General features: G+C 40.7%; 3 protein-coding genes and 1 long non-coding RNA gene across 9 annotated transcripts; 3 read left to right on the forward strand and 1 right to left on the reverse strand.

Moving 5' to 3' along the window:
• The first annotated feature begins 10934 nt into the window (after positions 1-10934).
• On the forward strand, positions 10935-22453 carry LOC111971520 (leucine-rich repeat LGI family member 2). Its single transcript, XM_023998337.2, has 8 exons — positions 10935-11391; positions 11655-11726; positions 12415-12486; positions 12796-12867; positions 16882-16953; positions 18144-18313; positions 18907-19071; positions 20674-22453. The coding sequence occupies exons 1-8, from the start codon at positions 11105-11107 to the stop codon at positions 21507-21509; spliced, it is 1746 nt and encodes a 581-aa protein (XP_023854105.1). The 5' UTR covers positions 10935-11104; the 3' UTR covers positions 21510-22453.
• Positions 22454-23128: 675 nt separating this feature from the next.
• LOC111971521 (coiled-coil domain-containing protein 149) lies at positions 23129-54423 on the forward strand. 4 transcript variants are annotated; one of them, XM_023998338.1, is made up of 13 exons: positions 23129-23319; positions 32499-32660; positions 35475-35513; positions 38922-39029; positions 39241-39357; positions 41662-41834; positions 41987-42059; positions 42464-42548; positions 50929-51076; positions 51315-51391; positions 51731-51766; positions 53053-53427; positions 53699-54423. In XM_023998338.1, exons 1-13 carry the CDS (start codon positions 23269-23271, stop codon positions 53716-53718), a joined length of 1464 nt encoding a protein of 487 aa, XP_023854106.1. In that variant the 5' UTR covers positions 23129-23268; the 3' UTR covers positions 53719-54423. The 4 variants fall into 4 exon arrangements, with proteins under 4 accessions (XP_023854106.1, XP_023854107.1, XP_070302403.1 ...); XM_070446302.1 differs by lacking the exon at positions 23129-23319 and adding an exon at positions 27365-27821; XM_023998340.2 differs by lacking the exon at positions 23129-23319 and adding an exon at positions 27848-28462.
• A 5161-nt stretch (positions 54424-59584) lies between these two features.
• LOC111971522 (extracellular superoxide dismutase [Cu-Zn]) lies at positions 59585-62914 on the reverse strand. 3 transcript variants are annotated; one of them, XM_023998341.2, is made up of 2 exons: positions 62719-62914; positions 59585-60467 (listed from the first exon to the last, which is right to left on the reverse strand). In XM_023998341.2, the coding sequence occupies exons 1-2, from the start codon at positions 62751-62753 to the stop codon at positions 59798-59800; spliced, it is 705 nt and encodes a 234-aa protein (XP_023854109.1). In that variant the 5' UTR covers positions 62754-62914; the 3' UTR covers positions 59585-59797. The 3 variants fall into 3 exon arrangements, with proteins under 3 accessions (XP_023854109.1, XP_023854110.1, XP_023854111.1); XM_023998342.2 differs by having other exon boundaries at positions 62804-62910; XM_023998343.1 differs by having other exon boundaries at positions 62688-62768.
• A 428-nt stretch (positions 62915-63342) lies between these two features.
• Positions 63343-64958, forward strand: LOC139028551 (uncharacterized). Its single transcript, XR_011480800.1, has 2 exons — positions 63343-63423; positions 63554-64958. It is a non-coding gene; the product is annotated as an uncharacterized lncRNA (long non-coding RNA).
• Positions 64959-72089: the final 7131 nt, after the last annotated feature.

Raw genomic sequence — 72089 nt, forward strand, 5'->3', positions numbered from 1 at the left:
GACCCTGGCGTTTGTGCGACGATGCTTTTGGTGGCCCACCATGGTTCCTGACGTCTCCGCATTCGTCAACGCTTGCAACGTGTGTGCTCAAAACAAGACTCCGCGGCAAGCTTCGGCTGGTCTTCTCCAACCTCTGCCTGTCCCTCCCCATCCCTGGTCTCACATATCCCTGGATTTCGTCACAGGTCTCCCCCCGTCTGAGGGCAACACTGCTGTCCTGACGGTGGTCAACCGGTTTACCAAGGCCGCCCACTTCATTCCTCTCCCCAAACTACCCCGACCAAGGAGACGGCCCAGCTTATGGCGCAGCACGTCTCCCGGATCGATGGACTACCCGTGGACATAGTCTCCAACCGGGGCCCTCAGATCTCTTCCCGGTTCTGGAAGGCGTTCTGCACCCTCATTGGGTCGTCGGCCAACCTGTCCTCTGGGTTCCACCCCCTGTCCAATGGCCAGTCGGAGTGAGCCAACCAGGACTTTGAGACAACTCTACGCTGCCTGGTCTCTGCCAATCCTACCACCTGGAGCCAGCATCTTGTGTGGGTGCTCTGCCACGGGCCTATTGCCTTTTGAATGTTCCCTGGGGTATCAGCCCCCGCTCTTCCCCGAGCAGGACGAAGAGGCCGGCGTACCTTCTGCCCAGATGTTTGTCTGCCGCTGTCGTCGTACCTGGAGGAGAGCCCAGTCGGCCCTCCTCAAGACCACCTCCAGGAATTGACGACAAGCGGATCGCCATCAGACCCCGGCTCCCCGGTATCGTCTCGGGCAAAAGATATGGCTATCCACAYGGGATCTGCCCCTCCGGGTGGAATCCCACAAACTCTCCCCCCGGTTTATTGGCCCATTTCCCATCTCTAAAATGATTAGTCCCTCTGCTGTTCATCTTCTGCTGCCCCGTACCCTTCGTATACGCCCCACCTTTCATGTGTCCCGAGTTAAACCTATGTCTCACAGCCCTGTCTCCTGTATCCATCCCCCTCCAGGTGTCGCCCATCTTCCCCATTATCTCCTGTGTATTTATACCTTTGTTTTCTGTCTGTCTGTGCCAGTTTGTTCAGCTCCTGATTTTCCAGTCTCTCTTTTTTGACCCTTGCCTGTCCTGACTCTGAGCCCGCCTGCCTGACCACTCTGTCTGTCCCTGACCCTGCCTGCCATCCAGTACCGTTGCTCCACCTCTGGTTTTCTGACCCCGGCCTGCCTTGACCTGTCTATTGCATGCCCCTGTTTGGAACATTAAACTATTGTTTATTCGACGTGGTCTGCATCTGGGTCTTCCCTTCATATCTGATAGTTATCACATCTTTAAAAAATGTTTGAATTTTTTTTCTTCCACTTTGACAGAGTATTTTGAGTAGATTGTTGACCAAAAATGTAAATGAAATCAAATTTAATCCCACTTTGTAACACAATACAATGTGAAGAAATCCAAGGGGTATGAATACTTTTGCAAGGCACTATACAAACAATTTATAACAGAAGAACTGCCCTGACATTGCTAATCTGTATAATTTCTTTGCCGATTAGAAAAAATTCTGCATCTGGATGACAGCCTTACTTGACTTAGTTTGCTGTTTATGGTATGTTTTGCTTAAGTAGGTATGCAGCATTGTCAGAGCCAGAACTGCTCATAGAGCAGGAGTTGGTTTCTGTAGCTTGAGGCAGCTTGATGCACAAGTACACCTCCTGAACCGGACGCTATAGTTTATTTCATGGCCTTATCACCGATCCATCTCCTTAATGCTGAGAGCCAAGCAGAGCGGCATCAGTCTTTGCTGACTCAAATGGAGATCGAACCCCAAACCTTCCAATATCAGGGCTGACACTAACCACAAGGCAATGTAGTTTGTCTGAGTTGTTCTGCTGAAAGAGTTGATATTCTAAAGGTAATGAGAGAGAATCCCCGGGCTGAACTATTATCTCACTGAGATAATACATCCTCTTCCTACAGTGTCCTTTTCTCTTTTGATTGCTACATTAGCCTAATGCAACCGCATTGCACATGTCAGCACAATTAGCCCTCACTTAGTCATTAAAGTTGGCCAGTCTTATTTGTAATGGGCATGGTAACCATATTCTACAAAGAGGATTTTGTACAGTCTATTCAAATCAAATCACATTTTATTGGTTGTGTACACAGAATTGCAGATGTTATCGCAGGTGCAGCGAAATGCTTGTGTTTCTAGCTTCAACAGTGCAGTAATACCTAACAATAAATAATAATAACAATATTACACACATAATCCAGAAAAATTAAGAAACATCAGAACGAGCAATGTCAGAGACCGGAATATGTTTTGTATGGAAACATTATTAGTGACCAGTGTTCAATGACTAGAACACAATATATACATATAAATTGAGGAAAGCAGTATGTAAACATTGTAAGGGTCCTGTGTGTAGCTGGTGTAGAGAGTCAGGCACAGGACAGCAGATATGAGTAGTCAACGTATTTTTACTCAAAATATCAAACTACAAAGTAACATCACTAGCACACCATGACAGACCGAAAATACAATAAACAATCACTCACAAATACAACGTGGGGAACAGAGGGTTAAATAATAAACAAGTAATTAGTTGAGTGAAGCCAGGTGTGAAAAAGACAAAGACAGAACAAATGGAAAATGAAAAGTGGATCGGCGGTGGCTAGATAGCCAGTGACGTCGACCGCCGGATGCCGCCCGAACAAGGAGAGGGACCGACTTCGGAGGAAGTCGTGACAAACATTTTTAAAGTGACCAGTGTTCAATGACTCTATGTACATAGGGCAGCATTCTCTAAGGTGCAGGGTAGAGTACCGGGTGGTAACCGGTTGAGAACTGTGACTAAGGTTAGTGGTGAATGTTTAACAGTCTGATGGCCTGGAGGTAGAATTTGTTTCTCAATCTCTCGGTTGTGAGTGATGTGCACACCGAGGAACTTGAAGATTTTGACTCTCTCCACTGTAGCCCTGTCAATGTGGATGGGGGCGTGCTTTCTCTACTGTCTCCTGTAGTCCACAATCAGCTCCTTTGTTTTGTTGACGTTGAAGGAGAGGTTATCTTTCTGGCACCACTCCACCAGGACTCTCACCTCCTCCCTGTAGGCTGTCTTACTGTTATTGGTATTCAGGCCTAGCACTGATGTGTCATCAGCACACTTGACGATTGAATTGGAAACATGCGTGGCCACGAAGTCATGGGTGAACAGGGAGCATGCACTTCTGTGGGGCCCCAGTGTTGAGGGTCAGCGTGGCGGATATGTTGTTTCCTACCCTTCACCACTTGGGGCCAGCCCGTCAGGAAGTCCAGGACCCAGTTGCACAGGGGAAGAGTTCAGAACCAGGGACCTGAGCTTAGTGATGAGCTTGGAGGGAACTATGGTTATGAAGGCTGAGCTGTAGTCGATGAACAGCATTCTTACATACAGTTGAAGACAGAAGTTTACATACACTTAGGTTGGAGTCATTAAAACTCGTTTTCAACCACTCCACAAATTTCTTGTTAACAAACTATAGTTTTGGCAAGTCGGAAAAGACATCTACTTTGTGCATGACACAAGTAATTATTCCAACAATCGTTTACAGACAGATTATTTCACTTATAATTCACTGTATCACAATTCCAGTGGGTCAGATGTTTACATACACTAAGTTGACTGTGCTTTTAAACAGCTCGGAAATTTCAAGAAAATTATGGCATGGCTTTAGAAGCTTCTCATAGGCTAATTGACATCATTTGAGTCAATTGGAGGTGTACCTGCGGATGTATTTCAAGGCCTATCTTCAAACTCAGTGCTTCTTTGCTTGACATCATGGGAAAATCAACAGAAATCAGCCAAGACCTCAGAAAAAAATGGTACACCTCCACAAGTCTGGTTCATCCTTGGGAGCAATTTCCAAACGCCTGAAGGTACCACGTTCATCTGTACAAACAATAGTACGCAAGTATAAACACCATGGGACCACGCAGCCGTCATACCGCTCAGGAAGGAGATGTGTTCTGTCTCCTAGAGATGAACGTACTTTGGTGCGAAAAGTGCAAATAAATCCCAGAACAACAGCAAAGGACCTTGTGAAGATGCTGGAAGAAACAGGTACAAAAGTATCTATATCCACAGTAAAACGAGTCCTATATCGACATAACCTGAAAGGCTGCTCAGCAAGGAAGAAGCCACTGCTCCAAAACCGCCATAAAAAATCCAGACTACGGTTTGCAACTGCACATGGCGACAAAGATCGTACTTTTTGGAGAAATGTCCTCTGGTCTGATGAAACAAAAATAGAACTGTTTGGCCATAATGACCATCATTTTAGAACACCTACTCATTCAAGGGGTTTTCTTTATTTTTTACTAATTTCCCCATTGTAGAATAATATTGAAGACATAAAAACTATGAAATAACACATCATGTAGTAACCAAAAAAGTGTTTAACAAATCAAAATATATTTTATATTTCAGATTCTTCAAATAGCCACCCTTTGCCTTGATGACAGCTTTGCACACTCTTGGCATTCTCTCAACCAGTTTTGCCTGGAATTCTTTTCCAACTGTCTTGAAGGAATTCCACATATGCTGAGCACTTGTTGGCTGCTTTTCCTTCACTCTGCGGTCCAACTCATCCCAAACCATCTCATTCCGCGTCTCACAAAGACACTGCGGTTCTCCAATTTGGAATCATCAGACCAAAGGACAAATTTCCACCAGTCTAATGTCCATTGCTCGTGTTTATTGGCCCAAGCAAGTCTCTTCTTCTTATTGGTGTTCTTTAGTAGTGGTTTCTTAGCAGCAATTCGACCATGAACGCCTGATTCACACAGTCTCCTCTGAACAGTTGATGGTGAGATGTGTCTGTTACTTGAACTTAGTGAAGCATTTATTTGGGCTGCAATTTCTAAGACTGGTAACGCTAATGAACTTATCCTCTGCAGCAGAGGTAACTCTGGGTCTTCCATTCCTGTGGCGGTCCTCATGAGAGCCAGTTTCATCATAGTGCTTGATGGTTTTTGCGACTGCACTTGAAGAAACTTTCAAAGTTCTTGAAATGTCCCATATTGACTGACCTTCATGTCTTAAAGTAATGATGGACTGTCGTTTCTCTTTTCTTATTTGAGCTGTTCTTGCCATAATATGGACTTGGCCGTTTACCAATAGGGCTATCTTCTGTATACCCCCCCCCCCCCCCCCCCACACAACTGATTGGCTCAAACTCATTAAGGAAATAAATTCCCCAAATTAACTTAATTTAATTGAAATGCATTCCAGGTGGCTACCTCATATGGTTGAGAGAATGCCAAGAGTGTGCAAAGCTGTCATCAAGGCAAAAGGGTGGCTATTTGAAGAATCTCAAATATAAATATTATTTCTATTTGTTTAACACTTTTTTGGTTACTACATGATTACATATGTGTTATTTCATAATTCTTATGTCTTCCCTATTATTCTACAATGTAGAAAATAGTAAAAAAATAAAGAAAAACCCTTGAATGAGTACTGTTGGTGTTGTAAAACATTTGACCAGTAGTGTATGTGTTGGGCTTTAAATATTGTTTGTCACACCCTGATCTTTTTCACTTGTCTTTGGCTTTGTCTCCATCCCCCTCCAGGTGTTGCCCATCTTCCTCATTATCCCCAGTGTATTCATACCTATGTTCCTCTGTTTGTCTGTTGCCAGTTTGTTTTGTTCTTCAAGCCTACCTAGGGTTTTCCCCTTGCTTCTGTCTGTTTCTAGTTCCTGTTTTCTAATTTTCCCAGTTTTGACCTTCTGCCTGCCCTGACCCTGAGCCTGCATTCCGTTCTGTACACTGTCTGCATCTGGGTCTTCCCTAAAACATGATAGTTTAATTTGTAGTGTTGGGCTTTAGCTGAGATTAGCTGGACAAAAGGTTAGCTGGACAAAAGGAACACTTATGTGAGATGCTATTCATTGACTACAGCTCAGCGTTCACACCATAGTACCCTCAAAGCTCATCACTAGCCAAGGATCCTGGTCTAAACACCTCCCTCTGCAACTGGATCCCTGACTTCCTGACAGCCCGCCCCAGGTGGGGAGGGTAGGTAGCAACACATCTGCCACGCTGATTCTCAACACTGGAGCTCCCCAGGGGTGCGTGCTCAGTCCCCTCCTGTACTCCCTGTTCACCCATGACTGCATGGCCAGGCACAACTCCAACACCATCATTAAGTTTGCAGACGACACAACAGTGGTAGGCCTGATCACCGACAACGACGAGAGCCTATAGGGAGGAGGTCAGAGACCTGGCTGGGTGGTGCCAGAATAACAACCTATCCCTCAACGTAACCAAGACTAAGGAGATGATTGTGGACTACAGGAAAAGGAGGACCAAGCACGCCCCCATTCTCATCRACGGGTTTGTAGTGGAGCAGGTTGAGAGCTTCAAGTTCCTTGGTGTCCACATCAACAACAAACTAGAATGGTCCAAACACACCAAGACAGTCGTGAAGAGGGCACAACAAAGCCTACTCCCCCTCAGGAAACTAAAAAGATTTGGCATGGGTCCTGAGATCCTCAAAAGGTTCTACAGCTGCAACATCGAGAGCATCCTGACTGGTTGCATCACTGCCTGGTACAGCAATTGCTCGGCCTCTGACTGCAAGGCACTTCAGAGGGTAGTGCATACGGCCCAGTACATCACTGGGGCTTAGCTGCCTGCCATCCAGGGCCTCTACACCAGGCGGTGTCAGAGGAAGTCCCTAAAAATTGTCAAAGACCCTAGCCATCCCAGTCATAGACTGTTCTCTCTACTACCGCATGGCAAGCGGTACAGGAGTGCCAAGTCTAGGACAAAAAGGCTTCTCAACAGTTTTTACCCCCAAGCCATAAGACTCCTGAACATGTAATCAAATGGGTACCCAGACTATTTGCATTGTGTGCCCCCCCAACCCTTCTTTTTACGCTGCTGCTACTCTCTGTTTATCATATATGCATAGTCACTTTAACTATACATTAATGTACATACTACCTCATTTGGGCCGACCAACCAGTGCTCCCGCACATTGGCTAACCGGGCTATCTGCATTGTGTCCCGCCACCCACCACCCGCCAACCCMTCTTTTACGCTACTGCTACTCTCTGTTCATCATATATACATATTCACTTTAACCATATCTACATGTACATACTACCTCAATCAGCCTGACTAACTGGTGTCTGTATGTAGCCTCGATACTTTTATAGCCTCGCTACTGTATATAGCCTGTCTTTTTACTGTTGTTTTATTTCTTTACTTACCTATTGTTCACCTAATACCTTTCTTGCACTATTGGTTAGAACCTGTAAGTAAGCATTTCACTGTAAGGTCTACACCTGTTGTATTTGGCGCACATGACAAATAAACTTTGATTTGATTTGAATCTTTTTTCTCATGGTCTGAGAGTTCTTTRGGTGCCTTTTGGAAAACTCCAAGCAGGCTGTCATGTGCCTTTTACTAAGGAGTGGCTTCCGTCTGGCCACTCTACCATAAAGCCCTGATTGGTGGAGTGCTGCAGAGATGGTGTCCTTCTGGAAGTTTCTCCCATCTCCACAGAGGAACTCTGGAGCTCTTTCAGAGTGACCATCAGGTTTTTGATCACCTCCCTGACCAAGGCCCTTCTCCCCCGATTGCTCAGTTTGGCTGGGCGGCCAGCTCTAGTAAGAGTCTTGGTGGTTCCAAACTTCTTCCATTTAAGAATGATGGTGGCCACTGTTCTTGGGGACGTTCAATGCTTCAGAAATGTTTTGGTACCCTTCCCCAGATCTGTGCCTCGACACAATCCAGTCTCGGAGCTCATGGCATGGTTTTTGCTCTGACAAGCATAGACAGTTGTGTGCCTTTCCAAATCATGTCAAATCAATAGAATTTACCACAGTTGGACTCCAATCAAGTTGTAGAAACATCTCAAGGATGATCAATGGAAACAGGATGCACCTCAGCTCAATTTCGAGTCTCATAGTAAAGGGTCTGAAAACTCATGTAAATAAGGTATTTCTGTTTTTTATTTTGTATAAGTTTAAAAAAATGTCTAAACCTGTTTTCAGTTTGTCATTATGGGGCATTTTGTGTAGAGTGATGAGGAACATTTTAATTTAATCAATTTTAGAATAAGGCTGTAATGTAATAAAATGTGGAAAAGTCAAGGGGTTTGAATACTTTCCTAATGCACTGTATACACATTTAAAAAAATGTTTTACCAGAAGCATTTAACTGCAGGGCACTTCCACATGATATGGAATGTGCCTATCTTATTTACATACAATATTTCCATATCCTTAATATCCTTTGTCTGCGCTTATGGACTGTCCTCTTCATTTCAAACCACATGTTTTCAATGGGGTTGATTTTGTGGTCAATTAACAATTTCTCAGTGAATTTTGATGTGTGCTCGGGGTTATTGTCTTGCTGGAAGATTCACTTTAGGCAAAATTTTAGCCTCCTGGCAGAAGCAACCAGGTTTTTGTCTAAAATTTCCTGCTACTTGGTAAAGTTCATGATGCTGTTGACCTTAACAAGCGCCCCAGGACCAGTGGAAGAAAAATAGCCCCATAACATATAAGATCCCCTACCATATTTTACAGTAGGTATGAGCTACTTTTTTTCTGTTTTTCTACACCAAACCCACCACTGTTGTGAGTGGCCAAAGAGCTCTATTTGCATGTAATCTGACWGCACAATCAGGAGTTTGCTAAACAGCATTGGTACTTGGATTGGAACCGATGCTTTGGTCAGACGACATGAAAATAGAGCTCTTTGGTCACGCACACCAATGGTGGGTTTGGCGTCAAACTGATATTATGCAGAAAAGTACCTCATATACCTTATAAATTGTTTTATTTTATTACTTGTTAAACAAAATCTCTTTCTCTGACCAATTGTTAGTAGAAAAAATAATATAATTTTCTAAATGTTTGTAGTATACAATAAGAACTCAGTTTTGAGTTTTAGTATACAATAAGAACTCAATTTATTTTATTCAGTCTTTTTGCTAATCTTTATCAATGGTGCCACAATTTGGGAGGTAACTGTATATGTTGTGTGGGGGATATAGCCAGAGCACTTACTGTTATAAATGTTTAATGTACACACTTATCGTTAATGCATCTTATCTTACCTAATTCAATCACAATGCCATTAGGGTTGTCAATATATTACATTAGCAGAGGTTATGATATAGAGGTCATAAATCAAAACGATGAGTTGCAAACAAGTCCACAGCCCTACAGGCCTATACAGAGTATTCTATGGTTTTAAATGTAAAATGTGTCTAGGCCTAGAGGTAGAACTATTACATTTGATCTAAGGTAGTCTAAAAGTATGGAATTGCTTCATCATCTGAGCTGGACCTGCCTCACTGTTTACACTAGCTTCTACAGTATATCCACACAGTCAGATTCCACAGCCACTAATTGAGATTCACAGCTACAAAGTAAGATTGGCTACAAAAATGATCTTAATTGAAATGATCTTAATTTAAGGTTAGGGTTAGGCATAAGGTTAGCAGTGTGGTTAAGGTTAGGTTTAAAATCAAATTTGATGAAAATAAATGGTAAATATGGGTGGGGTTTATGACTTAGAAGCTAGTCTAGGAGTTAGACATGAACCTGCCTCTCCTGTAGTTATCCTTCCTTGTCGTCTGTACTGGTGTAGGATCTTAATGTGATCACTCTTTTGTTGCTGGGAATTTTTTCTGCACGGCAGGAAAATCTAATCAAATGTTATTTGTCACATGTGCCGAATACAACAGGTGTAGTATACCTTACCATGAAATGCTTTCCTACAAACCCTTAACCAACAATGCAGTTCAAGAAATAGAGTTAAGAAAATATTTACTAAATACACTAAAGTAAAAATTAAATAAAGTGGCATATTGTAACGTTCTGACCAGAGTTCTTATGTGTTTTGCTTGTTTAGTGTTGGTCAGGACGTGAGCTGGGTGGGAATTCTATGTTGTGTGTCTAGTTTGTCTGTTTCTGTGTCCAGCCTAATATGGTTCTCAATCAGAGGCAGCTGTCAATYGTTGTCCCTGATTGAGAATCATATATAGGAGGCTTGTTTTGTGTTGGGATTTTGTTGGGTGGTTGTTTCCTGTCGCTGTGTCTGTGTTAGTTGCACCACACGGTACTGTCTCGTTCGTTCTTTTCCTGTTCATGCRTTCTTCGTTTTAGGTAGTTCTCATGTTCAGGTCTGTTTAACGTCATTTGTTGTTTTGTAAATTATTCAAGTGTTCTTCGTGTTTAGTTATTAAATTTCATTATGTCTACATACCTCGCTGCGTGTTGGTCCGATCCATGCTCCTCCTCGTCTGAGGAAGAGAACGAATATGACGACCGTTACACATGAGCTTCATGAATTACACAAATTCACTGAAAACACGCAAAAACAACGGTTATATTAACAGGCTATTGCACTTTTCATTGAGCATAATTTTAGACCAATAATTGCCTAACCACCATTCATGCAACATTATAGACTAAACTTTCAAATCCTGTTAGGCCTACTGTAGGTTTATTTTTCTGCGACAATAGGCCTATTGGTCAAATTAAAATCCTACACCTGTAAATCAACCATATTCTAAACAACTAGGATGGCCCATGAATTTAGTTGTAATCAGGCATCAGACAAAACAAATCTATAAGGGCGCGATATTGGAGATCACGAGACATGTATTAAATTGTTCAAGAGAGAGCACAAATTGTTTAGTTTAAACATGGAGCTGTAACATAATTGCGGACAGTAGCCTATTTAGCCTATTTATAAAGGAGAAATGTATCCCGACAAAAAGCAGATATTGCCATGGCGGACACGTGGGTTTATGTGTTGGGGAAAAAAGGGGACAATTTATTTGAGAACATAACTACACTACAATCCTATTTTCAAACAACAAAAAAACAGTCTCCTTTCTCCGCTGCACATACCAATAATTCAAAAATCATTAGTCTATCGCACATATGGGTCAACTTTCTCACCTATTGGAGCTTTGAAAGAAGGCTAACTACTGATATTATCATCAACATTTTTTTATTATTTTAATCGACCGTAGTTTGCCTGGAATCCCGGAAATCTTCCTGAATTGCGTTGGATGCGAAATTAAGAAGCCTAGCGGGAAGCATCTGCAGCAGAATCTGCTTATGTCAGGTGTTCTTCTGTCCACTGCTGTATTCAAGGCACGGAGCGGTGAGATAGAGGTGGATTGCATCGAAGTCACTCTCTGTCATTGTCATACATTTCAAAAAATGTTAGGCTCGAAGCATTGGTTATGGATCAATTTGATTATACTGTGTCTCGGTCAAGCCAGTCTAGCTGCACCTAAAAAGGTTTTTCGATGCCCTTCGGGATGCTCGTGCTCCAAGGAGACCATTATCTGTGTCGGGACCTCAAGTGTACCACGGACTATGCCGAATGACATCAACTCACTGTGAGTATTGTCCTCAATTTATTCATCATCACACATAGTTGAAAGGAAAATACAGTAGGCCTATCACATGGAATGTTGAAAAACGTGCAAGCATGAATTGTGTAATGACATGAAGTTTGTAATGACTTCAGTGTTACAAATGTAGAATAACCCACTTTATATGTGTCAATGATTTCCTCGTTACAGACTATTTAGACAACTGAAGCATATTAATAGGTTAATGCTGGTTTCATATTGTCAATATTATGTCGATCTTCCACCAGGAGCATAGTAAATGGATCCCTCGCAGAAATCACAGAGGCCATGTTCTCCCTCATGCCATCTCTGCAGTTGCTGTACGTAGCCACATAATTTACATTTTCAGCAAGTACATAAGAATATTTTGTTTTTATAGTAACCTATACATGGATCCAGCAATGCAGGCCTACACCACTAACTGTAAATGCAATTCTGATGAGGCTGTGGTCCTGTACGGCTCAGTTGGTAGAGCATGACGCTTGCTAAATCAGGGCTGTGGTTTGAATTCCTGGTGCTACCCAAACGTACAATGGATGTATGCATGACTAAGTCGCTTTGGATAAAAGCGTCTGTTAAATGGCATAAATTATTACTATATCAGCCAGAGACACATGCAGGGAGTCGTGTCAGACTGAATTGCCTTATTTATGAACAGTATCTCAATGACTTCGATAGTCTGTTTGGTCATTGTGCCTTGCAGATCGAAGGTCCGTCACTCACTAAAAGGTCCGTCACTCACTAAATGACTGGATATTATGATGTAACCATGAAAATGATTACTACAGTAATGATTTCAATTCTTCACTTGAAACCACACACACACCTGCGCGAGTACGCATGCAAGCCCTAACACGCACACAACTCACTGCATCCATGCTGCTAATCATTTTTTTTCTTCATATTTAATAAGTTTAACATTTGCCATCCAAATGTTAAAAGTGGAATATGCTATGGAATTTTGGCTAATACGACCCAAAACTTATCATTTTTTTCTTATTTTCTCAGGCTTCTCAATTCAAATTCATTGACCACCATCAAAGATGATGCATTCTATGGCCTTCCTCATCTTGAATATTTGTGAGTATTTGGTTCAAACTAATTTGACTTCCTCTCCCCAGTCAACTGTTTTTGCAGAGAAAGTATGATTAACAAACATCTGAATTAATCTTCAATGTCTAAACACATTTTAAGGTGGCCTATGGAGCACTAGTGTATGTGATACCTGTAATTCGCCATAATTCTTTCTTAATTTGTGTCATATAAAACCAAAAGTTGTTAGCTTTAGTAAAATAAGTAATTTGATGTTTTTAAAAGTGAATAACAAGTTCAAAAGACAGCTAGAGTAACATCATTACTCCCTTAATTTATTACATTTGTGATTAACAGATTCATAGAGGGCAACAAGATTGAGACTATCGCCAAAAATGCCCTCAGAGGTCTCCGAGACGTGACTCATTTGTAAGTCTGCTGATACCATTTCTACCATCTCTATTCTACCCAGAGCTGTAACTGCATATGAAGACACCAAGGTCCGGACCTCTGTAATTGTTTAGAATTTTTAAAAATTACAGTACAAGTCAAAAGTTTGGGCACACCTATTCATTCAAGGGTTTTTCTTTATTTGTACTATTTTCTACATTGTATAATAATAGTGAAGACATCAAAACAATGAAATAACACATATGGAATCATGTAGTAACCAAAAAAGTGTTAAACAAATAAAAATATATTGTGTATTTTAGATTATTCAAAGTAGCCACCCTTTGCCTTGATGACAGCTTTGCTCACTCTTGGCATTCTCTCAACCAACTTCACCTGGAATTAGTTTCAAACAATCTTGAAGGAGTTCCCACATATGCTGCTGTTCCTTCACTCTGTGATCCAACTCATCCCAAATCATCTCAATTGGGTTGAGGTCGGGTGATTGTGAAGGCCATGTCATCCGATGCAGCACTCTATCATTCTCCTTCTTGGTCAAATAGCCCTTACACAGCCTGGAGGTGTGTTGGGTCATTGTCCTGTTGAAAAACAAATGATAGTCCCACTAAGCGCAGACCAGATGGGATGGCGTATCGCTGCAGAATGCTGTGGTAGCCATGCTGGTTAAGTGTACCTTGAATACTAAATAAATCACTGACAGTGTCACTAGCAAAGCACCCCCACACCATCACAACTCCTCCTCCATGCTTCACGGTGGGAACCACACATGCGGAGATCATCCATTCACCTGCTCTGCGTCTCACAAAGACCAGTGGTGGAAAAAGCACCAAATTGTCATACTTGATTAAAAGTATAGATACCTTAATGGAAAGTTACTCAAGTAAAAGTGAAAGTTCCCCACTAAAATACTACTTGAGGAAGAGTCTAAAAGTATTTGGTGCTAAATATACTTAAGTATCAAAAGTAAATGTAATTGATAAAATATACTTACGTATGAAAAGTGTAAATCATTTCAAATTCCTTATATTAAGCAAAGCAGACGGCACCCTGTCTTGGTACACTACTACACTCAGACATAATCTACAAATTATGCATTTGTGTTTAGTGAGTCTGTCAGATCAGAGGCAGTAGGGATAACCACRTATTTTCTTGATAAGTGCGGGAAAGTCCTCAACTGGCAGCTTCATGAAATAGTACCCGCAAAACACCAGTCTCAACGTCAACAGTGAAGAGGCGACTCTGGGATGCTGGCCTTCTAGGCAGAGTTCCTCTGTCCAGTGTCTGTGTTCTTTTGCCCGTCTTAATCTTTTCTTTTTATTGGCCAGTCTGAGATATGGCTTTGTCTTTGCAACTCTGCCTAGAAGGCCAGCATCCCGGAGTCGCCTCTTCCCTGTTGACGTTGAGACTGGTGTTTTGTGGGTACTATTTAATGAAGCTGCCAGTTGAGGACATGTGAGGCGTCTGTTTCTCAAACTAGACACTCTAATGTACATATCCTCTTGCTCAGTTGTGCACCGGGGCCTCCCACTCCTCTTTCTATTTTGGTTAGAGCCAGTTTGCTCTGTTCTGTGATGGGAGTAGTACATCGCGTTGTATGAGATCTTCAGTTTCTTGACAATTTCTCGTATGGAATAGCCTTCATTTCTCAGAACAAGAATAGACTGACGAGTTTCAGAAGAAAGTTCTTTGTTTCTGGACATTTTCTGGCCTGTAATCGAACCCACAAATGCTGATGCTCCTGATACTCAACTAGTCTAAAGAAGGACAGTTTTATTACTTCTTTAATCAGCACAACAGTTTTCAGCTGTGCTAACATGATTGCAAAAGGGTTTTCTAATGATCAATTAGCATTTTAAAATGATAAACTTGGATTAGCTAACACAACGTGCCATTGGAACACAGGAGTGATAGTTGCTGATAATGGGCCTCTGTACGCCTATGTAGATATTCCATTTAAAAAATCAGCCGTTTCCAGCTACAATAGTCATTTACAACATTAACAATGTCTACACCGTATTTCTGATCAATTTTATGTTATTTTAATGGACAAAAAATTWGCTTTTCTTTCAAAAACAAGGAYATTTGTAAGTGACCCCAAACTTTTGAACGGTAGTGTATATAGAGAGAGAGATTTTTTAGGACCTCAGTCAAGGTCTCAACTTACTGTTGAGAGTTAGAATAGTAGAATACACAAGGTGCAATTTTGAAACTTAGTTGTGAATCAGCAGTTTTTCTTTTGTTATATGTCACTCACAGACAGTCACTCAATTAGCCCAAGTCAGTTAAAACATTTTTGATTGTTAAATTAGTCTAGTTAGTCTAGCCAGCTATATAAAATTGCAATAATCATGGCCGAATTCCCGACCCGGCACTCAGGGCATGTGCCCAGGGGCCCTGACTTCCAGGGGGCCCCCATTGATTTTGTTTGTCACTCCCACTCAGATATCATATTAGCATGGCATAAGTCATGGCAAAATGTGTAGAATTGCAGAAAAGGTGCTTTAAAACTGCAAAAAAGGATCCACACCCCATGACAAAACATTTAGAATTGTAGGAAATTATCTGTAAAACAGCAACCCCCCAAAAATGATTTGTTTACTTTTTGTTCATAAAATACTTTTTCTGCTTACAAATCCCTTTGTACGCATTCAATTATAGTTTTGAATCCTGGTGCTGAGTTAATGTGAGTTAATGTGTTGCGGCTAATTGTGTAGCTAATAGGCTATGGCTGAATCTCAAACCAAACACTTGGCCACTAAGTCCTTTATTGAGTGGTGTTGTGTTCGATAGTGATCATTCATGTTTTGGCCAAAAGGAGCATTGGGACAATGCGCACTCCATGTCCCAATTGCCTCTTAGCAATATTCAAAATTCTAAATCCATTTGCGAGCATAGTCTCCTGCGATCTGTCTTGTACCATGACTCACTTTCTATGAAACATGGGTACTGGGAACCTGGGGAAGACACCGATGCATACTCGGATAGACAGTGAGAAAGATGTAAAAAAAAATATGTGCAAGTATATCGGTCACAAGCGCAGCAGCAGAAGACTCAATACTGTACAGACTCAGGGCAGAGCAGGCTGTTTGCTGCTTCATTAAAACGTGTTTATTGTGATAAAATGATGTTACAACAGTCCCTAGCTAACTAGGTAGCTAGCTTGCTTGTGGAAGGAGAATTTCATTTAGTGTTGCACTTAGCTGGTTGGTTAGCTTTTCTTTCGTTTCATGTGAAGTGACTGGCTCAGGCTTAGCTAGTAAGTTATCATGTACATGATCAAACTTCAGAAATACACAAAACCCCTTAGCTAGACTTAAACTTAAAAATTCATTACAGATTTCTTGATTTATCTTGATTTATTCTCATTATTTTTGAGAGAGGCGTAGAAGTGACTGTTGTTGCTAGGAAACATGATAGGATTCATTGGAAGAAGTTGCTGCCAAGGGCGCCGAGTCGGCGTTGGATGCGCACTCAATAAAGAGGCTTCCAAAGGGCGCAGTGGAGCCATCAATGACTCAAGTACTAGCATTTTTAGATTGACTCTATTGACTTGTAAGTGCTCGAAGTACTCAAAGTGTTCGGTTTGAGATTCAGCCTATATGTTTATAGATCAACTTTTTGCTGACCCCCCAACCSCCCTGTCCAAACCTCACTAAAACTCAGACAGACCCTGTCTCTGCCATCTCTTCCATCTTTATTGTCTCTTGATCTCTATTCTATTCCATCTTTATCATCTCTACCATCTCTATTTTCTATCATGTTTATCATCTGTACTATTTCTACCATCTCTTCCATCTTTCTACCATTTCTATCGGCTCTTATCATTTCTCTCTCCCTGATCATCTCTCTGTACCACCTCTGTCATTTCTATCAGATCTATCAATCTCTTATATCTACCATTTCTATTGTCTCTACCATTTATATAATTTCTATTCTCTACTATCTCTATCATCTCAATCCTCCACCCAAGAATCTCTCTCCATGATGACACATTATTTTTCTCTCCGTCTCCTGCCGCACTGTCTCTCGCAGGTCGCTGGCTAACAACAACATGAGGGCTTTGCCAAGGGATCTCTTCCACGATCTTGACTCCCTGCTAGAGCTGTGAGTAAGAAACCCAGCTAGCAATCACTTATAGGACCACAGGTTTCTATGAGGCAGCACTGACACTGCACCAAACAACTCTAATTGACAGTTGGCAACCCGCTCTTATTAGGCTTTTAAGACTACCGCCTTTTGCCCGATGTAAGGAGGATGAATACTGAAGATGGGCTGCCGGTGCTCCTCTATAAGCTTGCTATCAGGGAATGGTGGTTTGCGATTTATTGAACAAGATCACATTGAATATCTGGATATCCAATGAATAATGGTTTTGAATATAATATTGACAATGAGATTAACAGGAAATGGTTGCTATAYKMRTATAGCAACCATTTCCTGTTAATCTCATTGTCAATATTATATTCAAAACCATTATTCATTGGATATCCAGATATTCAATGTGATCTTGTTCAATAAATCGCTAGTTCAGTCAGAATGCTGCTTGTGCTTAAAGAGTTAATGGTCAATTTGTGTATATACCTCAATGTTTTGTTTTTAGTAGGTTTAATAAATAAGTGCCTTGTTCAAATGGCACACTACATTTTTACTAGGGACAAGCTTAGTCCCGCATGCATATAGGGCGCCATTTTTGTCACAGAACAGAGCACATATCTGTGAAAAACATTGTAGAACTCCACATTTATAATCTGCAGTGCAATATAATTTGAAAACGTTATTTAATGTTGTGCATAACTGCCAATTGCTCATGCAAAATGTTGCCCGTAATGTGTTGTTGTTTTGGCATTTGAAAAGGTGTATGGGATGTTACGCCTGGTCCAGAGACAACCTTCAGCCCCTTTCCCCTAGGTCCATCTGAAGAGAGATTGGATAGGTGAAATCAACATGATGACATCTCTACCTGTTTCATCAAATCTGAAAACCCACAAGGGGCTAAGGAAAGGGACTAGGGGTTGTTTTGAAAAAAGTGTTAGGGTTAGGGTTAAKCTGATTTTAGGGAAGTAGATAAAGGGCTTCATTGCCACAATCCCAAACTATCCCTTTAATTGGTGTCCAGGAAACTATCCCCTAGAGTCCAGACATTATTTTCTTGCAGTGTGAGGATACTGGATGGCATACATGTTCCCATTATTTTAACTCTGAATGCCCTAAGCTTTGCCTTTTACTAAGTGATCACATTCTATCTTTTGGTGGATTCGTTTATGTTACTGCATCCATCCTCTGTCACATGTTAGGGATTTGAGAGGCAACATATTTCAGTGTGACTGTGAGAACAAGTGGCTGATGATGTGGCTGAAAAACACCAACGCTACCGTATCGGATGTCAACTGCGCAGGTCCCATAGAAATGAAGGGCAAACGCCTGAACGACCTTCCCATCCCGCCAGACGAGTGTATCTCCACGGGTAATTTAACCAGCGCACCTCCACACTCCAGTCAAACATAAATGTCACACCCAACCAATTTATATTATTTCTCCTTTTAAGAATTATATTTTTGGTGTGTGTGTTGAGGGGGAATCAAATATACAGTTATGCATTTTATTTATAGGCACATCTGTGTGATACTGTAATAATACTATACACATATACTGTAGTAGCTCTACATACTATGAACCATGTTTGATTTACATATATACACAAAGATTTCATGACACACAGTCCTTTCACACCATATATGTTGTCTGTTCAACAGTTGATCAGATTTCTTGTAACAACACAAATACCTTTTTAACTCTTACATGGTAAAATACATTTTACTTTCTGTAATAATGTATTGGACATCATCAGTACTTTGCTGTTGAATAATTAACAAAAAATTACCAATATGGACAATGGGGGCTTTAATTCTTCGAATTCAAGTTATATTTAATTATTAATTTGTTGTAGCTTATTTGGAGAGTTGCCAGATTATTGTGGCCTTGTGTGGATATCAAATTCTCCTCTGTACACATTTTTGTGTTATGTTCATCATGTTGTGTTCCTTTTCTGCCCCACAGACTTTGTCCGTCATCAGTCCATTCCAACCCAGGCTTTGTCGGCTGACATTTTCTCCCATAAGGAGGACATTTATGTGGCGATGGCTGACCCCAATTACAACAGCTGTGTGGTCATGGAATGGGACCACATTGAAATGAATTTCAGGCCTTTCGATAACATCACAGGTTTGATTTCTTTTTGTGTTTTGTTTTTTGTGTGTGTGTTTTTTTTATTGATGTAGGCCTATCCTTGTTGTTTAGTTAAATATACTAGAAATCTCACCATCCATTTTTTTTGTTTTTCAGTTGTACTATACACTGAGTTTACAAAACATTTCCATGCTCTTTCCATGACATAGACTGACCAGGTGAATCCAGGTGAAGCTATGATCCCTTATTGATATCACCTGTTAAATCCACTTCAATTAGTGTAGATGAAGGGGAGGAGACAAGTTAAAGAAGATTGTTAAGCCTTGACACAATTGAGACATGGATTGTGTATGTGTACCATTCAGAGGGTGAATGGGCAAGACAAAATATTTAAGTGCCTTTGAAAGGGGTATTGTAGTAGGTGCAAGGCGCCCCGGTTTGAGTGTACCAAGAACTGCAACGCTGCTGGGTTTTTCACACTCAACAGTTTCCCGTGTGTATCAAGAATGGTCCACCACCCAAAGGACATCCAGCCAACTTGACACAACTGTGGGAAGCATTGGAGTCAACATGCGCCAGCTTCCCTGTGGAATGCTTTCGACACCTTATAGTCCATGCCCCTACAAATTTAATTTAGGCCCCAACGAATTAAGGCAAACTCAACTCAATATTTTTTTATTTGTAAAAACATTGTAATTTTTTATTTAACTAGGCAAGTCAGTTAAGGACAAATTCTTATTTACAATGACGGCCTACCCCGAGCAAACCTGGACGACACCCTATGGGACTCCCAATCACGTCCGGATGTGATACAGCCTGGATTTGAACCAGAAACTGTAGTGATACCTCTTGCACTGAGATGCAGTGCCTTAGACCGCTGCGCAACTCGGGAGCAAATATTAGGAAGGTGTTCCTAATGTTTTTTACACTCAGTTTACATTTGTTGTTCCACACACAATTCAATAGAAATCACAGATTTGACTGGCCAGGACCTTAAAACAACTTATCTAGTGTGAATGTATATTGAGAAACATTCTTTTCAAGTTTAAGTTTTTATTACACTCACATAGCAGTCAATATAAACTGAAATACATGAGCATACAAAATATTAAGATAAGAGTAACAAAATAAAAAGTGTAAGTAAAGACATTTTATAAAAAATGTCCTGCGTCTTAAAGTGGCTCCTTAATCAATGAGCAGAAATATAAGGTCGGCCCCAACGAATTAAGGCAAAGGGGGGTTGACCTCTTGTACTGTTCAGTTCTAGACTTTGGTATAGTCAGTTGGTTTTGGCTGCGGGTGTTCCTGCCTGTCACTGTCAGGGGGGTAACCAGTCTTTGAATTGAGATTTTAGGAGGCTGACAACAAAATCTGTGCAGAGTTGTGTCCTTATTTCATGAATCCGGGGTAGGGACAGGGTCTGAAGTGCCTCAGTATAACTGGAGTATCATCCTAGGATGATGTAGCATGCTCTTTTCTGAATAATTTCCAGGTCATCAGACTGGGCCTGGATCAGTGAACTATTCCATCACATGAGTAGTGGTAGAGCTTATAGGACTTGATAATTTGACTATATTTTATTTCATTTTGTTCTCATTCATAATTTCACTATTACTAATTATTTAAATATTACTCCAGGAAAGTCTGTTGTTGGATGCAAGTCTGTTCTGATTGACAACCACGTCTTGGTAATCGTGACTCAACTCTTTGGCGGCTCCCACATCTACAAGTTTGACGATCAACAAAACAAGTTCACCAAGTTCCAAACCATTGAGGTCTTCAACATCTCCAAACCCAATGACATTGAGGTGTTCCAAATAGCCGGCGAGTGGTACTTCATCATTGTGGACAGCTCCAAGGCAGGCTTATCTACTCTGTACAAGTGGAACGACCAAACGGACCGGAACGAGACCGGTTTCTACTCCTACCAGTTCCTTCACGAGTGGTTCCGAGATACGGACGCCGAGTTCGTCGAGCTAGACGGGAAGTCCCACCTCATCTTGGCCAGTCGCTCTCAGGCGCCCGTCATTTACCTGTGGAACAAGAGCAGCCAGAAGTTCCAACTGCACAGCGAAATCCCAAACGTTGACGACGTGGTGGCGGTCAAAGCCTTCCAGGTAGACGAGGAGCTCTACCTGGCCATGACGTGCTACATCGGGGACTCCAAAGTCCTCAAGTGGACCAGCAAGCAGTTCACTGAGGTGCAGGCCCTGCCTTCTCGTGGCGCCATGGTCCTCCAGCCGTTTTCATTCAAGGACAGGCACTACTTGGCCCTGGGCAGCGATTACTCCTTCACACAGATCTACTTGTGGGATGAGGAGATCAAAATGTTCTCCAAGTTCAAGGATATCTATGTGCAGTCTCCACGTTCTTTCAATGTGGTGTCCACTGACCGGCGTAATTTTTTATTTTCCTCCAGCTTCAAAGGGAAAACTATGGTCTTTGAGCATGTTATTGTCGACATAAGCCTGTGAAACTAGAAAGCTTTTATTTGTGCCTAACACCATCAAATTATTGTTTCTGACACATTTATACCCGTTGCCATGAGTAGTAAATTATTTATTTATTTCATGAAAGATGAATATAGTGTTTTAAATTAGTATTTTTCATTTGCAATGAAYTATGGTTTAGACAGTCTCTGCAAAACTATGAATTTCTCTTTGTTTACATTTGTTAACATTTTGTTATTGAATGTAATGATAGATTGGTAAAATTATTTCCATGTTAAGTTTGAAACCAAAATATTCATATTAAAGCAATGACAATATGTGAAATGTAACCCGCATGATGAACAATGGCTGCCAATACCTGCAATGGTCTTGTACAGTGACTTATCAGGGATATGATTATAGCAACTGCACAGTATTTACAGCTAGCTGTTAAACATTAACAACTATTATACCTTTACTGAACATAATGAATAACGGAACTGAAATTGATGATGGCCAGCTATATGATGGAACAGTGCCTGGCTAATAGCAAAACAGAATGTCAATAATGTAGTATGAATTCCTATGCAAGATAATGATACATATCTTTCTGTATATTTAATGCTGTTCTTTATTAATATGCTTTATTATATGCTGTACTACATTAGTACAGTTAGCTAGAACTTCATTTATATAATACACATATATTCCTTGTCTAGTGTCATGACCTTGCTGCCTTTACCTTCAACATGTTAACTATGCCCTACTACAGTATGTTACCTCTGTACAATGTTGATGTTTCTGAACAAATGGTGTTTTCAGACACATCTATCTATGTACTGTATATAAGTTAGAAATACAGAAAATGTATTGAATGTAGATTCCATTTGGCTTTAAGAAGATCCTCGTGAAATAATTGTTCTCCATTTATTATTTAACATTTGTCGATTTAAAATGCAATAGAATTAAAGCATCTGACAGGAAATCTACTGCACTGTTGTTTTTGTTCCATTATTCTGTAGAGCATACCTAGCACTTACAAATGCTGAGAATTTGTCTGTGTTGCAATGATAAAGTGCCCAAGATGGCAAAGTTAAGATGTGTAGCCTTGTCAGCACTGGGCCTTTGTGACAGATTTATCTCTGGCTTGCAAGAATAGAGGACATCAGTGCATCGGTAGGCTACATGTATTAGCCAGTGTTATGAGAATAAGAGAAAATGTAATGTGTGGGGAAATTTCCAAACCACTTCCATTCCTTGATTAGTTGTCAATCAATTTTGTAAGAGGAGGGCAAGTAGGCCTATGCTGTTATATTCCTTTCTTTGTGAAACAACAACATATTGTCAATATTCTTTGAATATATTAACAAAGGCTATGAGCATTACCTGATTCTGTAGGCTATAGCCTTTAAGCCTATGCATTTACCTCAAGATGAGTGTGATAAGTGCACCACCCTATGTTTAAGACCGACATTGCAGGGCATTGAGGCAAAAGGAAAACACAATATTTCGTTTACAAATGCATTAAAATGTACTTTCCATGTGGCATATTTGCATAACAAAGAAGACACAGATCACACTGAAAGGTCAGTCATATTCATATTAATGACCCTGATAGCTGCGCAACTCTGCTGACGTTTCACACGCACGCACGCAACTGACAGACAGGCGGAAGTGAGGTAGACTGAAATAGCATAATGTCTTCCTATGCAGAATAAATACAGTGATGCTTCCCTCTTGATACTGACTGTACCTCCAAGCTTGATAAACGACAACATTGAAAGGCTGCCATAAAACAAACGAGATGAATTCCTCAAGAAGAAGCGAAAGTGATTGGCAGGGTTTGGTCAGCGAGGTGAGTTTATTCAATATGCCACTGCCTCCATGTCAAACTTAATCCYAACCCCAATACATCGGCTCACAGCTGTCAGTATCTTTATCACGTTGTTTGAAATAAATGTGGCTACAGTATCTCGTTTTTGAAACACTTCCTATAGCCTAAATATGAATGTTTGTCGGGTAGCCTATTTAATCTACAACGCAGTTGCATATTTCAAATTCAACATGCTAGCCTACAACAAACTAGAACTGATGTGTACAGGGTATTTTATTTCCAAGACAGAACCGCTACGTCGTTTCTTTTGATAAATATGACGGCTTGAACATGGAATGAGATCCAACATTTTGACGCATGTTCATTTTAAATGGAAATGGATTAACCGTGGTTTAATGCGATTATAACATCGTCCTCGTTTGTTAGGAGGGAGGGAAGACTGCCTAGTACTGCACTAATAAACATCTAAATGTTTTCAATAAAGTCCATTACATGTTTTCCTGCTACGGACATAGTCTTCCTTGTGGGCCTAGGCTATATGCTATCCCCGATAACATTTGGGAGCATAAGGAAGTACATTTTGAGAGAAATCCAGACAAATGTTTTCACACGGTGCTGTACTGTTGGCCTACAGTACATTCTAAGCTTATTTACAGAAGCATTTGTTAACAATTAAGGTAAGGTTAGTCAGTCAAAAAGCACACAGAACAGGAATGTGACAGCTATATAAAGCATTATATAAACTATTCCAATCTTTATTTTGGTCATGTATTCATTAGGTGTGTAATGCAACGCTATGTACAGTTGAAGTCGGAAGTTTACATACACCTTAGCCAAATACATTTAAACTCAGTTYTTCACAATTCCTGACATTTAATCCAAGTAAAAATTCCCTGTTTTAGGTCAGTTAGGATCACCACTTTATTTTAAGAATGTGAAATGTCAGAATAATAGTAGAGAGAATGATTTCTTTCAGCTTTTATTTCTTTCATCGCATTCGCAGTGGGTCAGAAGTTTACATACACTCAATTATTATTTGGTAGCATTGCCTTCAAATTGTTTCACTTGGGTCAAATGTTTCAGGTAGCCTTCCACAAGCTTCCCACAATAAGTTGGGTGAATTTTGGTCCATTCCTCCTGACAGAGCTGGTGTAAGGTTTGTAGGTCTCCTTGCTCGCACACGCTTTTTCAGTTCTGCCCACAAATGTTCTATGGGATTGAGGTCAGGGCTTTGTGATGGCCACTCCAATACCTTGACTTTGTTGTCCTTAAGCCATTTTGCTACAACTTTGAAAGTATGCTTGGTGTCATTGTCCATTTGGAAGACCCATTTGCGACCAAGCTTCAACTTCCTGACGGATGTCTTGAGATGTTGCTTCAATATATCTACATAATTTTCCTTCTTCCCTCTTCATGATGCCATCTATTTTGAAATGCACCAGTCCCTCCTGCTGTAAGAACCCTTACAACATGATGCTGCCACCCCCGTGTTTCACAGTTGGGGGGGTGTTCTTCGGCTTGCAAGCCTCCCCCTTTTTCCTCCAAACATAACGATGGTCATTATGGCCAAACAGTTCTATTCTTGTTTCATCAGACCAGAGGACATTTCTCCAAAAAGTACGATCTTTGTCCCCATGTGCAGTTGCAAACTGTAGTCTGGCTTTTTTATGGTGGTTTTGGAGCAGTGGCTTCTTCCTTGCTGAGCGGCCTTTCCGGTTACGTCGATATAGGACTTGTTTTGCTGTGGATATAGATACTTTTGTACCGGTTTCCTCCAGCATCTTCACAAGGTCTTTTGCTGTTGTTCTGGGATTGATTTGCACTTTTCACACAAGTACGTTCATCTCTAGGAGACAGAATGCGTCTCCTTCTTGAGCGGATTGACGGCTGCGTGGTTCCATGGTGTTTATACTTGCGTACTATTGTTTGTACAGATGAACGTGCTACCTTCAGGCGTTTGGAAATTGCTCCCAAGGATGAACCAGACTTATGGAGGTCTACAATTTATTTTTTTCTGAAGTCTTTGCTGATTTCTTTAGATTTTCCCATGATGTTAAGCAGAGGCACTGAGTTTGAAGGTAGGCCTTGAAATACATCCACAGGTGCACCTCCAATTGACTCAGGCTAATTGACATCATTTGTCAGAAGCTTCTAAAGCCATGACATAATTTTCTGGAATTTTCCAAGCTGTTTAAAGGCACAGTCAACTTAGTGTATGTAAACATCTGACCCACTGGAATTGTGATACAGTGAAATAATCTGTCTGTAAACAATTGTTGGAAAAATTACTTGTGTCATGCACGAAGTAGATGTCCTGACTTGCCAAAACAAGTTTGTTAACAAGAAATTTGTGGAGTGGTTGAAAAACGAGTTTTAATGACTCCAACCTGAGTGTATGTAAACTTCCAACTTCAACTGTAGATGTAATGTATAGGTAACAAATTACTAAAGAAGGAGCTAGAGAGAAATATAGTCTAACCAGAAAACCTGTCCCCCCCCCCCACCCCCACCTTCCAACTGCCCGATTCTGCTGGTCTTCGAAGATTCTGCCATTATGCTCCTGAAGTTGCYGTTAATAGGCTACACCAGCGGTCGCAACCTCATCCATTTGCAGTGCCACGTTATCGTACCATTTCTACTGATCTGCATTGCAGCCTGCAACATTGTAGCCTGCAGGTAGAAAATGTCCAGGTAAAAATAAATATCCTATAAATCACATTGGCTATGCATGGCCTGTCAGCAAGGAACTTTAAACATTGTATTAACTTTGATAGCACCATCAGGCTGGACAAACTTTAACATTGTATAAAATCATTTGGGCCCTCTGAGTTTTCCGTGCCAATAAGCTCCTGACAAACAGACACAGCTGTAGACTACCTTCTACCTGATCTGAGTGTTACATTTGTTTTCCCCTTTCATGCTGAGTGGTTGTCAAAAGGGAGAGAGGGCTGTAAAGATTTTTCAAATAGGCTACTTTGAGGAACTATTGTCATTCTCAATGGATGTAAAAACAGACTTTGTTTACTTGCTGTTTGAGGCGATGGTGAGTTAAGACAATCAGAAATAGTATCAGATCCCCAACTGGGCACATTTTATAAGCTATCATTTGCGCGCACGCCAGGTAGCCTAGGCCTACTTCTATGCGTAATCGGGTGCGTGTTCTTACTCAAGATTGACAGTAGCGCTCAAAACAAAAGACAAATAAATTGATAACTCGTAAATGTAATGAAATAAMCCCCCCCCAAAATGTTCACGTGTAGCCTAGGTTGTGCACTGCAAACAATGTGTGCACTCCTACAATGACAACTTTAAGACTGTAATAATATATTGAATGCATAAACAGAAATTACCGTAACCAAACAAACATTGTAGAGTAGAAATGATGTGAATTAATGGTAAATGTGGTGATACTGGTGTGCCATCCCCGCGGCCTCACTGTTCACTGAGACAGCTGTGAATCAGACAGCTGTGAATGTCTTGTGTGCCATGCATTCTTTTTTATATATTTGCCACTAGTTGACAACAAAAAAAATCGTATATATTTGCCACTGGTCGACCAACAATCTATCGACCAAACAATCGACTAAATGGGATCAGCCCTACTTTAAGAAAATATCTCAGTGACTTTGAAAGAGGGGTCTCAAAGGAGCATAGAGGGTTTAAAGTGTGTGTGTGTGCATGCTCAGGCATGAGATTTCAACCAAATTGAACCATTATGGGAGATTCTGGAGCAGTGCCTAAGACGGTGTTTTCCACCACCATCAACAAAACACCAAATTATGGAATTTATTGTGTAAAAATTGTCACATCCCTCCAGTAGAGTTCCAGACACTTGTAGAATCTATGCCAAGGCACATTGAATCTGTTCTGGTGGCCCAATGCCCTGTTAAGACATTATGTTGGTCAGGGTTCCCATGGGTCCTTGAAATGCTTGAAAGTTTGTTAATTTGAGAGAAAAAATCCTTAAGTTTTTGATAATATACATAAATAGACATGGGTCATTGAAAGTGCTTGAATTTATATATTTTGTGCAAGAATAGAAATTGCAGTTCTTTAGATTAATTATTTTGTAACTTAACGTCAGTAACAGACTGACCACACCGCTCGCGTCGCGTGCGAGATGTAGAAAATGTAGAAATCTATGTTATTCAATTATTGCACCCACACTGCTCGCGCACGCCAACGAGCGTCTGCGTTGCCAAGGGCTAAAATAGAAATCAGTTATATTTCTGATGCAGATGCTCTGCAATTCCTGCCTCTCCCATCTCCTCATTGGTTTATAGAAGCAGGTACCCACATGCCATCTCCTYATTGGTTATACCCATCTCCTCATTGGTTATACCCATGTGGGTGACTGAAAGACGAACRAGGTCAGTGGCGGTAATGCACCTATGAAAGTTGTCAATCRCAATGTAAAGTCAAGAGAAGAAAAGGCCTGGAAGGAAGAGAGATGACTAGAAACGATTCGGTTGACCGTTTTATGTGTGGATTAATTGGCGAGTAGAGGACCTTGTGCATTTCAGGTAAAATAACAACTCAATGTTTATATCCCAGGACAAATTAGCTAGCCAAATAGGGCAAATTAGCTAGCAAGCTAACTAGCTAAATTGCCATAAATGTTTAATGCTTTTCGACCTGTCCCCAAATTAATATATTTGGTTCAGAGTTTGTTTTGATATTTTAACCTGCGTGTCGTGATCGCGTTTGGTGTGGGGGGACAAAATTAATTTATGCACTATGGCGCACAATGGTTTGGGCGCAGCTGATTTGGGTTTCGCGTAATAGGCTAAGTTCTGCTGTCTGCATGTGTGTCTTCCGCCGTCTGTGCGTCCTTGTTTCACGCGTCACCTGCCTCGCAAGTGCGACGGTCAGGTGCATGCATGAGTGATTGAAGTTGAATGATGCAGGTTAAACAGCGGCAAGGAAGCGAGAAAGCTAACGTTAAGTGAACCTTCAACTCTGCCTGGAAAATGTACATTCCAGGACTCGAGGCTCACCAAAGACATTTACAAAGACTGGCTTGTTAAAGATCCGCGGGACATCMATATGGCGCGATGAAGAGCCTACAGCAAATCAATAAAAGTGCACGCCATGGGCGAAGCAGGTATGACGAGCCATGCTGCTGGAACATCACACATGACGGCACTGCACAAGTTAAAAGCAGGTAGGTCCTACCCCTGGTAACATGTAGAAAGGAATACAACAACCATAGTTAGTTACTAACGTTAATTAGTTAGCTAGATTATTCCATCTCTTCGCAGTTGGGTAAATTAACTTTAACGTTACAGAATTATTCGGTAAAATTAACGTTTGCTAGGTTGTTGTTAGCTAACGTTATCTAGATGTCAGTCAGTTCTCCCACAAAATCACACCTGTCAATATAGTGCTAGCTAGCTAATGTTAGCCAACTTGAGGCAAGCAAAGCTGGACAGTGAACATTTAAAAATAAATGACGGTTTGCTGACATTGACTGAAAGTTTACATTTAGTTAAAGGACGTTAACTAGAGTCGTTAGTGACAACGTTTCATGACTAATGCTCGTTAACGTTAACCAGCTAGCTAGTCATTCATCAGACTTGGACACTTATTTTCTTACAGTTCCCACTCTATTGAACTAAGTGGAAAAGTCATTGTCATCTACATCACCACCTAGACAATCTTCTACAACTACTACCACATTCACCACCTCCAAGACAGTCCGTCATAACTTCCCAAAGAGGACACATTGTGGGCTGAGACATTGTGGTGTCTGAATATGATGAAGTCTCACTACTCTTTCCACTCTAGTGAACGCACGGGTGAGTGGTATGGTTTATAAACTGTCACCTGTAACATGAAATTATTTTTAGGAACATGTTTGTTTTCATATTCTCTCTCTGAAACACGTTCACACACAGGCTATAAACAGAAATAAGTGTTTGAAATCAATCTTTAAATTTTTTTTAATTTTAGGTGTGCTGTTCTTAGTGATGTTCCCAGACAGTGCAGTAGCCAAGACCTTCGCATGCGGGGCAACAAAGACCAGCTATGTGTGCACAGATGGCTTGGCTCTTCATTTCAGGCATTTGTTGTCTAAAAAACTGTCTGCTGGGGGGGAGGACTATGTTTTTCTCTYTGATGAGAGCCTTAACAGAAAAACAGTCAAAGCAGTGTGACTTTCCGCCCACAACCGTAAGGCTCTCCAGAGGGTAGTGAGGTCTGCAGAACGCATCACCAGGGGCAAACTACCTGCCCTCCAGGACACCTACACCACCCGATGTCACAGGAAGGCCATAAAGATCATCAAGGACAAAACCACCCAAGCCACTGCCTGTTCACCCCGCTATCATCCAGAAGGCGAGGTCAGTACAGGTGCATCAAAGAGGGACCGAGAGACTGAAAAACAGCTTCTATCTCAAGGCCATCAGACTGTTAAACCCACCACTAACATTTAGCGGCCGCTGCCAACATACTGACTCAACTCCAGCCACTTTAAAAAATGGGAATTGATGGAAATTATGTAAAAATGTACCACTAGCCACTTTAAGCAATGCCACTTAATACAATGTTTACATACCCTACATTACCCATCTCATATGTATATATACTGTACTCTATATCATCTACTGCATCTTGCCATCTTTATGCAACACATGTACCACTAGCCACTTTAAACTATGCCACTTTATGTTTACATACCCTACAGTACTCATCTCATACGTATATACCGTACTCTATACCATCTACTGCATCTGCCATGCCGTTCTGTACCACCACTCATTCATATATCTTTATGTACATATTCTTTATCCCTTTACACTTGTGTGTGTGTGTAAGGTAGTAGTGTGGAATTGTTAGGTTAGATTACTGTTGGTTATTACTGCATTGTCGGAACTAGAAGCACAAGCATTTCGCTACACTCGCATTAACATCTGCTAACCATGTGTATGTGACTAATAAAATTTGATTTGATTTTGATTTGATTTGATTTGACTCACGCCTGTTTATGGGATAAGGACAAAGTCATGACAAGAATTTATGATTCTAAATCCATGGGACATGCGACTGCTTTGGACCTTAAAGCTGTCTATGAGAAGAGCACCGAAGATCTACCAAAGAAAAACATGCTTCAGATCTCCATGGGTGGACCAAATGTAAGTTGGGCATTTTACTCAAAGGTTGAGAAGTCCCTCCTTGATTTTTATGTACACCTTATAAACATTGGCAGTTGCGGTCTCCATATTGAACATGGAGCGTTTCAGAAGGGAATGGAAGAAACCAAATGGAAAGTCGACAGTGCACGCTATGTACCAACTTCTGAAGGATACTCCAGGGAGCACTACCTTAGCATAATTGGATCATCAGATCCCCCAATGCCACTTAGGTTTTGCAAGGCACAGTGGGTTGAAAATGCGCCCGTGCTTGAACGAGCTTTAAAGTTTTTACCCCATATGGCAACATGTGAAGGCTGTAGATCCAGGCACAAAGTCCTTTGAGGTGATTCAGGAGGCCGATAAGGACCCTCTCATGACAGCAAAACTGAATTTTATCTTGTCATTGAGCAAAGAAGGGACACCATTCCTCCACACGCTACCAGACCGATAAGCCCATGGTGCCATTGTTCAAGCTGCTTAAGAGCTTGATAAGCAGATTCATTAAGCCAGACCTCATGAAAGAAGCGAAGAGCCCTCAAACTTCTTGATGTAGAGGTGAGCCAATCATCCAATCACATCGACTCCTCACAGGTAGACTTGGGCTTTGTTACTTGAAGAATTGTGAGTGACTTGCCCGCAGGGAATTGTTTTTGCCAGAGAACATTGATGGACTTCAAAATCGCTTGCAAGAAGTGTATGGTCACAACTGTTAACAAACTCATTGAGAAATCCCCATTGAAGTACACTCTGGTCTCGCATTTTTCTTTGATCCAAGGGAAATGGCAGGCACAAATGGAAAGATGCTGTCTACAGCAAAATCGAAGATGGCCCTGACCTACCTTGTAAATGGTCAACGGGAGGAAGAAGATTGTGATAACATCATTTGACAATACTCACATTTTATTGATGRCATTGTCCAGGCCCAAAACTCAGAGTTTGTAAACTTTGATCCTGTCCAAGACAGCGTGGACACATTTACATGAGTACATGTCAAAGGACAAAGAGTTCAGAAATCCTTGGAAACTTTCCTGCCAACTCCTCTTACTGTCACACGGGCAAGCCTCAGTAGAGCACGTATTCTCCATCAATCGGCAGATTGAAGTGGAGAACTTGAAGATTCATACGTAGCACAGAGATGTATAGTTGACCACATAAGAGCTGTGGGTGGCATACATAATGTGTGCATTGACAGATCGCTGCTGATGTCAGTGGCATCTGCAAGGCAGAGGTATGTGACGCATCAAGAAGAACAGACAGAAGAATGGATGAGCAAAAAACAGAAAAGACCTTATAGATTAACTTAAAGGGAAGAAAAAGACTGACAGTTGACATAAATGCTCGTGAGACCTCGGCAGACAAATTTGCACTTAAAGCGGAGAGCACAGGCAACCTCACTCTTATTACCAAGTTCAATAGCCTGAGAAGGGGTGCTAAAGATAAGAGCTCAAATAGCTGAAATAGAAACACTACTCAACAAAAAAGTGAATGACCTAAAAGTGAATGATCATGTTTTTGCTCTGCGACATGTTTCGTGTTAAGCTGGTGTTAATGAAATAAACGAGGAGTTACTTAGCTCTTCAACTCGTAAATAAGTCTTGTCTTTATCGCTCATCTTACACAATATATTGTTTTGCTGTGTTAGAGAAGGCAAGAGACCACGTAGTCTGCCATCACTGTAACACAGCACAATTTGAGATGTGTTTACACATTCAAGCGCCTCTCTTTTTAATTGTCTGTGAGCTTCTGTAAAGCCTGCTAGTTCTCATTATAATAATTCTCAGTGTTGTAACTGTAATTAACCTTGATCCATGTCTCAAACTATGCCATGTTGGGTCCTTGAATTGGGCCTGGTAAGGCCTTAAAGTCCTTGAATTTGATGTTTAAGAAGGTGTGGGAACCCTGGTTGGTGTTTCCATTATTTTGGCAGTTAGCTGTACAGTGTGTCCTGCTTATAGAAGTTTAATATGTCCCACACAGTGATCTCATCATGCAGGCAAGTTGTCTTTTTTACAGTATGTCTGATCTGCTTGCACAAGATGACAATGTGTGTTCCTGTCATGTGTACAGTTCCTGGTGTGTAAGCGCAAGTTGGAGAGCAAGAAGGAGGCCCTCCTGATTCTGTCCAAGGAGCTGGATACCTGTCAACAGGAGAGAGACCAATACCAGCTGATGGCCAACCAGCTCCGAGAACGCCACCAGGGACTCAAGAAGAAGTACAGGGAACTCATAGTGAGTCTACACCCTCGGAATAGGGTGATTTTGGATCAGTTATATTTTCAGAATTAGGGGAGGGGAATCTGTACCTAGGGGGAAACTTCACCCCGGAGCCACTACTTCACACTACTACTCCACAACTGCTCCTCACATTGCTACAATACCAATCTCACACACACTGAATTACTACACGAGGGACATTAAATGCCTCATTCAATCAAAAGTTGTATTACCAAGTTTTAATAATTCAAAGTGACACTTCCGGTATCACAAGAAATATGAAGATCAAGTTTGATTTGTTGCATGCTTCGTAAACAACAGGTGTAGACTCAGTGGCATGCTTACTTATGGGCCCTTCCAACAATGCAGAGAGGGAAAAAGATAAATAATAGAAAAATAATAACACAAGGGATAAATACACTGAGTGTATTGATAACTTGGCTATATACACAGGGTACCAGTACTGAGTCGATGTACAGGGCTACGAGGTAATTGATGTAGATATGTACATATAGGTAGGGATAAAATTACTAGTCAACAGGATATACACTGCTCAAAAAAATAAAGGGAACACTTAAACAACACAATGTAACTCCAAGTCAATCACACTTCTGTGAAATCAAACTGTCCACTTAGGAAGCAACACTAATTGACAATAAGTTTCACATGCTGTTGTGCAAATGGAATAGACAAAAGGTGGAAATTATAGGCAATTAGCAAGACACCCCCAATAAAGGAGTGGTTCTGCAGGTGGTGACCAAAGACCACTTCTCAGTTCCTATGCTTCCTGGCTGATGTTTTGGTCACTTTTGAATGCTGGCGGTGCTTTCACTCTAGTGGTAGCATGAGACGGAGTCTACAACCGACACAAGTGGCTCAGGTAGTGCAGCTCATCCAGGATGGCACATCAATGCGAGCTGTGGCAAGAAGGTTTGCTGTGTCTGTCAGCGTAGTGTCCAGAGCATGGAGGCGCTACCAGGAGACAGGCCAGTACATCAGGAGACGTGGAGGAGGCCGTAGGAGTGCAACAACCCAGCAGCAGGACCGCTACCTCCACCTTTGTGCAAGGAGGAGCACTGCCAGAGCCCTGCAAAATGACCTCCAGCAGGCCACAAATGCACTCTGGAGTAGGTTTTTTCGTCAAGAATCTTTCTGTAATTTTCTCCGTTCATCTTTCCCTCGATCCTGACTAGTCTCCCACTTAAAAACATAATGATGCTGCCGTAGGGATGGTAGGGATGGTATTGGCCAGGTGATGAGTGGAGCCTGGTTTCCTCCAGATGTGACGCTTGGCAATCTTGTGTCTCATGGTCTGAGAATCCTTTAGGTGCCTTTTGGCGAACTCCAAGCGTGCTGTCATGTGCCTTTTACTGAGGAGTGGCTTCCGTCTGGCCACTACAATAAAGGCCTGATTTGCGGAGTGCTGTAGAAATGGTTGTCTTTCTGGAAGGTTCTCCCATCTCCACAGAGGAACTTTGGACCATCAGATTCTTGGTCACCTCCCTGACCAAGGCCCTTATCCCCCGATTGCTCAGTTTGGCTGGGCAGTCTAGGAAGAGTCTTATGGGTTTTTAACTTATTTCATTTAAGAGTGATTGAGGCCGCTGTTCTTTTTTTACATTTCATTTTTTAGGCTAGTCTGTAAATAATAATTTGTTCTTAACTATGACTGCCTACCCCAGCTAAACCCTAACGACACTGGCCCAATTGTGCGCCATCCTATGGGACTCCCAATTCACGGTCGGTTTTGATACAGCCTGGAGTCGAACCAGGGTCTGTAGTGACTCTTTTAGCACTGAGATGCAGTTCCTTAGACCGCTGCGCCACTCTTGGATCTTCAATGCTGAAGAATATTTTTGGTACCCTTCCCCAGATTTGTGCCTCGACACAATCTTGTCTCAGAGCTCTAAGGACAATTCCTTTCGATCTCATGGTTTGGTTTTTGCTCTGTCTGTGGAACYTTATATAGACAGGTGTGTGCCCTTCCAAATCATGTCCAATCATTTGGATTTACCACAGTTGGACTCCCATTAAGTTGAAACATCTGAAGGATGATCAATGGAAACAGGATGCACCTGAGCAAAATTTAGTCTGTAGCAAAGGGTCTGAATACTTATGTAAATAAGGTATTTCTGTTTAATACTGTCACGACTCCTACCGAAGGTGGCTCCCCTTCCTGTTTGGGTGGCGCTCGGCGGTCGTCGTCACCGGCCTACTAGCTGCCACTGACTTTTTCCTCCCCCTCCTTATTTGTTTATTGGTTACACCTGTTTTTAGTTAGGGTGATTAGTAGGGCTTTATTACCCAGCAGGCCCGCCTGTTGGGTGTGCGGGATTGTTTTGTGTACTGTTTGTACATGCGTGTATGTCACGGTTCGTGGTAGTTGTATTTTCGGAACTATTTTGTTCCCCTTGTGTGTTGGGGCATTTGGTTGGAGTGGCGTCGTGTTTCACCTTTGTGGTGATTAAAAGTTACGCTACTCTGAACTCTGTCTCCTGCGTCTGACTCTTTCCTCCACTACACCCCGGGCATTACAAATACATTTCCAAAAAAATAAATAAGAAAACTGTATTCGCTTTGTTATTATGGGGCATTGTGTGTAGATTGAGGGAAAACAATGATTTAATACATTTTAGAACAATGCTGTAATGTAACGAAATGTGGAATAAAGAAAGGGATCTGAATACTTTCCGAATGCACTGTATAGTACTTTATTTCTTTACATTTCATAATTTAATAACTATAGTCATATCAATCATACAATTTTACCTTGACTTAAGCTAAGTGATCTGTCCTCACTATCTTTTTTTTTTTTTTTCTACATTCTAGGATGGAGACTCCAGTCTACCACCTGAAAAAAGAAATCAAGTAAGTCGACATCAATAGACGCCATGGCGTCAAAATATTTAAATGTTCTTACTAATTGTAGTAACGTGGCAGTCTAAATGTGTCGACTGAAAAGTAAATGATCAACCGTGTCAAATTGGATGACCAAGGTAATGGTTTGCATTATGACTGTACTCTACTGACATAACACCCTTGGCCAGCAACTTCCCTATGTCGAGGACGTTATAGTATGCTAGACTACACAGCAAATTTCCGGTGTGTTAAAATCTCTGTGATGAGGTAAGTGTTGTCATTGTAATATCTGAATATTGATTCTAGTGGGGTTAACAGTGGGATCGAAATTGACGCCATATGCGGTGAGTAAATTAAGTGTTATTTGAATCACAGTGGAATCAACGCCAGTTGGTGTTACTCGACTGTGTTGCTTTAATTTCCATTAACTCTGAGTGAAAAAGACATGGGAGGGGCCTCATCATATTTCCCAGCATTCTTTGTTGCAGGTTGCTTTTTAGAATAGTTTATTTTAATATGTATGTTACTGAATTAATTAATTGATCTTATGCTACACAAAGATTAATAAAAATTGGAGTAGTTTTAAAATGTATATGTTAAGTGGTTGGACTTATTTCACCCGTTATTGAGATGGTTGTTCCAGTTTAGGTAGTCTTATTTATCAATCTCCCTACCTTGGCAGGTATTCTATCTGCAGATGCGGGTGATTAAAAGTTCCAACTGTTGTATATCCTAAATGGATTCCAATAGGAATTATATAACACTTTGCAAGCCAGCAGAATATTACTTGCCGATGTAGCCTGCAAACCAGGAGTTTCAGACCACTGTGTTAGGGTAAAACTAGGCTGTCAAAGTCTGGTGTTAGGTTCTTATTTTTCTGAGTAAATAACTCAAGAATACTAGAGAAGCTTTAACCAAGTTTAATCATTCCCAAAGGTTCTGTACAGCTGAAATCAGACAGCAAACATTTCAGACATCACAGTTTATATACATCCTACTTAAGACACTCCTCCTTACAGTTTATGGCTCCACAGGAAAGAAGGTAACCAGATACTAACCCTGATTACTCCCTTAAGGGGAGCTGACCTCACCTCCTGATCCACAGATATCCATCTGTCTTCCCTATATCAACACATCGCTCTCCTCTCCTCCATCAAACACATTCCAAAGCCTTCTGTCTTTCTTCAGAGAACCATTAACTTCTAACATAGTCTCTTTCATTTCSTATCATTCATTTACTACCTCAATGATCAAAGTTTAGCCAATTCCAACAATGGTATTGTCAAAAAAAATGTATGTGTTCTCATAAATAATTAAATTTTTATTATAAAATATGACCTTACACACTAACTTAGTGAAGGCTACAGGACTGAAAACCATCGAATGCAACAATCATGTCTCTGTCACTAGGAAAGACCGTCATGGGTGCAACAGGTACCTCTAAAATTCACTCGAAAGGCACTCTGAGAAATAAATATGCAAAAGGATTTAGTGTTAACACCCAAAAAACAGTTACTGTAAGACCACAGGTGTTAATTCCATTAGACTAAGAAAATGTAACAGCGTCAGCTCTAATAAAGTGTACATTTATCAACAATATTCTGATGGTTCACATACACATTAAGAAAGTGTTACATTTAACATTGTTGGTGTTAAAATTCTGATCTCAAATTTGCTGTGTAGATGTGAAAGAACAGTACCGTGCTTCTACACCTGCATTGCTTGCTGTTTGGGGTTTTAGGCTGGGTTTCTGTACAGCACTTTGTGACATCAGCTGATGTAAAAAGGGCTATATAAATACATTTGATTTGATATCATGTACAGTTGAAGTCGGAAGTTTACATACACTTAGGTTGGAGTCCATTAACTTGTTTTTTCAACCACTCCACAAATGTATTGTTAACAAACTATAGTTTTAGCAAGTCGGTTAGGACATTTACTTTGTGCATGACACAAGTAATTTTTCCAACAATTGTTTACAGACTTATAATTCACTGTATCACTATTCTAGTGAGTCAGAAGTTTACATACACTAAGTTGACTGTGCCTTTCAACAGCTTGGAAAGTTCCAGAAAATGATGTCATGGCTTTAAAAGCTTCTGATAGGCTAATTGACATCATTTGAGTCAATTGGAGGTGTACCTGTGGATGTATTTCAAGGCCTACCTTCAAACTCAGTGCCTCTATGCTTGACATCATGGGAAAATCAAAAGAAATCAGCCAAGACCTCAGAAAGAAAATGGTAGACCTCCACAAGTCCGGTTCATCCTCGGGAACAATTTCCAAACTCCTGAAGGTACCACATTCATCTGTACAAATAATAGTACGCAAGTATGAACACCATGGGACCACACAGCCGTCAAACCGCTCAGGAAGAAGACGCATTCTGTCTCTTAGAGATAACGTACTTTGGTGCGAAAAGTGCAAATCAATCCCAGAACAACAGCAAAGGACCTTGTGAAGATGCTGGAGGAAACCGGTACAAAAGTACCGACATAAATTGAAAGGCTGCTCAGCAAGGAAGAAGCCACTGCTCCAAAACCGCCATAAATCCAGACTACGGTTTGCAACTGCACATGGGGACATTTTGAGCTTTTTGGAGAAATGTCCTCTGGTCTGATGAAACAAAAATAGAACTGTTTGGCCATAATGCCCATCATTATGTTTGGAGGAAAAAGGGGGATGCTTGCAAGCCGAAGAACACCATCCCAACCGTGAAACACGGTGGTGGCAGCATCATGTTGTGGGGGTGCTTTGCTGCAGGAGGGACTGGTGCACTTCACAAAATAGATAGCATCATGAGGTAGGAAAATTGTGGCTATATTGAAGCAACATCTCAAGACATCAGTCACGAAGTTAAAGCTTGATCGCAAATGGGTCTTCCAAATGGACAATGACACCAAGCATGCTTCCAAAGTCGTGGCAAAATGGCTTAAGGACAGCAAAGTCAAAGTATTGGAGTGGCCATCACAAAGCCCTGACTTCAATCCCATAGAAAATTTGTGGGCAGAACTGAAACAGCGTGTGCGAGCAAGGAGGCCTACAAACCTGACTCAGTTACACCAGCTCTGTCAGGAGGAGTGGGCCAAAATTCACCCAACTTATTGTGGGAAGCTTGTGGAAGGCTACCTGAAACGTTTTACCCAAGTTAAACAATTGACAGGCAATGCTACCAAATACTAATTGAGTGTATGTAAACGTCTGACCCACTGGGAATGGGATGAAAGAAATTAAAGCTGAAATAAATCATTCTCTACTATTATTCTGACATTTCACATTCTTAGGATCACCGCTTTATTTTTACTGACCCAAGACAGGATTAAATGTCAGGAATTGTTTAAAACTGAGTTTAAATGTATTTGGCTAAGGTGTATGTAAACTTCCGACTTCAACTGTACATGTCATTCACTCTATCAGTTGAATTTGGCCCAGCTGTTGAGAGACTCCAGAGAAAGGAGTAAGCAGCTGTCTGAAGAGGTGAAGGAGCTGAGTCAACGACTGGCTGAGGCCCAGGGGGATAACAAGGTATGATATCCTTAAGGGATGGGGTCAATTCTATTTCAATTCAGGAAGTAAACTGAAATTCAAATTTTCATCATTTTAACATTTTTTTCAGTTTACTTCCTGACAGTGCAGCAATGGTTTACGCACATTTGAAATCAAACAGTGGAGTTACTGTCTGTTGCATTCCAAATTGAAATGGAATTGACTCTGTCCTCCCCCTACCCTCCCACAGCTCCTGCGGATGACCATAGCCAGACAGAGGTTGGGGGATGAAGAGGTGGGGGCAAGGCACTTCCAGGCCTATGAGCGGGAGGACCTGGTCCAGCAGTTGGAGACGGCACGAGAGCAGGTGAGGAATGGAAAGGTTGTGCCATAATTTGTGTAACTGTTGGTACCTGAACCCCGGTCTCCCACTCAGGAAACCACCACCTTTAACATTAGACCAAGAGGAAATTCCAGGGCAGGGCTACCTCATTGCAAAAGTGTGAGTCTGATTCACCTCTGCTACATTTGGTTGAGTGGTAATGCGACTAATTGCATTGGACCACATGTCACTCTAGAGACCAGGGTTCAATTCCCCGGTCTGGCACTTCTGAACTGTTTCCACCCTCATCTGTCTCTCCTTTTTACTGTCTTAAATACATTTTAAAATTCTGAGCAAGACTGCATTCTCCTTTTTTTTTTTTTTTTTTTTCTTTTTTTTTATAAATCAAAGTTGTAGAATAAGTTGTCCTGCAAAGAGGGTATGGTGGTGGGTTAAAAGAAGGCAAGAAAGTGTGAGGAACATACATTGGGTGATTTTGGAAACCACACCAATGGCAGAATGAAGTTGTACAGATGGTTTTAATATTTTCATATAGCAAGATAAGAGATCAATTGTCACAATACCATATTCCCAACCAACCATAATTCAGCCTATGTTGCCCACTCATTACGCAAGGCAGTGTTGGAGGTTTGTCACAATCTGTAATATTATAGGTATTTACAGTGGGGCAAAAAAGTATTTAGTCAGCCACCAATTTTGCAAGTTCTCCCACTTAAAAAGATGAGAGAGGCCTCATCATAGGTACACTTCAACTATGACAGACAAAATGAGGGAAAAAATCCAGAAAATCACATTGTAGGATTTTTAATGAATTTATTTGTAAATTATGGTGGAAAATAAGTATTTGGTCAATAACAAAAGTTTATCTCAATACTTTGTTATATACCCTTTGTTGGCAATGACAGAGGTCAAACGTTTTCTGTAAGTCTTCACAAGGTTTTCACACACTGTTGCTGGTATTTTGGCCCATTCCTCCATGCAGATCTCCTCTAGAGCAGTGATGTTTTGGGGCTGTTGCTGGGCAACACGGACTTAACTCCCTCCAAAGATTTTCTATGGGGTTGAGATCTGGAGACTGGCTAGGCCACTCCAGGACCTTGAAATGCTTCTTACGAAGCCACTCCTTCGTTACCTGGGCGGTGGTGTTTGGGATCATTGTCATGCTGAAAGACCCAGCCACGTTTCATCTTCAATGCCCTTGCTGATGGAAGGAGGTTTTTCACTCAAAATCTCACGATACATGGCCCCATTCATTCTGTCCTTTACACGGATCAGTCGTCCTGGTCCCTTTGCAGAAAAACAGCCCCAAAGCATGACGTTTCCACCCCCATGCTTCACAGTAGGTATGGTGTTCTTTGGATGCAACTCAGCATTCTTTGTCCTCCAAACACGACGAGTTGAGTTTTTACAAAAAAAATCTATTTTGGTTTCATCTGACCATATGACATTCTCCCAATCTTTTTCTGGATCATCCAAATGCTCTCTAGTAAACATCAGACGGGCCTGGACATATACTGGCTTAAGCAGGGGACAGTCTGGCACTGCAGGATTTGAGTCCCTGGCGGCGTAGTGTGTTACTGATGGTAGGCTTTGTTACTTTGGTCCCAGCTCTCTGCAGTCATTCACTAGGTCCCCCCGTGTGGTTCTGGGATTTTTGCTCACCGTTCTTGTGATCATTTTGACCCCACGGGGTGAGATCTTGCGTGGAGCCCCAGATCGAGGGAGATTATCAGTGGTCTTGTATGTCTTCCATTTCCTAATAATTGCTCCCACAGTTGATTTCTTCAAACCAAGCTGCTTACCTATTGCAGATTCAGTCTTCCCAGCCTGGTGCAGGTCTACAATTTTGTTTCTGGTGTCCTTTGACAGCTCTTTGGTCTTGGCCATAGTGGAGTTTGGAGTGTGACTGTTTGAGGTTGTGGACAGGTGTCTTTTATACTGATAACAAGTTCAAACAGGTGCCATTAATACATAAACGAATGGAGGACAGAGGAGCCTCTTAAAGAAGAAGTTACAGGTCTGTGAGAGCCAGAAATCTTGCTTGTTTGTAGGTGACCAAATACTTATTTTCCACCATAATTTGCAAATAAATTCATTAAAAATCCTACAATGTGATTTTCTGGATTTCTTTTTCTCATTTTGTCTGTCATAGTTGAAGTGTACCTATGATGAAAATTACAGGCCTCATCTTTTTAAGTGGGAGAACTTGCACAATTGGTGGCTGACTAAATACTTTTTTGTCCCACTGTATAAGGCATCTCTTACAATGTTTGAAATGCCATAAAAAGTTTGAAATCGTACATGTTGTGTTTTTTTTGTTTGTCCTAGAATGAGSAGCTGGAGCACAGTGTGAAATCTCTGACGGACGAGCTGCAGGATGTGAGGGCAGAGCGTAACGTGTTCCAGGAAAAGGCCCAGCGGCTGAACCACGAGGTGAACCACATCTTGGGGGGACACGAGTGTCGGATTCTTGACGTAGATGCACTCTGCATGGAGAACAGGTGTGTTTGTGTGTGGGAGAACATAATGTATGTAATATCTGTAATGCCTTACTGAATGCAATAAGGATGTTCATGAACAACTTGCTTCACAATGTATGACTTTGGTCATTTGTTTTGGAATACTTTTTAAATAAACTGATGTTTTCTTTAAGATATTTACACGAGAGGTTCAAACAACTGCAGGAGGAGGTCACCATGCTCAAAATGAATGTCATGAAGTACAAGGTATTGTAAGCAACATATAAACAAGCCTTTAATGTTGTCTGAATAGTACTAATAATACCATAGAATAGAACAATCCTTAGAGATGATCACAAGTAATAACTACTCAAGGCCTTATTGAGTCAGAGCTGGTAACTGGGTTTCTGGGYTCATGTTCTAATGTCAATTAATGTCATCTTTAGTGACAGTTTTGTTGCCAAGATGGCACCCATAACAATTGTAGATCTCAAACCAAGTTTGACAAACTGTATGATATTCTGTATGTTTTTTTTTATTTGGTAATATTCTGTATGGTTTTTTTTTTCTACCGTTTGTATGGTTCACAACCCTCTACTACTACACATGCTCAATCATGTTAGTGAACAGGGGTATACAATATATCATATGAATATTTTACTGGTTTTCAGAGTGCTCTGGAGAGCAGGAAGAACTCCAAGACTTATGGCAAAGCTAACAGCAGTGCACTCACCGGGGTGCTCTCTGCCAAACAAGGTACTGCACAAACTGTTCCCCCACTCATCTTCTTTCTGTTAGTATTTTGTTCATAATGCAAATCAATCATTGTACTCTATCTTGAAAATGTACACACTTCCAGACTTGGAATTGGAAAACACATTTTTGGGGGATTGTATTAACAGTGGACTAATGAACAAAATAAAACATTTTATTTGTATGTAGTTTTTTTTAAATTCATAGTAGACCTATTGAGACCTAGTTCTCTTTTTCAAATGTGACCTGCAAACACAAATATACACACATACAGTACCAGTCAAAAGTTTGGACACCTACTCATTCAAGGGTTTTTATTTTTTACTATTTTCTACATTGTAGTAAAGTAGTGAAGGCATCAAAACTATGAAATAACAAATGGAATCATGTAGTAACTGGAAAAGTGTTAAACAAATAAAAATATATTGTATATTTGAGATTCTTCAAAGTAGCCACCCTTTGCCTTGATGACAGCTTTGCACACTCTTGGCATTCTCTAAACCAGCTTCGCCTGGAATGTTTTTCCAACAGCCTTGAAGGAGTTCCCACATGCTGAGCACTTGTTGGCTGCTTTTCCTTCACTCTGTGGTCCAACTCATCCCAAACCATCTCAATTGGGTTGAGGTCCGTTGATTGTGGAGGCCAGGTCATCTGATGCAGCACTCCATCACTCTCCTTCTTGGTCAAATAGCCCTTACACAGCCTGGAGGTGTGTTGGGTCATTGTCCTAATAAATCACAGACTGTGTCACCAGCAAGGACCCTCAGCAATTTGACCATGAAGGCCTGGTTCACGCAGTCTCCTCTGAACAGTTGATGTTGAAATGTGTCTGTTACTTGAACTTTGTGAAGCATTTATTTGGGCTGCAATTTCTGAGGCTGTTAATTCTAATGAACTTATCCTCTGCAGCAGAGGTAACTCTGGGTCTTCCTTACCTTTGGTGGTCCTCATGGGAGCCGGTTTCATCATAGCGCTTGATGGTTTTTGCGACTGCACTTGAAGAAACTTTCAAAGTTCTTGAAATTTTCCAGATTGAATGAGCTGTTCTTGCTATAATATGAATTTGGTCTTCTACCAAATAGGGCTATCTTCTGTATACCACCCCTACCTTGTTACAACAGAACTGATTGGCTCAAACGCATTAAGAAGAAAATAAATTCTACAAATGAACTTTTAACAAGGTCCACCTGTTAATTGAAATGCATTCCAGGTGACTACCTCATGAAGCTGGTTAAGAGAATGCCACGAGTGTGCAAAGCTGTCATCAAGGCAAAGGGTGGCTACTTTTGAAGAATCTCAAATATAAAATATATTTTGATTTAACACTTTTGTTTACTTGATTCCATATTTGTTATTTCATAGTTTTGATGTCTTCACTATTCTACAATATAGAAAATTAATTGTAAAAATAATGAGTAGATGTCCAAACTTTTGACTGGTACTATACATTACATTAAAATACAAAAACACACTCATGGGAAGCATCACAAGTAAACATCACAAATCACCCAGAAAAAGTTACATTCCTCCACAAATAATTCCCCAATCAATACTCTAAACTTCACGAACAGAACCTTAAGATGAAATATATTTAGAATTTTGTTACAGCAATACACTGCATTWAAACTAAAAGCAGATTTACCTAGCTTGGTGGAGACCCTAGGAACCTAGAGTTAACCAATCCTGTGAACGGGTTAGGCAACTCAGGTGTCTATATACTTGAAACGCAAAGTGAGATAAGATGGAGGTTTTTGAAGTATCCCATTTAAGAGTAGTAGCAGCTGCACTTTGATAAATATCAAAATATAAACGCAACATTTTAAGTGTTGGTTTCATGAGCTGAAATAAAAGATCCCAGACATTTTCCATACGCACAAAAACCTATTTCTCTCAAATGTTGTGCACAAATTTGTTTACATCTGTGTTCGCGAGCATTTCTCCTTTGCCAAGATAATCYATCCACTTGACAGGTGTGGCATATCAAGACGCTGATTAAACAGCGTGATCATTAAACAGGTGCATCTTGTGCTGTGGATAATAAAAGGCCAGTCTAAAATGTGCAGTTTGTCACAACACAATGCTACAGATGTCTTGAGCTTTGAGGGAGCATGCAATTGGCATGCTGACTGCAGGAATGTCCACCAGATCTGTTGCCAGAGAATTACATTTCTCTACCATAAGCTACMTCCAATGTTGTTTTAGAGAATCTGGCAGTACGTCCAATTGGCCTCACAACCACAGACCAGTATCCACACCAGCCCAGGATTTCCACAGCCGGCTTCTTCACYTGCGGGATAGTCTGAGAACAGCTGATGAAACTGTGGGTTTGCACAACTGAAGAATTTCTGCACAAACTGTCACAAACCGTCTCAGGGAAGCTCATCTGCGTGCTCATCGTCCTCATTAGGGTCTTGACCTGACTGCAGTTTTATGTCGTTACCGACTTCAATGGGCAAATGCTCCCCTTCAATGGCCACTGGCACGCTGGAGAGTGTGCTCTTCATGGATGAATCCCGGTTTCAACTGACCCTGGCAGATGGCATTGTGTGGGTGAGCGGTTTGCTGACATAAACATTGCGAACAGAGTGCCCCATGGTGGCGGTAGGGTTATGGTATGGGCAGGCATAAGCTACGTACAACAACCACAATTGCATTTTATTGATGGCAATTTGAATGCACAGATACCGTGACGAGATCCTGAGGCCCATTGTCGTGCCATTCATCCGCTGCCATCACCTCATGTTTCAGCATGATGATGCTCTCCCCCGTGTAGCAAGGAACTGTACACATTTCCTGGAAGTTGAAAATATCTGTCCTTCCATGGCCTGCATACTCACCAGATATGTCACCCATTGAGCATGTTTGAGCATGCTCTGGATCGACATGTTCCAGTTTCCACCAATATCCAGCGATATCCACTTTTCACAGCCATTGAAGAGGAGTGGGTCAACATTCCAAAAGCCACAATCAACAGCCTGATCAACTCTGATGGAGATGTGTTGCGCTGCATGAGGCAAATGGTAGCCACACAAGATACTGACTTTTTGTGATCCACGCACCTAAGGTATCTGTGACCAATAGATGCATGCCTGTCTTCCCAGTCATGTGAAATCCATAGATTAGGGCCTAATAATTTATTTAAATTTTCTGTAATTCAGTAAAATCTTTGTAGTTGAGTTAATATTCAGTGTAATATTACACTGGTGATATTACACTGAATATTATCACTATAATCAAGAACAGATAAAAAGGTTGACTGAATAATCTGCTTAATGWGCTCATCGATATGTTAAAAAAATAAACCCCATCAATCACGATAGCTTCAGTTCTGTCACTAGGATAATCATAAAACCATGAACAGGTGTCAGAACTTAGGCCTATCGAGGACAACTTGCACAATGCAATAGCATGATCAACAGTATCAAAAGCTTTTGACAGGTTCACATTTCATTTGTGTCTAAAGTATTGAAACGATCATTAACACCAAAGGGTTGCTGTAATAGTGCCATGCCCAGGGCTTAACCCTGATTTGGCTTACATTCTAAGCTGACATATGGAATTATTTTAAGGTGGTCATACTATGAATCATCTAACTGTTTTGGTTTTAGGACCCCTTTAGGTATCAAAAGAAAATATATATTAAAAAAATTGATAAAATATTGAATTTGGCCCAAAGAAATGCATTGAATAACACATTCATAAATTGCAAATAGACAGTCAAAAAATAAATAATAAGAAACAAGGTTTTGAAGTGTTTGTCCTATATCTAGGAGATATAAGAAAGCTCAGGAAATGTATTTATTTATTTTTACACATTTAACCCCTTTTTACAAAATGACCTTCATACTTCCATTTAATATTTTTAAACCAGTACCGGTTACCTTCAGACGAGTCCCGTGAACTTGTGTCATGAGTCTGCCTTGTCCATAAAGTGGTCATAACAGTTTTGGAGGTCAAACTGTTTGGACGCTACAGACGTTTTCTTGAAAAGACCGATTTTTGGGATGTCTCATGCTCTGCCACCTTTCACCACAGATGTGGAAGTGCGACATCAGTTTTCCAATGCAAAAAAACATATCTCTATCTTAAGCTGACAGATATTGATAGGGATTTTTTTTTTAATGTTACTTAGAGCGTCAATCAACTCTAGGGTGTTAAATGCATCAATGGTGGCATTTTTTCATACGGAGGCCAATCTGGGCCTAAGCCTGTGTTCCTGGCCTTGACCCAACCATCTTTTTTATGATTGACTTCTGATAATTCCGGAGTTTATCAGGCATTCGATTTACCTTTAACCCTTMGTTTTCTGGAGGGAGCATGATTATCCACAATGGTATTGAAGACATCGGCAAAAAGGCTAAAAGCTAAATCAGGTTCAGGGATAGTTGAAATGCAGTCAAGGTCACTAAAATAAAGATCATGTAAAAGAAGCCTATTCACTGAAGTTTTTWAAGTTCCTCTTTGTGATGACCCGAGGCTTAGATTTTTGTATTTTCACATCACTAACGCAAACAATTGGGCAATGGTCACAAATATATTTGGCAAAAACACCAGTAGAAACATATTTCTCTGGTGTATTCGTTAGAATCAGAGTTGACTTTAAAGGATCTTTAGGGTTGGGCCGTATAGGCTTAGTCACCAGCTGTGTTAGGTTTAGATTGTCTGAAGCTTGCATTTCCCAATCATATTTTAGGTCACCCAACATCTTTTTCTGATTTCTTGTACATAATGACACACTTTAGCTCTTAAGATATATCCAGTGGATTTGAATCAATATTTTGTATTCAAGATGTTATATACGTCAACTTACAATCTTTTCCGTCATACCAACCTTAGAGGAAAAATAAGTAAACTGACTGAAATATTGTTTTGTTGTCTGCACGTCCCAAATATCTCTTTACATTACATTTCTATGTATTCCAATACATAGAAATGTAAAGAGATATTTGGGACATGCATTTTAAAAGCAGGCTGTCGTTTCTGTTGCCTGTATTTCATTTTTGGTAACACTTTACTTGACACCCAGAATCATAACACGTGGTCATAATATGGTCATTTCACTGTCATAACACATATTTAGACCTGTTGTGATATATATTGTGTTATTTTATGGCTAATTATGAGACCTACCAAACAAGGAAAAACATTCCATTACACCATAGTCTACTTGTCAACAGTATGTTTATGTTATATACAGTGGCGATTTTAGCATGTAAATCTTTTTTTATTAATTGAATATCCAAAACATACAATATACTTGCAGTGAAGCCGCTCAACAACTAAGCCACACCAGTCATCCAACAGACTCCCATTCAGAGCGACACACACAAGCATCCAGGGTCAACGCCCTGCTCAAGGGCCACATCGACAGATTCCCACAAGGCCAAAAAAAACGGGGACGCGAACCCTCCAAGACCCCCCCCCCCCACAGTTCCCCATAGCAGTCCCTCAAACATGAGACCCCTCCCACAGTCACTCCCCCCCAGGAAAGAAAAATAATAATAAAAAAAAAAAATGTATTCCATTCCCACGCCCCAAGAAAATTAACTCATGACAAAAAAGAAAGACGCAAGAAAACAGAAAACAACTAAGGACAACTAAAATCATAACAGCAAGGCCAACTATATGTTTGAGTGCATGTCTGACACTATTTACATGTGTCTGTTGTGGATTGGAATGAGAGTGTGTAATGCATGTGTACAAACACCTGCACGGCATCAGCCTCAGGCAAACCGGCATTAGCTGTAAAAACACTGCCCCTCAGTGTCATTCAAACGTACTTTTTATAATGTTTTTTTTTTTTACTTTGACCATCATTCTATCTCCTGCCCAGCAACTCCACTCCCACTCGTCTACAATTCCATATCTCAACCCTCAGCTTCCCTCAGCCCATTCCACCCATCTCTGCTGGCCAGCCTTTTCGGATTTCTACGCAACATATATCTTTCAACTATGCTGTGATGTTTAACATACAATTTCAATCTATCGAATCCACAGATTGCGAGTTGAAGATAAATACTTTACTAAGAGTATTAGTAATTGACTGACCCGGTCTCTCCAGATCTCGTAACAGTGCTATTTCTAGGGTCAATTTTAGATAAATGTTATGCATTTTCAGCCATTTCTGAAACTGAGACCAGAAACGGGCTACCTGAGGGCAATACCAAAATAAATGGTCTATTGATTCTGTATCCTCACAACAAAATCTGCAGAGCTTCAATGATTTTATGCCCCAAATATTCAACATTTTGTTGGTGGCAAGAATTCTATATAATAATTGTCACGACTTGCGCCAAAGTCGGCTCCTCTCCTTGTTCGGGCGGCATTYKGCGATCGACGTCACTGGCTTTCTAGCCATTGCCTCCATTTTTCATATTTCCATTTGTTTTGTCTTGTTCCATACACACCTGGTTTTCATTCCCTAATCACACTGCATGTATTTCGTCCTCTGTTCCCCTCCATGTCTTTGTGTGAAATTGTATTTATGTTGTGTGTATTGTTACGCGCCATACTTTTTGTCTATGTTCTGTGTTTGGGCACATTTATGTACTTTTGTGCTTTCGTTGGACCCGGAATAAAAAGTGCGCCTCTTCACTACACTCTGCTTTCCTGCACCTGACTTCGCCTCCAGTACACACCCTTAACAATAATTTTAGTTGAAAAGCACRAAGTCTTGAATCTTGCGTCGTTTTATATATCAACTCATACCATGGAATCGGTACATCAACAGTCTCTTCCCAACTATTTTGCAATCTGTATGGCACAGTTGTCAACATACTGGTCCTTAAATGAAACTGGTATACTTTCCTATTTATGCTATTTTTATTCCTCCGCAAGTTTTGATCCTTTATATTGAGCAGACAGACCCAAACGAGGTCGAATCATGATGATGTCATTGATCTTCAGGTCGTAGCTCTAGAAAGAGGCCGGATTTACAATTTCAAATTGGATGACCGTTCAAAACTTATTTTCCCAGTCGGAGCTCGTTTATTCCCAACTTTCCACTTAACTTGACTTCAGTGAGTTCAAGACTTCATAGTTCCGAGTTAAGTTGTTTTAGCGCGGCACAAATCATGCGTCATTGACAGCATGTTGAATGTTTATCATTTTAAACTTGGAAAAGAGCCCCTTAATCCCAGATTTGGGACCACACAGCCACTGTTACTGATTCCTTCCAAACCATTGTTGAATTTGCCACTTCCAACTTGTTGCGTAATGTTTATGGCTGATGAGCACCGATATGTTTTATCTATAATTTCTTTTCAATATTTCTCTTCATATGACAAGGATTAAAAAGGATTTGCCAGTAGATTGTCGACATGATTCATGATGATGACTGCTAGCTAAGATTTTGAAAGTATGATGTTGACATGATCAGTCCAATCGAAGCTACTGTACATAAAATGTGATTTGACGTCATTTTATCTGTGGCCAATGAACTTGAGCCTTCTTGGATGGGCACTTATAATTTAACTCTATGGCAGCACCCAAGGGGTTAGAGTTTTTTAGGTCTACCCTTAGACTTGGCTGTGATGTAGTGTCCCCATGAGTGACAGAACACTGCTGCAGAAGCAAAATTCAGAAGCAGGACAAGACACCCTCATTATGACTGACATAAGGGCATGTACTTGATAGGCCTATCTGGCTTATATGATTATGATGGGCATATTGCTTCTTCAAAGTGTATTTTCTTAGTCCAAGTAAAGTGACACAGGATGGTAATAATGATTTATGACCGTGTCAAAGTGTATTTTCTACAAGTTATTTAAAATGTTATGGAAAAAACATGACTAAAGAATTCATTACAACAATAGAAAATGACTTAAAAAAATAAAAAATTCTAACAAAAGGAAACTTCTTGGCAGGAAAAAAACTAATCTGAGTAAATGTGGGTTTTGATGTGTGTAGGTGTCATAACAGCCATAAAATAACACTGTCTCAACAGGTAAATATGGGTCATGACAATGTTATGACCATGTTACGACAAGCTGTCAGCTGTTACGACACRCTATGTCAGCTGTTATGACATGGTTAGGATCGTGTTATGACGCTGGGTGTCAAGTAAAGTGTTACCTAATTTTCCTCTAAAGCCAGTGGTGATGTAGATATCTCTGAACATTGTGTCAGTTCTCTGCACATTTCATTTTAGATAATGAATACATAATCAAAATGCTAACATCCCTCTGTATCCAGCTCACATGCTCTTGCACCATGCATTTACTTCCATATGTAATACGCATCAAAAGGCAAAGCTATCTAAGATGGAGACTCAACTTAAACCCCCCCCAAAACATCTGCCTAGGCAAACATAATCACAGACTAAATCTAGTAGTCTTTTTTTCTGAACATCTTACCTATCTTAATGCGATTTGTGTGTGTTCAGTGCAGGAATTATTGCTTTCTGAGGACAACGGATGCAGTCTCCCCGTCACGTCTCAGTCCATCTCAGACCTCAAGTCCCTGGCCACAGCCCTACTGGAAACTATCCATGAGAAGAACCTGGTCATTCAGCACCAGCGCCAAACCAACAAGTAGGGAGCTCTTCTGCTCTGTAGAAATGTTTAAATTCCTTTCTTCTTAATCAGAATTTCTTCTGTTTTTCTAACTCTCATGACCAATTTCCTCTAGTTACTCTGTAAGTAGCCCTTATGCCATGTACTCACTTATTGCATTTCTACCTGCAACGTTATGAACATCTCACCTCATTGAATACAGCCCCATGTCTGTTTGTAACTCTTCCTATGTTGTTTGTAACTCCTATGTAAACAGGATTCTGGGAAACCGAGTAGGGGAGCTTGAAAAGAAACTGAAGACTCTAGAGGTGTCGGGACTATGGAGCCTCCCAGGTCTCTGCCACACACTGTTTATTTTTTTGTTCCGAGGTCATTTTTATTATTTTAGAATTTATATCATGATGCATATTGCTCGCATTTGAATGCCCCTGCTGTATACATTTGTAAATGCTGTTTGAAAGTGGCATGAGCTAATATAAATAGAGTATTATTGGCTGGTATGAGGCACCTTTAACTGGTGACTCATACTGATAGCTTTTGATCCTGTATGTGGTCACTGGCCAGTATTATTGGTACCCAGTCACTATTGTCAAACTATGAATGATTTTGATTGATGTTCCATTTCTCCCACTGTACTGAGTTTCTTCTCTCTTTTCCTTCTGCTTTCTGGAGGCCTGACTTACAATGTGTCTCTGGGATTCTCTGGAAGTATGTTTCCACTGCTTTACTTTACTTCACTAATACTATACTGTACTACCATTTTTTTTTTTTTTTTAAGTTGCTGATGACTTTATCTCCATCCTGTCCCTGAAAATATCCATGGTACACTTTTTTTGCTATATTTATACTGAGCAATCCCCACTGCATGTATGTTTTGAGATTATTCTGTTTTTTACGGAGAAGAAAATACACTAATGCAACAAAACCATACTTATAAAACGTTTGAGTCACCGCAGAAATCCTGACCGGCCTTCAAAATAATAAGGCCGGTCAGGCAGAGAGAAAGTCATAATGCTGTCCCTGTGTTTCTTGTCTACAGTGTGAACCCAAAAATAAACCGAACTATATTTTTCTGAACATTCTTTCTTTCTCACTGGATGGGAAGAATGTCCTTTGCACTGATCCATGTAAACCCAGACTCGACTGAAGAGAGGTAGCCTGGTCCCAGATCTGTTTGAGCTGCATAGTCAACTCCTACTCCTATGGTCATTTCTGCATTGGTGTGCTACACAGCACAAACTGATCTGGGACCAGTCCAGAAGAGAAGCCACTCTGAAGCCAGACTCTATATTTACCCTGTCCCTTCTACAGTATTATGTATCCAAAAATAAGGGATGCTCTGCCCAGTCACACAACACTGAGACGCCTTGGTTGTCAAAATAATCTATTAAGTGCATGCCAGTTCTTTGTATTGTAAATTCATTATAAGTAAAGATCTTGGCTTTTATGTGCAGGGTAGGTTGGGAGTATAATGTTTTTGTCAATACAGTTGTCGACGTGATCTAGTAGAAATATGTGACAATTGTAGCGAAATGGTTATGTTAACACTGTACAGGTATTAGGACATGTTATTATATCAAAAGTGTAATATGGCCCTCCCGAGTGGCGCAGTGGTCTAAGGCACTGCATCACAGTGCTAGTGACCGGGAGACCTGTGAGACGGCGCACAATTGGCTCAGCGTCGTCCGGGTTAGGGGAGGGTTTGGCCGGCCGGGATGTCCTTGTGCCATTGACTCGTGCACGCTGACATGGTCGCCAGGAGTACAGTGTTTCCTCCGACACATTGGTGCGGCTGGCTTCCGGGTTAAGCAAGCAGTGTGTCAAGAAGCAGTGCAGCTTGGCGAGGTCGTGCTTCGGAGGACGCATGGCTCTCGACATTCGCCTCTCCTGTACTAGAGTTTTAGCAATGTGACAAGACTAACTACCAATTGGATATCACAAAAAAGGGGTCAAGAAATAGTGCTTGTAATATTATTTGGCTTGTTTTGTGATAGGAGGGAGAGATGCCATCATCCTGAATGAAACTCTGCAGCCTATCTCCACTGTGACAAGCTCTGAGGAGAAGGAAGTACCATCCAATGAGCACGAAGTACCCCCTACTGAGCACAAAGTACCCCCTACTGAGCACAAAGTACCCCCTACTGAGCACAAAGTACCCCCTACTGAGCACAAAGTACCCCCTACTGAGCACGAAGTACCCCCTACTGAGCACGAAGTACCCCCTACTGAGCACGAAGTACCCCCTACTGAGCAGGAAGTAACCCCCAATGAGCAGGAAGTAACCCCCAATGAGCAGGAAGTACCTCCCACTGACCACGAAGTACCCCCTACTGAGCAGGAAGTACCTTCCACTGTGCAGTCTACCACAGGTAAATAAGAATATTCTACGTTCTATGTAATTCTGTGGGGCTAACTGTATAAATAGCAATTTTATGAAATATTTTACATTCCAATTCTCATACATTACTCTATAGAATGCATCTTTCACTGGCTCTTATGTACTATATCGTTAATTTGTATTACAGCAGATGACTACACCATTCTCATTGCTGCCAATTTGGTTTTGGGTGTTGAAATCAATGTTACTAATGCTGCTACATTTCAATTATACCATAACATTCTCAATTCTTTTGACCGTAGAGCAGAGGATGACAAGGTAGCCAATGACAGGCAGACCCCCCGTCCCGTCCCAAGACATGTGGGGGGGTTACCCAGTGTGATGGGGGATACAGAGATAAGCACCAAGGAGCCAGAGCCACTAGTGTCACCAGTCAGCCTGGACACATCCAAGCAAAACTAGACAGGCAAAACTGCTGAGGAAGTAACTGACTGTTCTCAAGCAGAGACAATAAACCTGGATGAATGTCAGACTGTCGACCAATCACAAAGTGCAAATGAGGTCACGGTGCTTCCAAGGTACCAATTAGACGAGACTGTAGGCAGGACTCCATCCCCTTCCTCAGAGCCAGACTTGGACATGTCCTGCCCTGTAAGACGTATGCCACCTATCAAAGCCTCTAAAGGACACAAAACCCACCCAGAGAGAGGCGAGTTGATCAGATGACGACATCTTAAGGGTGAGGTCTGAGGAGATTGACATGGCAGAGGGCTCTATGACAGAAGACCCCAATCTTCCATCCTCAACATCAACCTGCAGCTCTCCTATTCAAACAAGTCCCACCCACGGGGAGAATAACCAATCGCACCACAAGGCAGAACATTCAGAAGATGTGAGGGTCGAGTGCTTAACGAATGAGTCAGAAATCCTTCACTTGAACAGTAGCCACTCAAATGCTGAATGTTCAGAATGGGAAAACGGTGAAGAATGACAGCTACTTCAGCCAAAACCATGCCTAGATTGACACTGTAATAGAATGGGTTTCAATACTCCTGAGGGTGCATTCTGTAAGATGTCGTACTGCTTACTGGTGATTCCAAGCTCACAACATTTCTGAAAGTGACATTACTCTGCTACTGTTGCTCTAATGTGGAATTGAACTCTGCGGCCCTTCTATTCAGTGGTTGAAGCTGGCCTGGACTGACCAGTACAGAGAACCTACTAGCTCCTCATATGTTCTACTGCTTGATTACTGGCAACTCTTATAGAATACCGTCTCTAAAATGCAAACCTTGTCTAGTTAGCTCAAATTTAAAGTGCGTGCCAGCACTTTTTTCAATGCACCTCAGAATTCTATTGATAACATTTCTAATTGTGTCACTCTGGAATCTTATGGATTGCACCCACCTAGCTCTTTCCATCAGTTGTTGGAGGGGAGAGGAATAGTTATTTAAAGGCCCAATGCAGTAGTTTTATATCAATATCAAATTATTTATGGAAAACAATTAATTACCTTACTATAATAGCTTTCCATTTAAAATGTCAAAATAATGATTTTTTTGTTGTTGCAAAAAAAAACGGTTCCTCAAGCAAGAATTTTGCTAGGACTGTCTGGGAGTGGTGTGAGTGGGGAGGGGAAAACTGAAATCTAGCTGTTATTGGCAGTGATGTTTGTAACTCTTTGGTCTATTAACCAATTTACAGCATGGGGACATCACCATGGAAAGCTGAAACTCCCGCCCATGCAAACCTGCTGATTTTATAAGGTCCTGTGTAAAATTTATTTTCAACCAGCAACTTTCAGGAAATAACACTGATCAAATGTTTTCACATTTTTACAGTGTTAATTTCATCAGCTGTTGTACAATGTGATATAAAGAAAAAAAATGTAATTGCATTTTGACTGCACTGGGCTTTAACAGTATTGGAACATGTAAGGATTTGCAGGTATATTCATCTGAATTCAATCACTTTTTGACAGCATCCCCTTTGATTTAAACAAAACTTTCCATACATGTTTACCCTTGGAAGAAGTGGTCAGAAAGTGACGTTTTGGACATGAAGGCCAAAACAATCAGGAGATAAAGGTGCTCAAAGTTTACCTATTTTGCATACCCCACCACACCATGAGATATTCATGTCTTCATCACTAGAAAAGATACAGTTAAGTTTGAAATAGTTTAAAAGCTTACAAACAGTGTTGTCACCTATTCTTATTTATTGGAGTGCAAAACAATTTAATAAAGAAATTCATTTTTAAAACTTTTAATGTCAATTATCTAAAACCAGTAAAAAGAATTTCACATCTGAGGTTGTGTTCAGACAATAGCTCTTGAATCCAGGGTAGGTGTTATTTCATTTAAGTGTGTTAACACTTGCAGGGCTGATGGCCCAGATGGCATCCCAAGCCATGTCCTCAGAGCATGTGCAGACCAGATGGCTGGAGTGTTTACCGACATACCGGTATTCAATCTATTCATATCCCAGTCTGTTGTCCCCAACTTGCTTCAAGATGTCCAACATTGTTCCTGTACCTAAGAAAGTGAAGATAACTGAACTAAATGACTATCGCTCTGTAGCACTCACTACTGTCATCATGAAGTGCTTTGAGAGGCTAGTTAAGAACCATATCACCTCCACCTTACCTGACAACTTACCCACTACAATTCACTTACCGCCCCAATAGATCCACGGACGACGCAATTGCTATGGCACTGCACACTGCCCTTCCCCAACTGGACAAGATAAATACCTATATAAGATTGCTGTTCGACTACAGCTCAGCCTTCAATACCATAGTGCCCTCCAAGCTCATCACTAAGCTCAGGGTCCTGGGTCTGAAACCCTCCCTGTGCAACTGGGTCCTGGACTTCCTGACAGGCTGACCCCAAGTGGTGAAGGTAGGCAACAACACCTCCACACCGAAGGCCCCACAAGGGTGTGTGCTCAGCCTCCTCTTATACTCCCTGTTCACCTATGACTGCGTGGCCACACGTCTCCAACTCCATCAAATTTGATACACTTTATACGTACAGTGCATTCGGAAAGTATTCAGACTCCGTCACTCTTTCCACATTTTGTTACGTTACAGCCTCATTCTAAAGTGGATTAAATAAAAAAATCGACACACACTACCCCATAGTGACAAAGCGAACCCCCTTTTTTTCTTTCAAATACCTTATTTACATAAGTATTCAGACCTTTTGCTATGAGACTCAATTAAGCTAAGGTGCATCCTGTTTACATTGCTCAAGTTGTAGAAACATCTCAAACATGATTGGAGTCCATCTGTGGTAAATTGATTGGACTTGATTTGGAAAGGCCTGTCTGTATGAGGTTCCACAGTTGACATTGCATGTCAGAGCAAAAACCAAGCCATGGGCTCGAAGGAATTGTCCCAGACAGGATTGTGTTGTGGCACAGATCTGGGGAAGGGTACCAAAACATTTCTGCAGCATTGAATGTCCCTAAGAACACAGTGGCCTTCATCATTCTTAAATGTAAGAAGATTGGAACCACCAAGACTCTTCCTAGAGCTGGCAGCCCGGTCAAACTGAGCAATCGGGGGAGAAGGGCCTTGGTCAGGGATGTGACCAAGAACCCGATGGTCACTCTGACAGAGCTCCAGAGTTCCTCTGTGGAGATGGGAGAACCTTACAGAAGGACAACCATCTCTGCAGAACTCCACCAATCAGGCCTTTATGGTAGAGTGGCCAGATGGAAGCCACTCCTCAGTAAAAGGTACAAGACATACCACCAGAGGTCTCTTCACAGTCCCCAAGTCCAGAACAGACTATGGGAGGTGCACAGTACTACATTGAGCCATGACTACAACTCATTCCACATCAAGTAACTCATGCAAGCAGTAAATTAGATTTTTTTGAAAACATAAAAATACACCTTATGGTACAGCAGGGACTGTGAAGCAATACAAACACAGGCACAGACAGATGCATACACACACAATAACATACACACGTACATGTGGATTTTGTGTTTTAGATACAGTTGAAGTCGGAAGTTGGAGTCATTAAAACTCATTTTTCAACCACTCCACACATTTCTTGTTAACAAACTATAGTTTTGGCAAGTTGATTAGGACATCTACTTTGTGCATGACAAGTCATGTTTCCAACAATTGTTTACAGATTATTTAACTTATATTTCACTGTATCACAATTCCAGTGGGTCAGAAGTTTACATACAGTAAGTTGACTGTGCCTTTCAAAAGCTTGGAAAATTCCAGAAAATTGTCATGGCTATAGCCTATCAGAAATAAAAATAGGCTAATTGACATCATTTGAGTCAATTGGAGGCATACCTGTGGATGTATTTCAAGGCCTACCTTCAAACTCAGTGCCTCTTTGCTTGACATCATGGGAAAATCAAAAGAAATCAACCAAGACCTCAGAAAAAAATGGTAGACCTCCACAAGTCTGGTTCATCCTTAGGAGCAATTTCCAAACTCCTGAAGGTACCACATTCATCTGTACAAACAATAGTACGCAAGTATAAACACCATGGGACCAYGCAGCCGTCATACCGCTCAGGAAGGAGACGCGTTCTGTCTCCTAGAGATGAATGTACTTTGGTGCAAAAAGTGCAAATCAATCCCAGAACAATAGTAAAGGACCTTGTGAAGATGCTGGAGGAAACGGGTASAAAAGTATCTATATCACCCTGTATTCAAGAGCATGTTGTGTCTCAACTAATGGCAGACATGATGTAAAATAGGGTCTAAGCTACAACGTGAAAAAAATTGGTGTTCATGCTTTTTTAGATAACTGGTTAAAAAGGGACAATTTTTATTAARAAAATACTTTATATTATAAAATTGTTTGACAACCCTGTTTGTAAGCTTTTAAATTATGTCAATCCCAACCATTTATCTTTTCCAGTGGTGAAGACCTGGATGTCTCATGGTATGGTGGGGTATGCCAAATGGATCAACTTTGAGGACCTTTATCTCTTGAATATTTTGKCATTCAGGTCCAAAAAGTCACTTCGGAGCACTTTTACAATGGGCAAATATGTATGTAAGGTTTCATTCCAATAAAGACTGGTGCTGTCAAAAAAAGTGATAGAATTCAAATTGATTTACCTAGGTGCAATATACTGTACCATGCGATTTTGGGCATATGCCCTTCCCACTGGGCACACCACATCATTTCAACGTGGACAATCAGGTAATATTTGGTTGAGGTATTGATCAATGAGATTACAACCTATTATTCGCCCACTCAAAAAGACAGCCAGCAGTTAGTTTGTTGAATTTCCAATGTGTTATTACTACTTTCAACCATCAAAAAGCACACTGCTTGGCTAGTATCTGCTTGGATAGTTCCATCCGTGCAACTGGTGGATTGTTGGTTGAGTTGAAGACATGAATCCAACATAATTTGTAAACAATTTATTTGGCTATTTACTGTATTATAAAAGTGATATTGAATTGTGTTTGGTTGTCAACACAAACAAATATAAACATTTGAAAGAGATGTATCTACTGCTTGGAAAGTTCCATCTGTCCTATATTCTTTAACTTTGATTTTTGGTTGAATCCAACATATCAATAATTAACTTGTCAACAAACTGGAACAAAATTTGAAATCAACCAAAGYTTGAAACCCTAGGCCTATATTGTCTATTTTTTGTTGAATCCTGTGTTAAATTGCTTAATCGAAACGATTGAAATACTGCTAGTTTTCCCAGAAAACTGCCCTTTTCATTAGCCAATGCAGCAATTTTGAAATGGAAGTGTCAGCCAATCAGCTCCTTTGTTGTTCAACACAATGTGCCATTCCATAATTGCTAATGCTAGCTAGCATGAGAACAAAAAGGGCAGTTTCCCTGGAAAACTATCAGTATTTCAATCTTCTCAATCGAGCGGTATGGATAAAGGTAACATTTGGAGTACAATAGCATATCCCATCCCTGGATTGAGGTATGTTTTCCGACCCATATCTTGTGCCATCACCACGGTGTCTTAATGTAAACATGATTGCGTTTTGACCCAAGTGCAGCTCGGTGTAAACAAACACAACGGTAGGGTCGGTATCTTCTAGCTAATATAAGAGTATTCAGTATTCATTTGAAAGATATTTTTTTGATATACCGGTAAAAGTATAATGAAATGTAATGGAAAGAAATACACAAATTTCTCAGAAATTATTTACAAAGCACACTTGGAATTTCAATAAAGATCTTTTCAACGTTTAATACAAGATACATGAATTGCTATCAGCTATGGTAAACCTGTCCTATCCCTTAAAATAAAAGATAAACATGACTTTAAAAGAGAAGGAAACATTTTTGTAATTTAGATCTGGATAAAATTAAAGTAATGAAATGAAGTTGTCTTGCGATGAAAGGTGGTGAGCTCAGAAAGAAAAGAGAAGAATAAACTACGATTCCCATCCCCTTCTTCTCTGCTGTCGATTATGGTGCTTATCCCACAGTTTGGGACTGCTCATCCCGATGGTGCAGCACGCCAGCCTCCGCCCAGCATTACCATGTAGCAGGCTCCCCGCATCCCCGCCCTGCCCTAGGTCGTCTGCCTTCTCATGGACCACCACCGCCCGCCCAAGCACCGACAGCCCCCCGAAAAGAGTGGCACTTGATTCAGTCAACTTGTGAACCCTCCCCTGGTGGGCCACAAAGTTCCCAAAGTCCCCCGGGTGGCTGGGATGGGGGACCCTGTAAGGGTTGTAATGGCCACCTGTGGAATCGCAGCCCTCGCTGAAATCCCCGTACTGGTGGATGTGGATGGCTTTTGGCTGATRATCACTATGACTTGGGAAACCATGGAGAAGAAAGAGGACTTTGAGGCTTCCCTCAGGGTATTCCTGCTTGAACAGCACCTGTCCATACACGTTAGGTAGACCTTCGCCTAGTTTGGTGCTGGGTCTCATTTTGCAGGCTGCATAGACAGTTTTGTTATACTCCGTGGCCTCTGGTGGGGCCATGTTGGAGGCAGCCTCCTGGCTGTGTGTAGAGGAGCAGGCTTGGAAGCTTACCAGAACCAACAGGAGTATTGGATGAAATAAAGGCATGGTCCTAGCTATTTTATGTAACCTAGAAGAAAAACAAAATACACAATCAGGATCTCATAGTGTCCACAGAGCAACCATGTTTTATCATTAAACTAACCTGTAGCCTAACTAATGCACATAAATATAAACTGATTTAAATTGGGAGGATGAAGCCTTTAGGTCAAAGTTGGGATTTTAAGTCCATTAAACTATTCTATACTATTCTATACTATTCTATATTTCAGTACACTTCTTTATACATTTATAATATTTGCCTAACACTATAGACTTGTAGTAGGCTAACCATTGTCTACCTAACCTTGTAGATATTTTTGAAAGATATGCCCTGTCATATTTACATTTAGAATATTTAGGAAAGGCTATTGAAAAGCCAGGTTTACCTGCCAGGCTGGTATTACAGAGACGTGGGGAGGGTAAATATCTATACTACACTACATGCTTAATTTAGCCAATACTACAATTTCTGTTTAGCCTACTTCTCTAATACGAATAGGTTTAAACACATATAAACACTATAGGCAGTGGTGTAAAGTACTTAAGTACTACTTAAGTAGTTTTGGGGGGGTATCTGTAGTTTACTACTTGTATTTTTGACAACTTTTACTTTACTACATTCCTAAAGAAAATAATGTACTTTTTACTCCATACATTTTCCCTGACACCCAAAAGTACTCATTACATGTTGAATGCTTAGCAAGACAGAAAAATTGTCAAATTCACACACTTTCAAGAGAACATCCCTGGTCATCCCTACTGCTTCTGATCTGGCGGACTCACTAAACACAAATATTTCATTTGTAAAGATGTCTGAGATTTTGAGTGCGCCCCTGTGTAACGGATGCGAAATGGCTAGCTAGTTAGCGGTGGTGCGCGCTAGCAGCCTTTCAGTCGGTTACGTCACTTGCTCTGAAACRTAGAAGTAGTGGTTCCCCTTGCTCTGCAAGGGCCGCGTCTTTTGTGGAGCGATGGGTAACGACGCTTCGTGGGTGACTGTTGTTGATGTGTGCAGAGGGTCCCTGGTTCGCGCCCGTGTCGGGGCGAGGGGACGGTCTAAACTTATACTGTTACATTGATGCTGTTGACCCGGATCACTGGTTGCTGCGGAAAAGGAGGAGGTCGAAAGGGGGGTGAGTGTAACGGATACGAAATGGCTAGCTAGTTAGCGGTGGTGCGCGCTAGCAGCCTTTCAGTCGGTTACGTCACTTGCTCTGAAACCTAGAAGTAGTGGTTCCCCTTGCTCTGCAAGGGCCGCGGCTTTTGTGGAGCGATGGGTAACGACGCTTCRTGGGTGACTGTTGTTGATGTGTGCAGAGGGTCCCTGGTTCGCGCCCGTATCCGGGCGAGGGGACGGTCTAAAGTTATACTGTTACACCTGGCTATCCGTAAATTAAAAATTAAAAAATGGTTCCGTGTGGTTTGCTTAATATAAGGAATTTGAAATTATTTATACTTTTGATACTAAAGTATATTTTAGCAATTACAATCTTTTTTTTACACTTAAAACTTATTCGGGATCAGTGTCCTGTCCACGGGACGGTTAAGCTAACATTGGCTAATGCGATTAGCATGAGGTTGTAAGTAACAAGAACATTTCCCAGGACATAGACATATCTGATATTGGCAGAAAGCTTAAATTCTTGTTAATCTAACTGCACTGCCCAATTTACAGTAGCTATTACAGTGAAAGTATACCATGCTATTGTTTGAGGAGAGTGCACAATTTTGAACATGAAAAGTTATTAATAAACAAATTAGGCACATTTGGGCAGTCTTGATAAAATAATTGAACAGAAATACAATGGTTCATTGAATGACCTTTCACTTGCATTTCAAAGATGGTATAAAAGAAATACAAAAGAACGGGTTTTTTTTTTTCTTCGTATTATCTTTTACCAGATCTATTGTGTTATATTCTCCTACATTCCTTTCACATTTCCACAAACTCAACTGTTTCCTTTCAAATTGTACCAAGAATATGCATATTCTTGCTTCAAGGCTTGAGCTACTAGCAGTTAGATTTGGGTATGTCATTATAGCCGAAAATTGAAAAAAGGTTTTTTAAGTATATTTAAAACCAAATACTTTTAGTCTTTTACTGAAATAGTATTTTACTGGGTTACTTTTACTTTTCTAGTCATTTTCTATTAAGGTATCTTTAATTTAACTCAAGCATGACTATTGTGTCGTTTTTCCACCACTGACTATAAGCTATAGCTTGTAGTAATAATTGAGGAAAACACACCCAAATGAACACACATTCCTCAGTCGCTTACGGTCTTTGAAGTCCAACGTATTTCGGATTTGGCATGCAATTTTTTTGAATATATGTTGATGGCGTTCGTGATCTCTGTAGCCTACCTGTCTGGCGAAATCACAATTCTTGACAATTGTCGGAATAAACCATCGAGGTTGTCACAAACTTTGCAGAGCCCGTCAATCTTGAGGGTGTTCGATTAAGTGCACCGGGCTATGGTCCATGACATGAACGGGTAAAAGTAGTGAGGGTGGAGCACCATTCTAATAATCTCAAATAGAAAAAGTAATCTGCACCGCTCGGTCATGTTGTAAACACGGCAGCGTGATGTGTAGTTCAGAAACATACATCTATTTTAGTTTAATTGGGAATTCAGATAAAGTATTTTTATCAAAAGCAATCACTGATGGCAGGGGGAAACACAGAATCCTACTCATTACCACGTCACTTTTGTTTTGAGCCGATTTGGCACCTGGCTCACGGCAGGGTGRAAGCCGGTTCCTAAACGAACGCATTAATAAAATCCTCTCCTTGTGTAACCAGAGGGCGTAGGTGGTGGGTGGAGCCGGGGTGAAGGGACACATTCTTTCCAGGTCATTTCGCTCGGGGGCGGTGCTCTACGTCACGGTGGGCGTAGGTTTCAAAGTGCATGGACTGTCCAGATGCTCGTCCACGTTCAACCGAGGACCCTCCGCCTGGGACCTTCTTCATAAATTAAACTCTGGTGGGTTTATACTTTATAGTTTACAATTGAACTTTCGTATTAGTACATMATTTTGCTTTATTTGAACTAACAATAGCTAGCTGGACCAGTTTTCCCAAAAGTTAACGATGTGTAAAATTTTGCTTTCTAGCAAACCAACAACGTCAATGCTGCTATCAAGCCAATCTACTTTAGATGAAGTGAAATTTATGAAATTGATCATGACTAGATTTAATCTCATTTCACTGCAATTGGTTAGTCAACGTGCAATAATACCTGTATACTGTCAATCACTGAGATTCATTATTTGCCTTCATTAAGAACTCTTAATCTGATGGATTTTGGATGTCTTTGATTTTATAGATTTTTTTTCAAGGGCCTATACATGAGGCCAACTTTACCATAATTTATCCTGGAGGCATTGGGCATACTCACACATCCAGTCTCATTACTTTGCGTGAATGAAACAGTATCTCTCAACTTTTAACAATGCAAAATATTAATACAAAATAATTTGTTTTAGCTTCTTTCTATTCTGTGGCTACATTATTAGCAAACAACGTGAATTCAGAGATTACATTTGTTTAGGCTACTTCATCTTTGTGGCTCCCTGATTAAACAGTAACATCCATTACTGTAGTTAGGCTTGGTATGTCCACCAGATGCATGTCTACCAGATCAGTGGAGACTGGTGGGAGGAGCTATAGGAGGACTGGCTCATTGTAATGGCTGGAATGGAATAATGGAATGGAGTCAAATGTGTGGTTTCCATATGTTTTATGTGTTTGATACCGTTCCATTAATTGCATTCCAGACATTACAATGAGCCTGTCTTCCTATTGTTCCTCCCACCATCCTCCTCTGCACCTGATGCATCAAACTCTTTGCTTTCTGGCGGAGGTCATTCGTTGTCAATGGAGCAGTCAGCAACGCAATGTTGGGGATGCCACACTAGGCTGCGGTGCGTTCTGTGTACCGCATGCGTTCAATATTTTCAACTCTTGCTTTGCTTTACCATGTGGTGGTACAAATGGAAGTACACACACAGACTCCAACTAGCTAGTTTTTAGCTAGTTGAAAAGCGAGGTACACATCAGGCAAAACAAAACGCATCTGCATCTGGTGGACATCGGACGTACCCCTGCACATCGACTCGGTACTGGCACCCCTTGTATATAGCCAAATTATTGTTACTCATTATGTATCTATTATTACTTGTATTATTAATTGTTTTACTTTTCTATTATTTCTCTATTTTCTTTTGCTGCATTGTTGGGAAGGGCCCGTAAGGAAGCATTTCACTGTTAGTATACACCTGTTGTTTACGAAGCATGTGAAGAATAAAATGTTATTTTAATTCCAAGTCGGAAACTTCCAGAGCTCCGACTTTCGACCTGAAGATCACTGACGTCATGATTTGACCTAGTTTTTTCAGAGTTCCCAGTTGTCTTGAAAGCACAATGGGTGTTTCTCAAAATCCATACTCCTTTGAGGCGTTATATGTGTCTATACCTTAATTGTAAAATGTCATATTAAACTAACAACTGATAAATCAATGATTATTGTAGAGTGATTATTGGAAGACTCGAGCTGCTCATGCTCCGAACACGCAAATTGGACCAGGGAGGCTGGAGTATGAGTCCAAATCAAAGTATGCGAAACGGAGCACGGAGAGCACTTCTCGAATGCGTACTCCGTTTGAACATATTTTGAAGAATGTATCGATGCAAGCTTCAATGGAAGTATGCAAAGAAATATGACGCAACCACAAAAAAATGGACGCAAAAATGTATTGAAATCAATGGCGGACATTATTTGAGCTGACATTATTTCTCTCATTATTTGAGAGAAAATACACTCTGACTTCAGAATGAAATGTTGCCTATTCACATCTCATACAGTATGGTTGCCTGACTGCAATATGTTATCTTGATATGTTAATAAATACATGCTGTGTTAATTTTGGCATGTTTACCTGGCTATGTACCATAGATAGCAAGCCCATAATAAGTCAATAGGGGTAACTGGCGAGCTACTACTACTATTTGCTAGCCAGCCAGATAGCCATGAAAAAATTGTTAGCAAGCTGTCAATGAAGAATTGACACCTATCTTGCATAATATTTGTTTTAGGTCATTTTTGCCTGTTAAACTATCTGGTTAGCTACATTACCACGATTCACATATAGCTAGCTGATAGTTAAGAAGTAAAAGGGTTGCTTTGTGTATATATTCTTCTCTATTGCCATTGTTGTCCTGGCTGGAAGACGGTTCAGTAAATAGGTATTGTAAGTTAACTGACTAGCCAGGAAAAATTGGTGGCTACCCATGAAAAATGTACATCTACCTTGCATATTTTTAATTTTACCTTTAGGCAAGTCAGTTAAGAACAAATTCTTATTTACAATGACGGCCAAGGAACAGTGGGTTAACTGTCTTGTTCAGAACGGAAGATTTTTACCTTGTCAGCTCAGGGATTTGATCTAGCAACCTTTCGGTTACTGGCCCAAAGCTCTAACCACTAGGCTACCTGCCGCCCCGCATAACATTAGTTGTAGGTCATGTTTGGCCGTTTAACTAGCTGACTAGCTAGATTATTACGATTCACATATCTAGCTGATAATTATGTATCAAAACATTTGCTTTGTGTATATCTTGTTTCGTCTATTGTTGCCATTGCCATAGCTGGACAAGTTGTATAATTGTTTTATTATTAACAACAAATCAATACAAAAAGTACATGGGGAACACATATCAAATCAAAGCAGATGTTATTGTGAGTGTAGCGAAATGCTCTTGTTTCTAGCTCCAACAGTGCAGTAATATCTAACAAGTAATATCTAACAATTTCTCAACAATACACACAAATCGAAAAAAATCTAAAACTGTTATCGTTTTATATATATACACTACCTGTCAAAAGTTTTAGAACACCTATTCATTCAAGGGTTTTTCTTTATTTGTACTATTTTCTACATTGTATAATAATAATGAAGACATCAACACTATGAAATAACACATATGAAATCAGGTAGTAACCGAAAACAAATCCAAATATATTTTATAAATCATGTCGCCGCCCTTTGCCTTGATGATAGCTTTGCACACTCGTGGCATTCTCTTAACCAGATTCATGAGGTAGTCACCTGAAATGCATTTCAATTAACAGGTGTGCCTTGTTAAAAGTTAATTTGTGGAATTTCTTTCCTTCTTAATGCGTTTTAGCCAATCAGTTGTGTTGTGACATGGTAGGGGTGGTATACAGAAGATAGCCCTATTTGGTAAAAGACCAAATCCATATTATAGCAAGAACAGCTCAAATAAGCAAAAATAAAAGACAGTCCATCATTACTTTAAGACATGAAGGTCAGCCAATCCGGAATATTTCAAGAACTTTTAAAGTTTCTTCAAGTGTAACCACAAAAACCATCAAGCGCTATGATGAAACTGCCTCTCATGAGGACCACCACAGGAAAGGAAGACCCAGAGTTACCTCTGCTGCAGAGGATAAATACATTAGTGTTAACTGCACCTCAGATTGCAGTCCAAATAAATGCTTCACAGAGTTCAAGTAACAGACACAACTCAACATCAACTCTTCAGAGGAGACTGCGTGAATCAAGCCTTTATGGTCGAATTCCTGCAAAGAAACCACTAATAAAGGACACAAATAATAAGGAGAGACTTTCTTGGGCCAAGAAACAATAGACATTAAACCGGTGGAAATCTGTCCTTTGGTCTGATGAGTCCAAATTTGAGATTTTTGCTTCCAACCACCGTTGGATTCAGAGTAAGTGAACGGATGACCACCGCATGTGTGGTTCCCACCGTGAAGCATGGAACATGGAGCTGCATTCTGCAGTGATACGCCATCCCATTTGGTTTGCGGTTATCATTTGTTTCATTATCATTTGTTTTTCAACAGGACAATGACACAACACACCTCCAGACTGTGTAAGGGCTATTTGACCAAGAACGAGAATGATGGAGTGCTGCATCAGATGACCTGGCCTCCACAATCAACCGACCTCAACCGAATTGAGATGGTTTGGGATGGGGGTTGGTTTGGGATAGGGTTGAGATGGTTTGGGATGGGGTTGGACCGCAGAGTGAAGGAAAAGCAGCCAACAAGTGCTCAGCATATGTGGGAACTCCTTCAAGGCTATTGGAAAAGCATTTCTCATGAAGCTAGTTGAGAGAATGCCAAGAGTATACAAAGTTGTCATAAAGGCAAAGGGTGAATACTTTAAAGAATCTAAAATATATTTTGATTTGTTTAACACTTTTTTGTTTACTACATGATTCCATATTCATTATTTTATAGTTTTGACGTCTTCACTATTATTCGAAATGTTGAAAATAGTAAAAAAATATATAAAAACCATTGAATGAGAAGGTGTGTCCAAACTTTTGACTGGTACTGTATTTCTAACAATGTCAGACTAGTATTAGGCATACTTGACTACTCAGACCTAATAACCAAGGATAGCTTCATATAATATTGGGATTTTTCTAAAGCTTTTGACACAGTGGAACATCCGTTCCTCGTCCATTCACTTGAGAAATTTGGTGTTGGTGATGTTTCCTGTAAGGCTATTAAGACTCTCTATACGAATGGTAACAGCTCTATTAAACTGACACTTGGCACTTCACCTAGATTTGAGTTAAAGAGAGGAATTAGGCAAGGTTGTCCTATCTCACCGTATCTGTTTTTATAAATCATCCAACTTCTTACATTCTTTAAATAATAGGTATTTCCTATTAAGGTATTTCCATAGCTGGTAAAAAAATAAATATTATAAGCCAGCTGGCTGACTATTTTCTGAAAGACGCTAGTCAGATTCCCATATCGAGCAATGTGATAGAATCATTTTCCAAAGCATCAGGTCTATGTCTTAACATTAATAAATGTGAACTCATGGCTGTCAAAGATTGTGTGACACCCTCATGTTATGGTATTCCAGTGAAAGAAGAACTTACATATTTTGGCATAACCAATACTAAGGACTACGGTTTGCAACTGCACATGGAGACAAAGATTGTACTTTTTGGAGAAATGTCCTCTGGTCTGATGAAACAAAAATAGAACTGTTTGGCCATAATGACCATCGTTATGTTTGGAGGAAAAAGGGGGAGGCTTGCAAGCTGAAGAACATCATCCCAACCGTGATGCAGCATCATGTTGTGGGGGTGCTTACAGCAGGAGGGACTGATGCACTTCACAAACTAGATGGCACCATGAGGGAGGAAAATTATGTGGATATATTGAAGCAACATCTCAAGACATCAGTCAGTAAGTTAAAGCTTGGTTGCAAATGAGTCTTCCAAATGGACAATGACACCAAGCATATTTACAAAGTTGTGGCAAAATGGCTTAAGGACAACAACGTCAAGGTATTGGAGTGGCCATCACAAAGCCCTGACCTCAATCCTACAGAAAATGTGTGGGCAGAAGTGAAAAATCGTGTGCGAGCAAGGAGGCCTACAAACCTGACTCAGTTACACCAGCTGTGTCAGGAGGAATGGGCCAAAATTCACCCAACTTATTGTGGGAAGCTTGTGGAAGGCTACCTGAAATGTTTGACCCAAGTGAAACAATTTAAAGGCAATGCTACCAAATAATAATTGAGTGTATGTAAACTTCTGACCCACTGCGAATGCGATGAAAGAAATAAAAGCTGAAATAAATCATTCTCTCTACTATTATTCTGACATTTCACATTCTTAAAATAAAGTGGTGATCCTAACTGACCTAAGACAGGGAATTATTACTAGGATTAAATGTCAGGAATTGTGAAAAACTGAGTTAAAATGTATTTGGCTAAGGTGTATGTAAACTTCTGACTTCAACTGTACCTAGTTATTAACTAAATTAAGGAAGTTTCTTTAAAAAGTATTAATACATATTATCCTGCCAACCACTATATGAAGTGATAAAAATTACCACCCAGAAACATATTTTTTGGCATTCTATTCATGTTAGGAATCTGTGGCAAGATATCAGTAGATTTATAACTGAACACATTTATGAATTGAACTATATTTTAAGACAGCTGGAAGAAGCTTCAGTGAATGGGGAGGTGAAGCGTGAGGTAATACAGTAGGGGGGATGCGAGTGGTTCTCAAATGTATTGTTTTATTCATTCTCCACACTCTCGTCCTCACAAGAAAGTACTCAAGAGAACGTGGTCGGAGAACACACTCGGAGCATGAGAGTGTGGAGCACGGTATAATGCATATTGAGAAACACCCAATGTGTCCCCATTGCTTATAGAGCTCGCCAGTTTGTTCTAAAATCCGGAAATGAAACCTCTGGTTTGTTCAGCCAGAGATTTGTGTATAATGAGGAGATGCCCAAACAATGGAAGTCAATGGGCTCGTTTTAGTGAGATAGCAACCGACCGTTGTCCCAAAGGCGGGAAAGGCAGGCAACAAGTTTAGGTCCAAAATAAATCAAGACAAACGTATTGGGCTTATTTTGAACAGATTTTGGGGAGATGTTATCTCTCGCTTCGCCTCTTCCTCTCTGCATCACCCCTTCCGGTAGGGCAGTGGTTCCCAAACTTTTTATAGTCCCGTACCCCTTCAAACATTCAACATTCAACGTACCCCCTCTAGCACCACGGTCAGCACACTCTCAAATGTTGTTTTTTGCCATCATTGTAAGCCTGCCACACACTATACGATACATTTATTAAACATAAGAATGAGTGTAAGTTTTTGTCACAACCCAGCTCGTGGGAAGTGACAAAGAGCTCTTATAGGACCAGGGCACAAATAATAATATAATAATAATCAATAATTTTGCTCCTTATTTAACCATCTTACATATAAAACCTTATTTGTTCATTGAAAATTGTGAATAACTCATCACAGGTTAATGAGAAGGGTGAGCTTGAAAGGATGCACATAACTCTGCAATGTTGGGTTGTATTGGAGAGTCTCAGTCTTAAATAATTTTTCCACACACAGTCTCTGCCTGTATTTATTTTTCATGCTAGTGAGAGCCGAGAATCCACTCTCACATAGGTACATGGTTGCAAAGGGTCTTAACAGCTGGAGTTGCCAAGGCAAGATACTCTGAGTGCAGCCCAATCCAGAAATCTGGCAGTGGCTTCTGATTAAATTCATTTTTCACAGAACCGCTTGTTGCAATTTCGATGAGGCTCTCTTGTTCAGATATCGGTAAGTGGACTGGAGGCAGGGCATGAAAGGGATAACGAATCCAGTTGTTTGTGTCATCCGTTTCAGGAAAGTACCTGCATAATTGCTCACCCAACTCACTCAGGTGCTTCACTATATCACATTTGACATTGTCCGTAAGCTTGAATTAATTTGCACACAAAAAAATCATACAATGATGGAAAGACCTGTGTTGTTGTTCTTGTTAATGCAGACAGAGAAGAGCTCTAACTTCTTAATCATAGCCGGAATTTTGTCCCATACATTGAATATAGTTGCGGAGAGTCCCTGTAATCCTAGATTCAGATCATTCAGGAAAGAAAAAACATCACCCAGATAGACCAGTTGTGTGGGAAATTCGTCATCATACAAGTGGTCAGACAAGTGAAAATGATGGTCAGGAAAGAAAACTTTAAGCTCCTCTCAATTAAAAAATGTGTCAATACTTTGACCCTTGATAACCAGCTCTCTTCTGTATGTTGTAAAAGCGTCACATGGTCACTGCTCATATCATTGCATAGTGCAGAAAATACACGAAAGTTCAGGGGCTTTGCTTTAACAAAGTTAAAGTGTATTTGTATTTTTCTAATAGGCCTTAATGTGATCTACAATTTCTTGTCACATAGAATATTGAATATCCTGAAAACAAGTAGCCTAGTCCTAGAGACAGAATGTAAAACCTGCGGATCTTACGATAATGTAGCCCATTTTCTCAGTGCACGCTACCAAATCACTGTTGTCAACTCCTCAGTAAGGAAAGTAGCTATTGGCTGTCCTAAAAGTCGCTATAAGTAGCTAAATGACGTCATCGCCTAATTTGCATAATTGGCAATGTGCATGTAATTGTGATGGATTCTGTAGGAGAAAGGAATAACGTCGTGGGAGAGACAAAAAGTGAGTAAAAAAACACCCTAAATATGTTTAGAACTACAAATGAACTTTCTTCTGTCAATTCTTGTTTTTTTTATGTCACAATTCCAACCCTCCTGCTTTATCCGGGCTTGGGACCGGCAAAAGTGACCCAAAAGAGACACTGGCGGAGTTACTTAGTTTTTAATTAAATTTTTTATTTTTTTATTTTATTTTTCTTAATTTGGTTTGGTTTTTAACCTTATGGTCCACTTAGGAGCCTACAACAAGTCACAGTAAAACATTAACATTTTTAACCATAACATTTTTTTGTATACAATCTACATTAACAATCTAAAAATGAACTAAAGACACAATAGAAAAAAACTGTCAATGGCAATGTGAGAAAATTATGGTAACTAGTCTGGCCCTAATTCAGGTTAATTAAAAAAAAAAAAATTTATGTAAACCAGGGCCGCATTATCCAGCGGCGGCTTCCCGCATGCGATTCATTTGCAGTCTAGACGAGGAGTGATGAACATGCTCTGACTGCAGCTGGGAGGGACTGCTGCGCGAGGACTGGGCGTGGGGCCCGGCCCACCGCAGCACCCGCTGCTCGTTGAGAAGAGTAAGAACGATACGTGCTTTCACGTCAGA

This window comes from Salvelinus sp. IW2-2015, linkage group LG13 (assembly GCF_002910315.2).
Source record: "Salvelinus sp. IW2-2015 linkage group LG13, ASM291031v2, whole genome shotgun sequence".
Taxonomy (NCBI): Eukaryota; Metazoa; Chordata; class Actinopteri; order Salmoniformes; family Salmonidae; genus Salvelinus; species Salvelinus sp. IW2-2015.

Excerpts from the sequence above, each read along its gene's own strand:
- LOC111971520 (XM_023998337.2), top strand. The coding sequence starts at position 11,105 with ATGTCAGGTGTTCTTCTGTCCACTGCTGTATTCAAGGCACGGAGCGGT. Across the intron at positions 11,727-12,414 it reads ATGCCATCTCTGCAGTTGCT|GCTTCTCAATTCAAATTCAT; the intron begins GTACGTAGCCAC and ends TTATTTTCTCAG. Across the intron at positions 16,954-18,143 it reads CTTGACTCCCTGCTAGAGCT|GGATTTGAGAGGCAACATAT; the intron begins GTGAGTAAGAAA and ends GTCACATGTTAG.